A 72,089-nucleotide genomic window follows, 5' to 3' on the forward strand; every position below is an offset into this window, starting at 1 on the left:
TTGCAAGCACAATAAAGCTCACAAGAATTGAAAAGGGGCTACTTTCCCATAGACTGAAGTGAGACCATGGACGTCTCTCCAGGTGTCGCAGTTTTTCTTGGTACTCTGTGGTGTGACAGATCACTGTAGAGGTTCAGTTCATGCAGAACGCACATGAACCGACCATCTCTTCTGCTTTACTAGTTATGAAATAAAATTAATGGACATCTGAAGGTATGTTGAAAGAAACAGTACAACTTACCAAAATCCAAATCATGTCGCATTTAATTGATCAGTCAGTGTTTCAATTGCAGAAAGGTGTCAATAAAACAGCTTGTTTTAACAAATTTGCTGTCATATTTAGCTTACATAAAAGGCCTATATAAAAAACGAGTAGAAATATAAAAATTTCTCATGTGTAATTTGTTACAAATCAATTTTAACCTTTAATATTATAATGATGTACCAACTGTGGTTCCCTCTATTTTTACAGCATTAGTTGAGAGAGAGAGAGAGAGATTTTTTTTTCTAGAAAATTTGCCATGTAATGTAACTTACCTGATAGGCCCCAAATGAATCAATATTGGAATTGAAGGTAATCAAATCGAAATCAGAACACAAGCTTCTGAATCAAAATCTAATGCATTTGTGTCAATGCCCAGCCCTAGTGTCAATAAATGTTTGTTTTTTAACTTGAAGCAAGTTGAGTGACTGTCCAAAAACACGAGTAGTTTATTCCGAAACAGCAATTTCACTGTTCACACCACAAACTATATTACAAAGTGCAATGGTATCAAAAAATAGAAAAGGATTGTAATATAATTTCTCTTACAGTCTCAAATTCCATCATATCAAGATTCATTACAAAAAACACATTACACAAAAAATGAACCTATCCACCTCTGATGCACAAGACATTGAAGAGATATTTCTAAGCTCAGAAGCACTAAGATTCACTTACAATAATGGTTTGGAAATAACCTTACTCATTACAAAAGTAATTATATTACAGTAATTTAATTACTTTTTGCTGTAACAGTTATATAATGCATTGCTAATACAATTTGGGTAATATTATGCTTGTTACAATTTCAACTTGTTAATCCAACTGAGAGATGTAGTTTGCGTGTACTATGTTACTGATTGGGTGTTTTGAGCCGCCGTTCAGTCTGTATTTCACACAGCGTGATGAGAAACGGCTGCTCCAAAACAATTGCAGAATATGCATATTTAATTTAACGTATTAATAATACAATTATTGAATTATATTTATATATTAAAATTAATTTTAAGTTATCTCCAAGCCCCCATGGAGGATCACTGGCCTACACAGTGATTATGCAGTACATTTTATGCCATTATACTTCTGTGGTTATTTTGGTGAAAGTAACTCAAAAGTAATGTAAAAGTAGTGTAACACATTACAGTTCAGACACAGTAATATTGTAATGTAACTAGTTACTTTCAAATGACAGTAACTAGTGATATATAATGTATTACATTTTGGAAGTAACTTGCCCAACTCTGAAAATAACCAATTTGGGGGAACAAGTTCTTCAGCTCATGCCAGTGAAGCTGATTTATTTAAAATTAGTCTTTATGAAACTGGGAACATCATAACTCAAAAATATTGATGTAACTGATTACCTCAGATTTTTTTTAGTTAGTCTAACTTATTTAGGTTTACAGTGTAAACCTGTCATAAAATGAATTCTGTGCTTGTTTCTAAGTTAGATTGATAAATGAGGCCCAATATGAGTGGAAACAGGGCTTGACATTAACACCCACCAACCCGCCAAATGCGGGTAGATTTCAGCTGTGGCGGGTAAGACAACCACTCCCACTAGCCACTTCGGCGGGTTGAATATAATTTCAGCCTACAGCCAAATGAAAGGTAGCCAAGCTTGTCGTATCACAAAATTACGATTCACTCACAATTCTTTATCGGTTAACTTGCTGTTAGTGAAGGTGGGATAGGCGGAATCACGCTGAATGACACACAACAGAAGCGCGATCAGATCTTCTTGCGCATGAATAGTCAAATACACGCACACACAGATGTCAAAATGGCCATCGTGTGGAGTATCTTGCATGAATACAGTCGGTTATGGCTTAAGTGGATGTAAACGTGGGTAAAAAACTGAATATGTGTCAGTATATTATGTCCATGCATTCAGCAGCCCCCAAATAAATACCTGTCTGTCATTAATGTTAATCAAACAACAAAAAATGTTAAATAAATGTATACATGATAAAAAAAACCCTATGTATCAGCATTAAAAAGATTTTTAAAAAAATTACTATTTGTAATTTGCTTCTTTGTTCTTTTTATATAGCGTAACAAAAATAACTGTACCTACCAGCTGATATACAACGTAGTCTTGATTTGGGTCTTCAATCTGCAAGTTTGAAAGGGTTTTAAATCAAGTAAAATGACTCAAAGTAATTTAAGCATGACAAAGTCAACTTTAATCATATAAAATGTAATTTCCCAACAGCAAAATTGTGGCCAGTGAAAATGCTGAGTGGCTAGTAACTTTGGAAAACCACTAGCCACAGTGGCTGGTGAGCAGAAAAGTTAATGTCAAGCCCTGGTGGGAACACAAAGAAAACTAGCAGGAATGAGGCTGTTCAGGACCAGGAATGAGGAAGCTGCTTTACAGACATGCCTGTTTTGCACACGTCACTCAAACACAGAACCAGGAAACAGGAATCACATGACTTCAGAGAAACTGAAACTGAAGTGTAGTTGAACTGTTGTGTGTTTTTGTCTCTGTATTCAGGCTGTAAAATGGCAGAAGCCAGAATTTCAGTGGATCAGGATGAGTTTAGGTGTCCAGTGTGTCTGGATCTCCTGAAGGATCCTGTGGCCATTCCCTGTGGACACAGTTACTGTAAGATCTGTATTACAGGCTGCTGGGATCAGGAGGATCAGATGAGAGTCTACAGCTGCCCTCAGTGCAGACAGACCTTCAGTCCAAGACCTGCTTTAGCTAAAAACACCATTCTGGCTGAAATGGTGGAGAAACTGAAGAAGATTAAACTTCCTGCTGACTGTTACGCTGGAGCTGGAGATGTGCAGTGTGACGTCTGTACTGGAAGAAAACACAAAGCCGTCAAGTCCTGTCTGGTGTGTCTGGAGTCTTACTGTCAAACTCATTTTGACCGTCATGAGGAATTTCACTCTCGTAAGCCACATAAAGTGACTGAAGCCACTGGACGACTGCAGGAGATGATCTGCCCGAAACACGACAAGATCCTTGAGGTTTTCTGCCGCACCGATCAGGAGTGTATATGCGTGCTGTGTATAATAGATGGACATAAAAACCACGACACTGTATCAGCTGCAGCACAGAGGACAGAGAAACAGGTATGAAGTTTGTATTGGCTTCATACCCATCAAGCTAAACACTTCTCAATAACAAGTCCTGACAAAAGGATGGCGTCGTTCAGATGATTTTCTGAGTAAAATGTGTAAAACTATAAAGTAAAAAGATTAAATAAACATGAAAAGGGTTGAGTCCACTTATTATTCAACATGAGAAAAATTGTGCATCATGCAAAATGTTTACACAATATACATGCTGTATGCTGAGAGATAAATGTTTAATAAGACCTTGAGCAGTACAGATATTTCAAAATATGAACAGAACTATGAATTTCACAGTGATGTATTATGAAAACAATTATTTCTACCTGTAATCATTCATAAACATACATAATAGCATAAATCTATAATAATTGTAACAAAGTTCGTATAAACAAGGAAGGAAGAGGACAGGGTCGGCTTGACTACTGACTGCTTTTTATTATAATGCAAAAATAAACAGTGTGCAGACAGGCACAAAAATGGTCACAAAAATAACATTCACAACAGCAGATGAGCTCCAGTCTGTGTGTGCTTGTGTGGCAGCTAGTAGTCCTTCTCTCTCTCACTCGCTCCTGCTTCTCCTGGCGTTTTATACTCTCTCCACGCCAATTACTGAAACAAGAGACAGGTGTTTGTTATTTACGCTTAACCCAATCAGCCACCGCGCGTCTCCTGCCTCTCTCTCCCGCTGCAGACTTCGCTGAACCACGCCACCCTTGCCACATACCCCCACCGCCCGACTCAGGCTGGGGAGCCGTCCGGCCTGCAGCCCATACCCCCCACCCCATCCCCCCATCCCCCTTTCCGGAGAGGAAATTGGCCACAGCCATCTGAACACCCGGCCTGTGGACCACCTTGAATTTAAAAGGCTGTAAAGCTAGATACCAACGGGTGATCCGCGCGTTGGTATCCTTCATGCTAGGGCTGGGCGATATATCGCATGCGATTGTCACGCGCATTTCGTCAGTAAAGCCGGTTCCCTGATTACCGCTAAATCGCCATCACCTGCTTTCAAATGGAGCGGCATTTAATAGACCGAGCCGTAGTTCACTGATAAGCTACGCAATATCGCGTTCATTATCGCAGATGAATCGCCTTCGATAATGAACGCGATATTGCGTAGCTTATCAGTGAACTACGGCTCTGTTTATTAAATGCCGCTCCATTTGAAAGCAGGTGATGGCGATTTAGCGGTAATCAGGGAACCGGCTTTACTGACGAAATGCGCGTGACAATCGCATGCGATATATCGCCCAGCCCTACTTCATGCGGTGGAGCCACTGCAGAGGAGCGTGGTCCGAACAGAGGGTGAATTCCCGTCCCAGGAGATAATAGCGGAGGGTGAGGATGGCCCACCTGATGGCTCCACAGTACTGTACTTAGTCTCTCTCTTAGAGAGCTTACGACTAATGTACAGCACCGGCCGTTCCTCCCCCTCTATCTCCTGAGACAGGACTGCACCCAGCCCCCTGTCCGATGCGTCAGTCTGCAACACAAAGGGGAGAGAAAAATCAGGAGAGTGAAGCAACGGCCCGCCACACAGAGCAGCCTTTACCTGGGTAAAAGCCTGCTGGCACAGCTCCGTCCACTGGACCGTATCTGGTGCCTCCTTTTTAGTAAGATCAGTCAAGGGGCTGGTGAGGTCCGAATAATTAGGCACAAACCTTCTATAATATCCCACCAGCCCCAAAAACTGTCTCACCTCCTTTTTGGTCTTAGGGAGCGGACAGGTCGCAACTGTTGCAGTCTTATCGATTTGGGGACGCACCTGTCCATGCCCCAAGTAGAAGCCCAGATACTTACTTCCACGCGCCCAATTGCACACTTCTTCGGTTTGGCCGTGAACCCGGCTCCCCTCAGCGACCTTAAGACCGCCCTCAAATGCTGCATATGCCGCTGCCAGTCATTACTAAATATGATGATATCATCTAGATAGGCAGCCGCATATGCAGCATGGGGCCGACAAACCCTGTCCATCAGCCGCTGAAAGGTAGCCGGTGCCCCGAACAGCCCGAACGGAAGTGTAACAAATTGGTGTAATCCGAACGGCGTCGTGAAAGCTGTTTTTTCTCGGGATAATGGAGACAAGGGGATCTGCCAATAACCCTTTGTTAAGTCCAGTGTCGAATAAAAATGAGCCATACCGAGCCAGTCAAGCAATTCGTCAACCCGTGGCATTGGATATGCGTCGAATTTTGACACAGCATTCACCTTGCGATAATCCACACAGAACCGGACCGAGCCGTCCGTTTTGGGAACCAAAACTATCGGGCTCGCCCAGTAACTGTTGGATTCTTCTATTACCCCCATTTCAAGCATCACACCAAATTCTTCCTGAACTACTTTTTTCTTGTGTTCAGGCAAGCGATACGGCCGGCTGCGAACCAACACGCCCGGCTCTGTCTCGATATGGTGCTGAATGAGGTTTGTACGGCCAGGTAGGGGAGAAAACACGTCAGCAAACTCTGCCTGTAATTTGGTTAAATCAATGAGCTGGGAGGGCGAGAGGTGATCTCCCCCTGGGGCCAGTGCGAGAGATTTTTTTATATTCGCCTCTGGCCCAAGATCATCCTCTCCGCTAATCAACATCGCCAGCATCACTGATTCTCCCTCATTCCATTTTTTCAGGAGATTGAGGTGATAAATTTGACGTACTCCTCTCCTATCTGAGCGTATTACCTCATAATCGAGCTCTCCAACTTGCTGTGTGACCTCAAACGGTCCTTGCCACTTTGCAAGTAATTCTGAACTTGATGTTGGGAGTAATACAAGCACTTTATCTCCCGGTGCAAATTTACGCAAATTGGTCCCCCTGTTATACAGCTGGCTCTGTTTGTCCTGGGCCTGTAACAAATTCTCCATAGAGAGCCGCCCCAAAGTGTGGAGTTTTGTTCTCAGGTCCAGCACATACTGAATTTCATTTTTAGATTGAGAAGGTCTGTCCTCCCAAGCCTCTCTTATGACATCTAACACCCCTCTGGGCTGACGACCATAGAGAAGCTCGAAGGGGGAAAACCCCGTGGAGACTTGTGGGACCTCTTGCACAGCGAACAACAGGGGTTCCAACCATCTGTCCCAATTTTTGGCGTCTTCCTGAACGAATTTACGAATCATTGTTTTAAGCATGCGATTAAAACGTTCGACCAGCCCGTCCGTTTGTGGGTGAAAGACGCTGATCTGAATCGATTTAATGCCCAATAATTAGTAAAGTTCGCATAACGTCAGTGACATAAACGCCGTGCCCTGATCAGTGAGGATTTCCTTAGGAATCCCCACTCGGGAGATTAAAGAAAACAGTGTGTCAGCAACAGTCTTAGCGGAAATGTTGCGGAGAGCCACTGCTTCTGGATATTGTGTTGCATAATCCACAATGACTAGTGCAAAACGATGTCCTCTTGCTGATCGCTCTAATGGCCCGATGAGGTCCATGCCAATTCTCTCGAAGGGGACCTGCACTAATGGAAGTGGGCGCAAAGGCGCTTTTGGGGTGGCCGGTGAGTTTACCAACTGACATTCACGACAAGCCGCGCACCACCTGTGCACATTCTCGTGAATGCCCGGCCAAAAAAATCGGGTCATGAGGCGATTTAGTGTCGTCACCTGTCCTAAATGACCAGCCATTGGATTAGAATGAGCCGCCTGAAAAAGCATTTCCCGGCGGCTCCTGGGAACTAATAACTGTGTTGTATCTTCTTTTGTCTGAGCGTCTTAGGTCACTCGATACAACTTATTTTTAATAATTGCAAAATATGGATAGGTAAGTGGTTGTCCAGGATGGAGAGGCTGACCGTCGATGGTACTGACCTGTTCAAACGCACATTTCAGCGTCTCATCCTGAGACTGCTCCAGGGGAAAATCATCACACTCCGAGAGAATAAGTCTCTCGATTTCGCTCTGTTCCCCTGAGGCAGTACCCAGTGGTCCCGGTTCAGTCTCTCCTGCCTGCACAATCGCGTTCCCCTCCAGTGGATTTTTCCCCCAAGAGGCATCCGTACATAAAGCCCCCAATAATTCTGTAAACGCTGATCAATTGGTTCCCAAAATTAACGGATGCCGGAGGTGCGGGTTAACTGCCACCTCCACACTATGCTTTTGACCCCGAAATTGGATGACTGGCACAATAGGATATTCCACCACATCCCCGTACACACACCGCACCTTAACCACGCAGCTATTATCCAATGCCCCGGATTGTATCAGACTTTGATGGATCGAGGTTTGGTTACATCCTAAATCCACCAATGCCTGATAGGTACCCCCCTTAATACTCACAGGTATTTGGTACCACCCAGCCTGACCGGGGGCAGCCTGCAGGACGTCCGGGACCCGGACCATTGTCCCCACCTCCATAACAGGGCACCTGTCCACAAAATGCTCCGGGTCCCCGCAACGCCAGCAGGCCGGCCCAGACCTCCCCGCCGCTCCAGTGGCAGAGAGAGGGTTAAGCGGCTGACGTGGAGAGAGCGGAGAAACAGGAGCGGGGTCCAACCCGGCCGGTGGCAATCCCGCCCCCCTGAGCGGGACTCGTGGCGCCGAATATGGACTCTGGTTATTCCCACCCTGCCCCCGGGCAGACGGGACCTAGGTAGAGGGACAGGTCGAGAGAGAGAAGGAGGTGGAAGAGAAGGAGGGAGAGAAGCAGATGGAAGAGGTTCGCCGACCCCGGGGCAAGCCACCATGTGGTCCTCTGCGAGATGGATGGCCGACTCCAGCGACGTGGGGCGGTGGCACTGGACCCACTCGGCTGTTCTCCTAGGGAGCCGAGTGATAAACTGCTCCAGTACCACGTGATCGATGATGCTCTCCACGTCACTTCCATCGGCCAGCAACCATTTGTGGCAGGAGTCCCGGAGCTGTTGGGCCATCATGAAGGGCCGGCCGGCCGGCCTCGGCCAGCTCCAAGGACCGGAACCGCTGGCGATGTTGTTCGGGGCTCCGGCCGACCCGCTGGATGATGGCCCTCTTGAGATCGTCAAAGACCAGGAGGTTCTGCACTGGAAGCTTCTGCGCCGCTACCTGGGACTCCCCGGAGAGTAGTGGGACAAGGCGCATCGGCCACTGGTCCTGCGGCCATCCACAGACTGCAGCCGTCTTTTCGAAAAGATCTAGGAATGCCTCCGGGTCGTCCACAGGCCCCATTTTGTTGAGAGGGAGGTGGGCGGGCACAGCTTGTTGGACCGTGGCTTCCGGTCGAACCTCCCGGTCAATCCAGCTCCGGAACCTCTCGCGGTCTTCCTGCTGGGCTTGGAGGACGGCCTGGAACCGCCTCTCCTGATCCTGTCGCAAGTCCAGCAGGGCCTGGTGTTGTTCTTGCTGCATGACCACGAGGGATGTAATAATCTCCGCAAATGGCGCAGCAGAGGGCGTTTGCATGGCGGTGGCTTCCGTCTTCCTTCCCGGGTTTCGGCACCAGTGTAACAAAGTTCGTATAAACAAGGAAGGAAGAGGACAGGGTCGGCTTGACTACTGACTGCTTTTTATTATAATGCAAAAATAAACAGTGTGCAGACAGGCACAAAAATGGTCACAAAAATAACATTCACAACAGCAGATGAGCTCCAGTCTGTGTGTGCTTGTGTGGCAGCCAGTAGTCCTTCTCTCTCTCACTCGCTCCTGCTTCTCCTGGCGTTTTATACTCTCTCCACGCCAATTACTGAAACAAGAGACAGGTGTTTGTTATTTACGCTTAACCCAATCAGCCACCGCGCGTCTCCTGCCTCTCTCTCCTGCTGCAGACTTCGCTGAACCACGCCCCCCTTGCCACAATAATAATCTGGATTCATGTCTGTTTACTTGATGATTTCTGTGATGTTTCTCCTGTCATTGGTTTGTCCTTTAGCACCAGCTAAGGGAGACGCAGAGGTGGTTCCAGCAGAGGATCCAGCAGAGAGAGAAAGATCTTCAGCAGCTGAGAGAGGCTGTGGAGTCTCATAAGGTGAGTCTGGAGAAGAAGAGAAGTTTGACAAGTCTCAGTCAGGACTCACTGAAGCCACTGTGTGATTGTGATGTGTGTCCTAACAGCGCTCTGCACAGACAGCAGTGGAGGACAGTGAGAGGATCTTCACTGAGCTCATCCGCTCCATTGAGAGAAGCCGCTCTGAGGCCACACAGCGGATCAGAGATCAGGAAAAGACTGCAGTGAGTCGAGCTGAAGGACGACTGGAGCGACTGGAGCAGGAGATCAATGATCTGAGGAGGAGAGACGCTGAGCTGGAGCAGCTTTCACACACACAGGATCACATCCATTTCCTGCAGGTAACAGAGATCTAGAAGAACAGGATCATAGTGGACTTGAGCAAGAGACTCACAGAGAAACATTTCATGAGAGCAGAATGAGCCGTTGACTGAAGTGTTGATCTGTGTGTTCGGTTATTATATAATCATCAGTCAGACTCTCATCTGATCTTCTTCTTTTGAGAGAGACGCAAATGCAGTTCAGCTCTGGAAATCTCTTAGGAACTGCTTTTCCTGATCAAATCTATTTAACCCTGTCATGTGACTCAATTGATCTGTTACATTTATGTTATTGTCAGATGTTTGATCAAGTGTTTTCCTAGAAAGATCACATACAGTGTAAGTGTCAAACACTAGATCTTACAGCTCTAACATGATATAATGAACATGAGAAGAATGAAGCTGATGCTGTGAAAGTGCTGGATTGAGGAGAGTTACTAAAGATAAACAAGAGCTGCTCAAATCTGACAGTAGTGCAGGTTATTGGCTGAAGTGTGGAGGTGATGAGCTTTGATTTCTGTTTTCTGTAGAGTTTCCAGTCTCTCTCAGCTCCTCCTGAATCTACAGACGTAAATGACGATCCCTTCAGTTCTCTCTGCTCTTTTGATGTTGTGAGAGAATCTGTCCATCAGCTGAGAGACAAACTGGAGGATTTCTGCAAAGAGGAGCTGAAGAAGATCTCTGATAGAGGTAAAGTCTTAGGAACGGATGCAGGATCATTTTCTCTTGACATGATAATCACACTCTTCTTGTCTGTTGATTTCCACAGTCACTTTCACCAACATTGTTCCCAGAACCAGGAACGACTTCCTACAATGTAAGTCACTAAGAAATTAAGCAGAAAAACTCACTGAGTGTGTTCATGTTCTTCCTGTAGAAGGAGAAAGAAAACATGACAGAAGAGTTTTAGAGTTGATCATGTAAATCAGTGTTTCTCAACGGGGCGTTCAGAGAACATCGGGGGATGTTGAGGTGTTTTTGGGAGGTGTTTGTTAAAGGCATGTAAATGCCAAAGATTTACAAGATTTACAAACTTGTAATTACCTGCAAAAGAAAATCGTCTGTAACAATATAACCACATTCTAAGTGCTCAGATCAATTGCGTCAGAAATTTAATGTAGCATCCGTTTACAGTTGATACGTGTCTATTGTAGACAGAATCATTGATTATAATGGGTTGTATGTGCTTTTGTGGTGACACGACATGTAGCGCCGTTCAGGTCAGAGTGTGACCTGCCAGTTTACTCCATTGTGACCAGAATAGACTTTATTTCCACAGCAACAACTATTTACTTCAGTGTTTCTGTCAGCTTTCTGTAGTGCAGCTGCTGAACTTCCAGTGAAAACAACTTCTGTGTTTAGCATTCAGACACAATATAACACATGTCGAAAGTGCCGGTACACAAGGAACGCTAAAGGTAAAGATAGAGAAGTGTGTACTGGCACTGGAAATATGAAATAAAAAAAATTTGAAATGGAATGAACTTCAACAAAGATGTAAATCAGGACACTAAACTGGGGATTTAATATATTCTTCAAAAACAGTAAATCTTCTAAAACTAATGAATAAATATGATTATTTTTCACTGAAAGCAAATTAAAAACATTCAATATTAGATATTAAAAAGACAATATTAGAGGTAAAATCACAGTAGAAAAAAAAGCTCTTCAAGAGTTTCAGAAAAAAAAAAAAAACCTGAAAGCTCTTCTGGGAAAATTACATTATGGATTTATCCTAAACTGGATTTTGTATCAAGTCTCTTGGGGAAACAGATAGAAATTTAAAGAAAGCCCAAAATTGCCAAAATCTACAGCACTGAAAATCACCAACAATACAAGACCTACAATGCTTAAAAACTTGTACATCAAATTATTACATTCATTAATGAATCAATGGACTCCTGTTGAATTAAAGTAAAAAAAAAAAAGAAGAATCACTGACCTCAAACATTTGAATGTTGTAAATATAATAATAGGCCTTTAAATTATTAAAAACACAGAATAATAACCAACATTAATATTCAGGGAAGACTGATTAGACCAGCCCAAAAAAGGTTGAGATCCACTGATGTAAATGATGATTTTCACAGGATATCTGATAAACTGTACTGAGACACTGATGATATATTGAACATGAAGAGTTCAGAAACATCAAAAGATCAGATTGATAATTCCTGATCCTGATGTGTTTTATCTCCATCAGATTCCCATCAGTTCAATCTGGATCTGAACACAGTAAATAAATGCCTCCGTCTGTCTGAGGGGAACAGAGTGATTACATTCACTGATATTTTCAAAGTCCAGCCGTATCCTGATCATCCAGACAGATTTGATTATCTTCAGGTGTTGTGTAGAGAGAGTGTGTGTGGACGCTGTTACTGGGAGATTGAGTGGAGTGGGAATAATGGTGTGTCAATATCAGTGTCATATAAGAGTATCAGCAGGAAGGGACGGGGTAAAGAGTGTTTGTTTGGATCTAATGATCAGTCCTGGAGTTTGATCTGCTCTTCCTCCAGTTGCTCATTCAGACACAATAACATAGAGACTGAACTCCCTGTAAAGCCCATCAGCAGGAGAATAGGAGTGTATGTGGATCACAGTGCAGGAACTCTGTCCTTCTACAGCATCAGGAGAAACACAATGAGCCTCACCCACACAGTCCAGACCACATTCACTCAGCCGCTCTATCCTGGGTTTAGTGTTGGTTATAAAGGATCAGTGAAACTGTGTTGATGAATCAGAATAGACTGTAGAGAGATTCTACCCATAATGCTTTGAGCTCGTGATGAATCAGTAACAGTGAGATGTTACAGAGTCTCTTATTTTCTCTTCATTACATTAATACTACAGCTGAACTTCTGTCACTGAAATAACATGAATAATAAATGTGTGTAATGAATCCTCATATAGACACTGAGATCAAAGTGTGTGACAGAGAGATATGTAATTTGGCAGGGAAACAGTCAATGACTGTAACATCAGATTGATCAGAGATACATCAGAAGAGAGACAGATGGCATCAAATACAGCACTTTACATCAAAGTCGGTATGTATGCCATACTGTACACAGATTACCATGGTAGAGATTGCCACATTACTATAAATCACTATGGTATAGTGATACCATTTACTGTATTGGCAGCAAACTCTTCTAGCAAGAATCCTCACGGCCATTTCATAACTTCATCACACCTTTTGACAACACACTGAATGCCATTACAAAAATTACTTGGCCAAACTTAAATGTGACAAAGTCACTACCAGACCCCTTCAACACACAGAGACCAGAAGTTAACAGATGAATACAATTGGAGTTATATTAATAATCACCCTAATGCTTCTAAGCGTTATAATGGCAGTGCACAGAAACCTGTTTCAACCAGTTTGAAGCTCAAAAAAGTGCATCCATCCACCATAAACGTACTCCACATGGTTTGTGTAAGAAAAATATTCATATTTAACAAGTTCTAAGGTCAGATATCTGGCTTTAAACACTAGAGAATAATGATGAATACTGTCTGTACCTCTCACTGAGAGAAAAGTACAACTTATCAGTATGTTTTGGGAATCTTTCCTGTTTATAGTTAAAGCCTGGGCCAACTTCAGGCTTGAAGAAGCTGTGAATCATGTGGATCTGTGAATGTTTGTTAAGTGTTCAGTACAGGTGCTGATGACAATGTGTGGAAGATTACTAATTTTGTCTTTTTTTCTTAGCCAGTCAGAACCGTTTAATGTAGTTAGTGGACTCTGTTAGAGTATAATTGCTGTTGTATTGAATGTGTACGCAGAGCGGCCGAAGAACTCCTTGTGATGTTTGAAGTTGGCTTCTGCTGATTATACTGCAAACTATTCTTCAGTAAAATTTTCTTCAATTTATTTTTTCAAACTCTGACTCCGGGTCTTCATTCATCATATCTGGTCTTTGGGTCTTTAACTGTAAAATTCCCTACACCACCTTCTGTATTCAACTTATGAAGAAAGTGTAAAACTCTCGCAGTTCAGAAAGCTTATGCTACGTCCTACAACTTACACAATGCAGAAGGTGGTCTGGCAGGATATATATTAATTATATTAATGATAAACGATAAAGGATTAGTTCACTTTAAAATTAAAATGACCTCAAGCTTTACTCACCCTCAAGGCATCCTACTGTAGATGTGTATGACTTTCTTCTTTCTGATAAACACAATTATATATATATACTGCGTAATATCATTGCGCCTGCTGCACTCATGGTACGGCAGCAAAGTTCCTTGATTATTACGCTGGAACGAGAGTATAGTTCCTAGCCATATCGGCCTAGAAAATCACAACTTTTCATTTTCTGTCGGTCTTAGTACACGATGTAACTACAGAAGAGTCAAGTTTTAAATAGGAAAAATATCAACACTTTGGTCATTTTTGAGCGAGACGGTCTAATCGGATTCAATGAACTATGCTAAGCTATGCTATATAATAATATAAATTATTGTCTTGTTTTCAGAAAAACATGTCAAAATTAAGTGAGTTTTTGCTTAAAGGTGCCATAGAAAGACTTATTTTACATCTTGTGAAATGGCCAAAGGTGTGCCCAGAATGTGACTGTGTCTGATTTTTTATTATACCATGTTTAACTGGCTATTTTGGGGTGGGATTAAAAATGCTCTGATTTTGTGTGTTTACACCTTTAAATGCTCGTGCTCCCCGCCCCCAAGCTCTAGACTCCGTTAAACATTGCATAAATAATACTGAAGTTCACACAGCAAATATATCTCAAAATGGATCTTTACAAACTGTTCGTGATGCAGCATATCAGATCACGTAAGTATGGCATGTATTTTGTGGATGTTTGTTAAAATTCAATTCTGGATGAGTTTGATAGTGTGCTGCACAGCTAATGGGGCTAAAGCTACACACTGTTACAGAGACTCCATAAGAATGAAGATGCGTTTATGAATTATGCAGACTGCAAGTGTTTAATAATGAAAATAACGACATGGCTCTGGTCTCTGTGAATACAGTAAGAAACAATGGTAACTTTAACCACATTTAACAGTACATTAGCAACATGCTAACAAAACATTTAGAAAGACAAATTACAAATATCACTAATTATATCATGTATCATGAACAGTTATCCATCTGACATTTTCGCTATTGTCATTGCTTCACAATACCTGCATAATTTCTGATGATTTGGCTGTGCAGCTCCAGACATTAATACTGGCTTGTCTAATGCCTTGAACAACATCACTCGAATGCTAAAGAGTGAAAATAAGTCTTTAAACTGGTTTTAAAAACATCCAGTGATGGAGAGGCCCTGATACACAAAGGTAGACTCTTCCAGAGCTTTGGGGGGCCACAGAGAAAGCACAATCACCTTTTGATTTGCAACGAGAACGAGGGACAGATAAAAGTAACTGATCACAAGATCTTAATGACCTAACAGCTGTGTATGGCTTAATAAGATAAGAATATAATCCGGGGCCAAGTTGTGCAATGCTTTGTATATGAAAAGAAGGATCTTAAAGTTGACTCTAAATTGTATGGGGAGCCAATGCAATGAGGCAAGGACAGGGGAGATATGATCCCTTTTTCTAGTTCCTGTCAGCAATCTGGCTGCCGAGCTCTGAACCATCTGTAACCGAGCCAGTGTAAATTGAGGTAGGCCAACATAAAGAGAGTTGCAGTAGTCCAGTCGAGAAGAAATTAGTTCATGGATCTCAATTTCAAGGTCTTTACTAGAAAGAAAGTGTTTCACTTTTGCTAAGTTGAAAAAGCTATTCTTTACAACTGCATTTATGTGCTTGTCAAATTGGAGAAGAGGGTCAAAATAGACACCAAGATTTTTTCCATGATAGTGCAGATTGTTACTTAAAGAAGTTCCCCAAAAATAAAATTTGATGTTTATCTGTTACCCCCAGTCCAAGATTAGGTGTCTTTGTTTCCTCAACACAAATGGATTTTTAACTGCAACCGCTACCGTGTCAGTGTATAATGTGTCAGCGGGAACTTGCATAAGGAAATAAAACCCAGACAAATAAATTAAACCCTGAGCTCAGCACACATTGATGTCCTAAGACAAGAAACGATCAGTTTGTGTGAGAAACCGAACAGTTTTATATCTTTTTTACCTCTAATACACCACTATGTCCAACGGCATTCATCACTCGATTCGTTTGGTCTGAGTGAGCGGCAGTTGTCTCGCTCTCATTGAAGTAATGCACGAGACATCATCCGTTGTCAGACCGACAGACCAAACGAATCGAGTGATGAATGCTTGGACATTGGTGTATTAGGGTAAAAATGATATAAATACTGTTCGGTTTCTCACACAAACCGATGTTTCTTGTCTTAGAAGTGTCGTCAGATGAGGGTTTAATTTGGACTTGTCTAAGCAAGTTTTATTTACTCTTATTGAAAGTTCCCATTCACTAGTTATTTCTGACAGACGGCAACGGTTGGAGTTAAAAATCATCATTTGTGTTCTATGAAGAAACAAAGTCACCTACATCTTGGATGTGCTGGGGGTAGATAAACATCAAATTTTCATTTTTGGGTGAACTATCCCTTTAAAGAACCTAACTGTTTTTTAACGGTTGTTGGTAGCGCAGGACCCAGTAGAAGCACTTCAGTTTTATTTTTTATTTGTCATCCAGGACTTGACTTCATTGAGGCATGAGAAGAGATGATCTAATGAAAGGTTTTCCTTGTTTGATTGGAAGATATTGTTGGAGGTCGTCAGCATAACAGTGATAATTTATGTTATATTTCTGGAATATTGAGCTTAAAGGGAGCACATAGAAGGAGAATGAAAGAGGGCCAAAAATGGATCCCTGTGGAACACCGCAATAGATAGGCACGGAGGGTGAAGTGAATGACCCAATATTTACAGAGAAAGTCCACCCTTTAAGTATGAGGCGAACCACTGTAAAGCTAGGCCCTGGACTCCAAAAACACACTGAAGACGTTTCAAAAGAATGTCCTGATCAATAGTGTCAAATGTGGCACTCAAATCTAAAAGAATCAGGATAGCAGAAGACCCAGAATCGATAGACAGCAAATATCATTCGTGACCTTCAGCAATGCTGATTCAGTGCTATGTAAGGCTCTAAAACCAGATTGAAATGGGTCTAGAATATTAAAAGTATCCAGGTACGAAGTAAACTGTAAAAGTGCAACTTTCTCCAAAACCTTTGAAATGAAACAAAGTTTGGAGATAGGCCTGTAGTTGTTGTGCACAGCAGGGTCAAGATGAGGTCCTTTCAATAGAGGCTGTACGATAGCATGTCTAAAACTTTCTGTAAATACCCCGTTTATTAAGGAGCTGTTTATTACAGTTAAGAGGGTGGGGCTGATTGTATCTATAACCTCTCTAAACAGACGACCAGGCAAAACATCTGACTGACAGAATGTAAGTTTCATCTGAGAAATTATTTTGAGTAATTGAGATGAAGAGACTGAAAGTTTGTAAAGGTACTGGATGGAAGAACCAATTGAGAGTGGTGTAGCAAAGGTGTACGAATCGTACAGGTATTTAATCAATTTATGGGTGAAATATATGAATATAATAAACCATAAAGCCTTATGACTAATTATGATACATATATCGACCCCAGAGGGAATTATGCACATCAATTACAACGAATTATAATCAATTACATATATGATCAGTTCTAGTTTAATAGTTGTTTGAGAAAATGTTCAAGTTTATCCACCAAACTATCAGTCTCCTCTTAAACTATTATAAAGGAATTTTATTCTCTGGCCACGAGAAAAACTTCCTATCATAGCATCAAAATGTAAAGCAATGTTACGGGCTCGACAACGGAGAAGTGACTTGGTTTTTCTTGAATTAGCAACAGAACAATTGGGCATGAATACAATGTGTTTAATATATGAAATGGATAATACAAAGGTTATACGGCTAAATAGGCACAACGGAATTACATATATACAAAACGAAAGTAAAGGCAGGAAAGGAGAGAGAGGTCAGAACAGTGGCAAATTACAAACAGTTTTTTCAACCTTTGAGAGCCAGCAAAGAAATCAGTTTAAACGAATCTTAACAGGTTACTTGCATGAGTTTGGTCAGATCGAGTGCTGGAGTTTGTAGAGTTTCAGTGCGTTGGCTTGGAGCGATTGGTCCTTTCCGAAAGGCGGGTTTTCCAAAGCAACTTGAGCGTAAGATAACCGGAAAATAAAGAAGAGAGTCCGTCTCCTAGGTGATTGAGGTGACGCAGTCTTGATGACAGAAAACTTGTGCAACAAAGAGACGCGTGTCATTGTGTTTTAAAGACAACAGACCAGACCACCTCCTGGGGAACGTCCGCCAATAATAGCGTTGCAATTTAGGCGGATAAACTTTTCTTTGTCTTGTCTTGCATAATTTATGAGGTATCAGAAACTGTGGGTACTTTCTTCATAGTACCATTAAAAATAGAACAATGCATTTCACCGTAAAGTTACATACATTGAATAAGGGAGAGAAAGAGCTTTACAACGAGGCCAAACTCGACATGTAAGAAAAGCATATAAAAGAAGTTATAGTTTACAGTCAAAAGTAATCGATAGAAATGACACTAGAACAACTACAATCAGTTAAGCTAAGTCTAAACACTAAGAAAACATACATGCACTTGACATACACAACAGGTACATTTATTTGTCATATTTGTATATAGAGTCCTCATGCTTGTGTGTGTGTGTCTCTGTGTGTGCGTGTTAGAATTTGAATGCCATGTCGCCACATGGCTCGCGGTAATTCGATCCGGGTTGACCCTGATTGTTTGAAGTCGCAAGGAAGATGTTCGGGGATCTATCACAAAGCCATAAAACGTGTCCAGGAGGTCTGTAAATGTTCGTCAGGCCGGAGCCAATGCGAGATTTACAAACCAAAGTTCAGTGAGTTAAGGCTTAAACACAGTTTATGGTGCGCCTGCTAAATTCTGATCCACTACAGATACTACAGTGGTCTATGTCAGGTGGAGGGAGGTGTGATCTAATATCCTGTATTTTCTGAATGAAAAATTCTGAAAATTGTGTGCACGTCACAAGATTGACAACAGGAACTGAAAAAGCAACTGGGTTAAGAACCGAATTTATGCCTATTTGCATTTTTTGCAATCATGTTTGAGAAATATTTTGATTTTACCTCATAAACAGATTTTTGATAGGCAACTAAGCAGTCTTTTAAAATTTGGTAGGAGACTTGGAGCACATCCTTTTACGACCTGCGCTCAGCCCTTCTGCACTCTTGTCTGCACTCTTGGCTCACTTGATGTCATTTCCATGTACAGAACTGCCAAGGTAAATACGGTTTTTCATTCTATGGCACCTTTAAAACAAGCAAAATAATATGCCAATGAGGTAAGCAAAATAATCTTGTTTCACACCGAAAACAAGATTATAGATTATATATAGATTGTTTTAAGCATAAACTCACTTAATTTTGACTCTTTTTTTTGATAACAAAACAATTTTTACTTGTCTGAAAAATGCTTCTTGATTTAAGATATTTGGACTGGAAAACTATGTGACAAGAGTAGTACATCTGAATCCACAGTATTCATAAAACAGTAGGTGAAAAGTCCCTGGATGACCTACTTCTTCCGGCGTGATTCTGAAGTGTGCATACGATGGATGTTTTACTATCCCATGAGGCGTCCCATTTTTATTCATACTACACACACTCATACTATATAGAATGTCATTTTTTAGCGGTCTCCAAGTAAGTTTCAGTTCAAATGTAATACCTACTATACAGTAGGCTATGTGATTTCATCTACCAATTTCACCATACTAAATTGAGAGATGTAATAAATTGCAAGATAAACACAAACGTATTCCTCTCCTTCATTTGTTAAAGTATTTTTGCATGACATGCCCTCATCATTCTCTAAAGATCCACTAAAATAAACATGGTTTGTGCTGCTGAGCTTATGATTATAAGGATTATGACACCAATAAATAAAGCACTGCAAACGAACAGTGTGAAAAAACAATCTTTTCATTCTTGCAGTCATGTGCTTCTTTATTATTTTTGCAAAGTAATTTCAATTAAGATACTGCAGACCTGCATCAATTCGATTTTTATCATTTGTTTAAATTAATTTGGAATGAATTCTATTAACGTTTATCTAACACACATTTAAAAAGTTTCGTTTTTTTTTTTTGTGTGTGTTGTTTTTCCTATTACGGTTTAATCTCATGTTGTGTTCTGTTGGAGATACGAGATCATCTCCATCTCAAGGTTTTCAGCGTCACATGACACTGTCGTTGATTAACTCTTGTTGATTTCGTGCCAGTCAGATGAAGACAGATTGATCATTAAGGAAGACACAACAAAGATTATGGAATAAAATCTGCTCATTTTTACCATCACTGTATCTCCTCCCTCTGTCTGCTCTTGGTCTGATAGAACGATTGACTGTTATAAAAGAGAAAACATTACAGAGGAAAACCAGTCAAGAACCACGCATGAACTTCTACTCATCTTGATTCATAATGACACATCTGTGTATGTTTTGATGGATATCCACAAAGGCACCTTCCTCTCAGAATACCATCTGTATTCTGTGACAAAGGACAGTCTTGGGTTACAGTGTATCAACATTAATGACCTGCCCGATTTCTATCCTTTGGTGTCATACATTCTTGATGGACACAAAGTCATTCCACTAAAACACAGTATTGTGGCAAAATAAAATCCAATTAAAGCTCATTTATTACTGTAAATAGTTTGCCATTAATATGCGTTACCTGATGCATGTCCCTGCTCTGTTAGTACTGTTTTTTTTCTGAAGCCAGAAAGCTTCTTTCTGTTTGGAAACGGAAATGTAAGTAAAAACACTACACACCACCACACAACTATTCAAAATCAAAAGCAGACATGGGCATTGTAATATTGTACAGTGTGGATCATAATCTTATTTTTTTTGTCATTTAAAGGCCAAACTCCTGAGAACAGCTCACTATCATCTGTGGAAGCCACACCTACCCAATCGCTGCCATCGCTCTCTGTTTCACCCCAAAGTTCATCGTCAAGCTCCTCCAGCAGCCCAGGACATGACACACAGTGGGATGACAACTTTGAAATTCCATGGAGTAAATTTCCTGAGGAAGTGATGCAGGCTTTAGAGAGGGGAAAAAGGCCCTGGCCAAAACAAAGGAGGCAAATGGTCCGGATTGTTGTGACTGAGATGATGGAAAAATGCCCTCATGTAGGTAAAAAGCATTCAACTGACGTTGCAACAAAAATGGTGGCAAAATATCCCAGTTCTCTCCAAGATGTAATAGAGGGCGATATTGTTGGAAAAGGCTACCATTCCCTTGTCAAACAGTTGCAAAACAGAATTGAAAATCTGAGGCGCACTTCAACACCCAAAATAAGAAAAAGAAAACATCAGACTGATGACTCAGACCACACAGACGAGATCCCATTAGAAGAGAGAGCAGCAATGCAGGACACTTATGGATGCATTAAATGGAATGTAAAATTTCTGCCCCTTGAAGAAACTCAACAGAGCCAGCAGCAAAAGATGGAAAAACTCAAGGTGATGTTCCAACACTCTGATGCCAATCCAGAGGAGGTGAAATGTCTAATGAAGTCCACGTTTTACACACAGCGTCAACATGTCAACCAGGTTCAGAGAGAGGAGTGGCCGTTTTGGCATGTGATAGAACTCACTGATGATCCTTCACACGAAATTTGGATTTGAAGGGAAAAAGGCTTCTACTCGGCAACAAGAGCAAGAAGTTCCTTCAGAATTATGCAAGGCTTCAGAGATGCGGGGACTGCAGAGGGCTGTTCAGATGATGTGATAGAGATGATCCTGCTTCTATGTTTTGATGAGAAGGAGGAGTCCATGTTCTTCCATGTAGAAGATACATGTCTGGCAGAAGAGGTCCAACTGGAGCAAGTGCCTCTGACGCCCACTGTTATTGTCTGTGGTAAGTCTGTTTCATATTTTTTTTTAAATTGCACTGTTTATAGAATTTGTCATGTGAGTGCAGCGCTTATTAATATAACCTGTTAAATAATTTGTTCATAGGACAGTCCCGCTATTCCTCCACAAGGTACATGCTGAGTCTGGATCGGAACCTTATCAACACAAACATCTCCTCCTTCATTTCTGCATTGTGCCTCATGATCGGGAGCTACTACTGTTTTAATATTCATTATCCATGTGAGCTGGCTTCAACTCTGGAGTTTCTTCAAAGGTGAGTAAACATGGCTTACTCATTTCTCAGACCTGGGTCTCTGGGACCTGGAGTCCGGCTCCAAGGTCCCGGTTTTAATCCGGACCTTAACTAAGGCTGGGACTCAAGACCGAGAGGCAGACCCAGACTAAGAACCGGACTCAAGCCCATTCTTAGTCTGGGGCTGACTCTCTGCCTTGCCTCTGGATGTGGTTTGAGTCTCGGTCTTGGTCCGGTCTCTGCAGGGCTTGGACTGTTTTTTTATATATATGCGTGTCAAAAGTTTGGAAACTATTTTTGTTTTTGAAAGTCTCTTCTGCTCACCAAGGCTACATTTATGTTATTAAAAATACAAAAAAAGCTGTTATATTGTGAAATATTATTAAAATGTTAAATAACTGTTTTCTATTTTAAAGGGCACCTATTATGCCCCTTTTTACAAGATGTAATATTGGCCTTGGGTGTCCCCAGAATGTATTTGTGAAGTTTCAGCACAAAATACCCCACAGTTAATTTATTATAAACATTTGAAAATGTCATTTTTGGGGCCTGTTTTAAAAAGAGCTGTTTTGGTGTGTACCACCTTAAATATAAATGAGCTGCATATCCCCGCCCTGCCTTTGGATGAGGGCGTAACTTGCATACCTATGGCAATAAACAGTCGGTAGAAGCAGAATGGCTGAGAGTGAGAGACCCGCTGTTTTGTATGGCATTCAGCCGTACATGTTTGAACCGGAATCAGACCCAGATGATGAAGAGACTCCGGCAGAAGAAACACAATTGAGAATGGAGCAGGACGTCTCTGAATGGTTATTTGATACATTTATGTACTTATAGAGTTTTAATCGCGTCCCCTTTGCAATTATGGATGTGCAACACACACACACACTGTGATAACGTTCGCGCATTTTTTTTAAACTATAAACACAAATACTGTGATAACGTTTGCTAAGTAAACATACACAGTTTTTAATACAATATCTTTAAAAAATATATATATACGTGTGGATACACACTATACAAACAAGGTTTAAATTATATACACAGACATTCTACGACGACGACAACAACTTTAGACGCATTTGTTATTGAACTGGCTGACATCGACTGAAATGACTATTTGCTCAAAAAACATTAAATACACTTACTTCTTCTGGAGGTGACGTTGGATCGCGAACAGTAGGCAACGATCCACACTTGAGGATTAACTTTGAAGCAAGACCTGCTTTGAATTGACCCTCGTTCTCAAAACAGTCAGTCAAAAAATGATTCGCGCAAACATAAACGTATTTTGGAATTTTGAGTGGCGCCTTTCCTTCGTAAATAAAATCCATCCACTGCGTTTTCAGTGGCTCTGATGTCGGAAGTAAGTGAAAACTACTATATTCATTATTACATCCCACAACAGAACACTTTCTTAGGATACATTACCGGCTGTCGTTGAAACAATGGAGGATGGTTGACAGATCACCGAGGTCGGGGTCTATGCCAAAACCAGATTGTCAATCAAACCACGTGGGTGGGGCTTAGCGCAATTCTACGTCACAGTGAGAGCAATCTTAGAACAGGGCGTTCTGAGACAGTGCTTATGAATTATTGAGATTGTAAAAAAACCACTGGGTGGATTTTTCTCATTCTAGGGTGGTTTTGCTCACACACTGCCAACACACATTTATGGTCAAACACCATGTAAAAGTGAATTTTGCATAATAGGTGCCCTCTAATATATTTTAAAGTGTAATTTATTCCTGTGATGCAAAGCTGAATTTTGAGCATCACTAAAATGCTCTAAATTCAGAGTTACATGATCCTTTAGGAATCATTCTAATATGATGATTTGATGCTCAAGAAATGTTTGATTATTATCAGTGTTGAAAACATTTTTTTTTAGGATTCTTCGATGAATATAAAGTTCAAAAGAAGAGTATTTACCTGAAATAAAGCTTTTGTAACATTGTACTACCGTTCAAAAGTTTTGGGTCAGTAAGATTTTTTTTTTTTTTTTTTTTTTTTTAGGAAAGAACTTAAATTAATACATATATTCAGCAAGGATGCATTAAATTAATCAATCAAATGACCATATAGACATTTAAAATGTTGCAAAAGCTTTCTTTCAGATAAATGTTCAAGGGCTTGGAACCAGAGGGGCGTAAGTGGCATTTGACAAACTTTACAGGAGAGCCAAAACAAAATTTTGACCACACTTCAATCAACTGTATTTATTAACCTTCAACCACAACATTGCAACCACATACATACTTATGCGAGTAAGTTCTTAAGTGAACATATTATGGCATATTAACACAATGAACATATTATAAAACCTTGCAAAATCTTGAAAATATGGCAAGAACATCAAATACGCCTTTTTGGCACCAAACATTTCCAATTCTTCTAAAGAAAAATAGGGCGTATCTGCTGATCAATGCAGAAATTATTGGTAAAAACATTAGTTAAAAACACTCTAACTTCATAACTTTTCATTTTATTTAAAATACTGTATACATAGTCATTTAATTTCATCATTTCAAACTGTTTAACATTTCATTTCTAACCGTTTAATTTCAGTTCTCATTTATGAGTTCACATTCATGTCAAACAGTTTAACATTTAATTTCAAACAGTTTAATTTCTCTTGTTTATTACACATTTCACTTTTTAGTTCACTTTAGTTGAACGAAAAAGTTCACTCACTGCCCACTGTCAGAGTGTTATAGAACTCTGCATAACAGTGGGGAATACTCCCATTGGTGCACAGGGTGAGTAGGTCTTTTTTCTTTAAGGCACTGATCCCTGGAGGACTTTCATACAATGAGCTGGGGTGTGTGGCTCTGGTGCCTCTTGTTGCCTGTTGTGCCACCGTCAATTTTCGGAAGTTTGGGGCGGTGAAATCATACTTGAAGAAGATTGTGTTTGGTTCATCTTTCGTGTAGCGGAACCATTTAATCTTCTGCCAATGAACTGTTTGTCCCTCCTCATCTTTTGTTCTGTTTTTGAGTATGTGGTTGGAGAGGGACTTGAAGTCCAGAAAGTCAAGAATGAACTCATTGTCAAACACTGTTCTATAAAGACTTTGTTTTTCTGGTATAATCTTCCACTCCTGTTCGCATTTCTCTTTATACAGTGCATACATTTTTGGCAGATTCAGAGATCCTTCCAAGTAGAGCTTGTTTGTATCTTTTCTGGAGTAGTGGGATTCAAGTTTTGGGAAAGAATCGATATGCTCTCGTATTTTATCTTTGCTACTCTCAGGGACTTTGTTTTGAGGTGCATGCCGCCCTTTCTTGCTTGAAGGGGTAATTCCCAATTCACTAGAGGTATGGCCGCCTGCAGACCATGCAAATTTCTCTGACACATCAAGGGTCTTCAAAAAAAAGTCCTTGCATACCCTAATCTGTCTTCTTTCTGAGGTTAAATAATACTCAAATGTATGATTTCTTCTTGAGATTGTTTCCCTGTTTTTTTTCTCTCTTTTGACAACATGATTGACAATGAAGTCTTTCTGCCTCGCTGCATCTCCCATCTCCCAATAATATTCAAATACTTTTTCCCTCACTTCCTCAGGGAAGTTTTCATTGCATTTGTAGCGACAGGAGGCACAGTTCTTCTCCCTCATCCTCCTTCTTGGGACCTGAATGCCATGTGAATTCATGTAGCTTTGGCCAGAATTTCTTAACCTCTTGCGTTTGTTCTTTTTCCAGTTGTCAACATTTCTCTGTCTTTTTCTCCCTCTTTGTGTGTTGGCATCCTCCTCCTGTCCATTGTCTGCCTCTCCCTCCTGAACAACTTCAAGCACAATAACTGTCTCACTCCCTAGAGCTTCTTCTGTCTCTGTGTGTCCCTCATCAATTGCATGATCTCTCGCCCTGTCTGTCTCTCTCCCTCCATCTTGTGCTGTTTCCATGTGCGTGTCTCTCTCTCCAATCTCCTCATCTCTCTCCCTCATCTCATGTGGTTGTGTCCCTAAACGATTAATCATTAATATTTACCATTATCCTATATTGGTAGTACTGTTTATAAAATATGATATATATATATATATATATATATATATATATATATATAGGCCTACTGAGCCTGGGCCTGCAACAGATTCTTGGGCCTGCAACAGATTCTTGATAACAGATAACATACCATTATCCTACATGAACTGAATGATTAAGGGTTAAATTAGGTTATGCTTAATGTTCAAAAAGTGCAAGTCAGAACTCACTTTCTCCATCATGTGCTGTCTCCATGTTTCCCTTAAGCCGATCTCTCTCCCTCACCTCATTCGGCTCTGTCCCTTTATGATTTACATACAGTATGTATTAATATCCTACATGAATTCCCTGAATCTAGTAGTTCAGGGTTAGAGTTAAGTTGACTGTGAATGTTTAAAAGAATATTCGGTAACACTTTATAATAACTGCACACTATTAATCATTAATAGTGATTAATGACAAGGCATAACTAGTACAAGGCATAACTAGTCCTCACTTTAGATGAGCTCACAAAATAGTTCACTGACCACTACTAAATGCTTTATAACTACCTGAATTAACCCTTAATTACAGTAGAAATACATAATAAATCATTATTAACACACCAAGCAACTATTACTATATGTCTGAATAATAAGATGTATGAATGTAAATTTAAATAGTTTATTAATCATTTACTTACAATTTCTAAGGGATCTTATCTGACAACTCCTAAATAATTGGTGTGTAAATAATGCTATACTTCATTTAGAAATGATAAATTGATCATTAATAAAGTATGAAAATACATTATTAAACACATTATAGATATGCTTGTAAATCAAGTATAAAGTGTTACCAAATAGTCTATGCCAGAATATTAGGCTACTTTAAATCACAGTTAGCCAGATTAGACCAAGACAAAGGTATTAGCATGCTAGGCTAGGCTAACAAGGCTAGACTATCAATGCATGTGTCTTACCTCCAACACTCAAGTGAGGAGCAGCATACAAAAACATCTCTTCATCTGTCACTTCTTCACAAGATTCATCCGTTTGCTTCATTATATTCATCAAAATTTGTTCTGCCTCAGACAGTTCCATGTGTGCAGGATGCGTGTCAGCCATTTTAGCTAGTGCTGTTTAGGGGCACCAACCACTTACACCTTTCTGGCTCTGAAAAATAATGTAGGCTCTTGTATTGTTCAGAGCTAGAAGGGCGTAAGTGGACTTGCGCCCTTCTGGCTCCAAACAATGTGTAGGCCATACATGTATTTTTTAGAGCCAGAAGGGTGTAAGTGGACATACGCCCCTCTGGCTCCAAACAATGCTCAAACTTTTGTGTTAGGTCTTTGTTGTTTTGTTGCTTTATTCAATACAGGTTGATTTCTGATGCGTCTTTTTGGCACAACTAGATAGAGCTCATCAAGACCTTTAATTTGATATATAGAACTCATTTTCGCCCAAAATGCCACTTACGCCCCTCTCGTTCCAAGCCCTCGTGTTGTTCTTTTGAACTTTCTATTCATTAAATAATACTGAAATATTGTACACAACTGTTTTCATCATTGATAATAATAAATGTTCTAATATGCAGCAAATCATCATATTAGAATGATTTCTGAAGGATCATGTGACTCTAAAGACTGGAGTAATGATGCTGAAAATTCAGCTTTGAATCACATAAATAAATTGCATTTTAAAATATATTGAAATAAAAAAAGTTATTTTAAATTGTAAAAATATTTCATAATACTGTTTTTGCTGTATTTTGGATCAAATAAATGCAGCCTTTGTGAGCAGAAGAGACTTCATTCAACAAACAATCAAAATGGTACACTTTTCAAACTTTTGACTGGTAGTGTGTATATTGTTTCTTGTAGTCTTTTATTTTTATTTTTATAACTGATCAATTAAAATGCTTAATATGTAGGGCTGCACGATTAATCGCATGAGATTGTCATGCGTGTCTCGTCAGAAAAGGATGGACATTTACCGCTAATCACAGAACTGGTTTTACTGACGAGACACGCATGACAATCTCATGCGATTAATCGTGCAGCCCTACATGCTTTAACCCTTTCGCACGTAAGTTTCAAATATTCTGGCTGACCCCCCAGCGTGAGTTTTTTAAGGCGACCGTTATTTAGAACGTATCACTTTATGGTTTCCATGGTGACGCGTCATTGCTTGTTACGTGACACACCGCAGCGCTGTATGACTGATGATCTGCTTTCATTTAATTTTTCCTTTTTTATTCAAAATATTCACAAATTTGTTAACTATAGCATTAAATATCTAATATTCCGATTGCCAAATATATGCAAGTGGATGTGTTTTGCTGTTTAAACACCTTTATAACGATCGCGTTAGTTGAGCCATATGAGCGATGGGCGCTGCCATGTTAGTTTGCACCGCGCAGAATCGGATCTGTTGGATTTACAACCCGTGAATTTATCCACTTCTCCCGAAATACATGAAAGTAAGTGTGCCGGTGAACTGGGGAAGAATAGAGTAAGCTTTTAAGTTACTTTCACAATGTGTATCTGATATGAATTAAACGTGTTGTCAAGTTATAATGGAAAGGGTTGTTATTTCCGCTTCTATAGACATCATTGTGTATTTTACAAACTCTAAATATATTGTTTTGTTAGTACTCATGTGTATTTAAATGTCTGAAACCTGAAATGAACATTATTTGGTTGAAAACACTGCATATATCACGTAATGCACTGAACGTTCTAACCACACCGGTGTGATCGTACGCTCCTGGGGCCAGCCAAGACTGATCACACCGGTGTGATCGTACGTGTTAAAGGGTTAAAATGCTTTAATTCTACAGGTGTTTTTTCTCAATAAACCCAGAAAAAGGAACCAAAGTAGAGAATAAAAACTCCAAGCGTCGTCTCAACGTGAACCCTCAAGTCCTCACCCTGATACAGGAACTCTTCTTCTTCTTCTTCTTCTTCTTCTTCTAGGATTTTATGGCTGTTGGCAAACCAACTTAAAAGGTGCATTCCCGCCACCTACTGAAATGGAGTGTGAAGCGCATACTGGAAAGGAAGTTTAATCTAGATCTACTCTTTCAAAAAAAAAAAAAAAATATATATATATATATATATATATATATATACATACAAACATAAAAGAGTTTACACAGAAGGGAGTTTTACATTCTATTAAATAATCCTGTTTCCTTTAAAAATATAAATAACTCATGATAAATTCTTGATTGTTTGGTACCTTCTCCTAGGAGAACCTGAAGTGTCAGCTCATTGATATCTATATTTCTTAAGGCGTGTCTTAGCTGGGACCGCTCTCTTTCATAAGCTTCGCATTCTATAAGCACATGTTCTACAGTTTCAGCTAACCCTTTATCACACTTTCCATTCTCATGTTTACCAATTCTTTGTAAGCATTGATTTAATAAACAATGTCCAATACGCATTCTTGTGACTAAAACGTCCTCTTTCCTGTTTCCGAATCTTCTTCTCTCTGAACCAACTTTTTCTTGAATGCAGTAAAAATGTCTACCTTTTGTTCCTTCATTCCATTCCTTCTGCCAAATTTCCTGTATTTGTTTCGCTATTATCACTTTAATTTCTGTTTTACTTAATGCCACTTCAACGTCAATTTGTGAATGATTTAATGCCTGTTTAGCCAGATTGTCAGCCTCCTCGTTTCCTTTCACACCCATGTGCGATGGAACCCATACAAGATTTACCAGAATTCCATACTGTCTTGTTCTGTAGAGACTCTGCATTACTTCGTTTATCATGTCTTGCCTTGCTGATGATGTTCCACTTTCCAAGCTATTTAAAGCTGATAGAGAATCTGTACAAATCACTGCCCTTGTTGGTTGTATTTCTTCTATCCACTGAAGTGCTAGACATATTGCTATTATTTCTGCAGTGAATACCGAAATATGATCTGAAGTTCTTTTTGACATTCTAATGTTAAAAAGTGGAATATATACCGCTACTGCTGTTTTCCCAAATTCTGGGTCTTTTGAACCATCAGTATATATTTGCACTGCATTATAATAAGTTTGATCTATGTATTGCTGTATACCTACATTTTCTAATCTATTTGCGATACAGGAACTCTCCCCTCTCTCTTAAATGTGCACTAACTTTTTCTGGTAGAGAGTCCGCCACCTGCTTGTTTCATGAAGATGCTCTTGCTTTGCGGAAATGTTCCACAGTATGGTATAAAACTTGTCTCTTGGATTTATTCCATTAGAACTGTTTTTATTGCAAAAAATACCTTAACAAACGTGCATTCTTACTGTGAGGGGGCTTTCCTCTCCACAGATCTGACCTGGAGCTTAGCCTTTTGGCATCACCTGATTGTCTCCATGGAGATAGATAAGTTTTATGCCATACTGTGGAACATTCCAGACAAGGTTGTTGTGAATTGGGTTGTTGTTGTGTGCCTGGCACTTAAACTTTGTGACAGAAAAATGTTTAAAGAACCATTACATGTAGCTTCTTTGTATGTTGTATACAAGTACGTTGAAATAAATGCGTTCAGTTGTTTTATGCCATACTGTGGAACATTCCAGACAGGGAGAGTGTGGGTTGTTGTTGTGTGCCTGGCACATAAAATATGTTCCAAACTTTGAAAACATTGTTTGAATAAAAATTCATCCAATTGTTTACAACTATTAACAATGGCTGTTAAATAAATTTCTCAAGTGATATTTTGCTCTTTTGTCTTTTCTCAAGATGTATTTTTGAGATTTCCCACAATAACTTCATTATTAAATCATAAAAATGCAGCATATTATGATTAGATTTTATGTATAATATACAGAATAATATATAATATATTTCCATTTAAAATGCAAAGTTTTACTGTTGTTTTAGAGTTTTGTTTGATATTTCCCTGTTAATTTTATCATTTATTGATGCACAATAAGCAATTATTACATGTAAAAAAATACAGGAAATAGTATATTTATATACAACACAGTTATGCGAGATTAACAATTTTTTTTTTGTAGACTTAACAGTTTTTTAATGTGATTCAGCTGTGATTTCATTTACTGTAAATTAATTTACATATTTTGTCAGTAAAGTTATCTACTGTGCTGCTGTATTTTTTACAGGAATTCTCTGGTAACCACAGCTGCCAGCGTTTTCTTGTAAAAACAACAGGTTTTTTTTTTTTTTACAGTGAAGCCTTAACAGGCCTATGAGAATTCACAATGAAGAGAAGCCTTTACACCTGCCAACAGTGTGGAAGGAGTTTCAATCAGAAAAGACACTTTAAAGACCACTTGAGAATTCACACTAGCGAGAAGCCATTTATATGTGGTCAGTGTGGAAAAACTTTCAGATATAAAGAAACCTTAAAGTACCACATGAGTATTCATGTATGAGAGAACTGTTTGTGGAGTCAGTTTCTCAGACATGAATCAGCTTAGGTATCATATAATAACTCACAGCAGAGAGAAGCCTTTCATGTGCCATCACTGTGGAAAGACTATAATAAATAATAATAATAATAATAATAATTATTATAATAAGGAAAACATTGAGGTTCACATAAGTTGTTTTTGTTTCTTTGCTTAAGGGTAAAAAAGGTTCAAAATATTTGAGCACCGGATTTAGCAAACATCCCAAGTGGCATTTAGATGAATATGTAAATATGTGCTACTAAGTTTTTCAATAATAAAAACCCAATGAGAAAACAACATTTGTGTAAGCATCTGATCTGAAAAATGTGGATTTTTACACCAGCTCTGCAATTCAACACACTCTGAAATTGCAAGCACAATAAAGCTTACAAGAATCGAAAAGGGGCTACTTTCCCATAGACTGAAGTGAGACCATGGACGTCTCCTCCAGGTTTCGCAGTCTTTCTTGGTACTCTGTGATGTGACAGATCACTGTAGAGGTTCAGTTCATGCAGAGCGCACATGAACTGACCATCTCTTCCGCTTTACTAGTTATAACATGAAATAAACATGAATGAACATCTGAAGGTATGTTGAAAGATACAGTACAACTTACCGAAATCCACATCGTCACATTTAATTGATCAGTCAGTGTTTCAATTGCAGAAATGCGTCAATAAAACAGCTTGTTTTAACAAATGTTATATTTGCTGTCACATTTAGCTTATATAAAAGGCCTATATAAAAATGAGTAGAAATATAATTCTATGTTATTATAAAAATGTCCCATGTGTAATTTGTTACGAATCAATCTTAACCTTTAATATTATAATGATGTATCAACTGTGGTTCCCTCTATTGTTTACAACATTAGTTGAGAGAGTTTTTTTTTTCCTAGAAAATTTCCCATGTAATGTAACTTACCTGATAGGCCCCAAATTAATCAATATTGAATTGAAGGTAATCAAATCAAAACGCATTGCAAAAAGAGCTGTATAAATAAAGGTGACATGACAAGTCCAACGTACAGAATACAGCTATTTATCTATAGACAAACAACTTTTTGACATGACCTGCAAATTACCACAATACATAAATAATTAGGCATACCTTTGTGGGAAACAACTGACCTTGTTGAACTGACCTGATTGATCGTACATCATTTAGAGGTCAAAATTATTGTACAAATACGATAATTATTGTACGTCTGGCAAAACTTAAGTTAATTAACCAAATATTTAATGTTAATTGCTCTCAAAGTGTATGAATTAGCCAGAGGTTGCGTTAGACGTTAACATTGTCCGTCATTTTGACGGACAGGGTCATAAAAATTCTGTCATAATCTATTATTACCCGTCATTTTCATTTTCTTTTTTTAATTATAATATATAATTAAAAATGAAATGTATAATAAAATATATAATTAAAATATGAAAATTAAAATGACGGGTAATTCACACATGGATTTCTCTGTACTGTACTATAGGCTACGTGTTGGTAGCCATTAAAGAAAACATAGTTTCATATTTATGTTTAAATAGTCTTATGTTATGTTTTAAATTCATCTATTTGATTATGAAAAGTGAACAGCATGAGTAAGATGCATCATAAGATGCGCAATATATCGGGAGTCATGGAGTGTGTCCGACATGATTTTGACCACTTCATTAAGTTTTGTTTTGTATAAAGCCTTTCTTTTAAAGTGAATTTCGTTTAGTAAAAATTGTATCTTATTTTTAATCAATGTTTCATTAACCAATTGCCTGGATTTAATAAATAAGAAGCAAATATAGCAGAAAATATAATCATGACATGGAAGCGCGGGCTCAATCACTGGCGCGTGAACTGGAACGAGTCTTACAGGCTAAATGAACCGAAACTCAGTGGCTGCTTGCCTCAGAGACCTGAGAAATATATCTATAAAAAGTTTTAAATATCTACTTTAACGAAAACGAAATAATTCAAAATGAAAATAAATAGGCTACTCTGATTATCTAGACTAAAGCCGAGTTCAGACTGCACGATTTTAGCCCCGATTTTGGCTCGCCGACAGGTTTTGAGAAATCGCCAACAAATGCCCGAAATCACAGGCAAATCGGTGCTTGTTCACGCGAGTGACAATCACGCAGTGTGAATGAGTAAAGACGTGATCTGAGAGAATCGCCGACGCCCGTGAGATATTTGGCATGCTAAATATCTGGACCTGTCGGCGATTCAAAATCCTGCTGTGTGAAAAGTGTTCTGACTGAAAACTGCATCGGCGATGAGTTCGGGGAGGAGATATAGACCACAATATCAGCAGGCATGGCTTCATTCACATAAACATTACAATTCTGTCAAACCAAACCAAAACACAAACATTTGCTTGACCATATGCAACAGCAGCACATTGAAAAGTTATGTATTTTGCTACAACTGTCGTTGCAGAACACACAATCCTTGTTCCTTGCGTCTCCCCAAACATTTCCTTCTCCCTATTCTTCTTTTATTTTTGTTGTTTTCGCTGCAAATCGGCGCACAGACAATTAGTATTTCAAGCTTCTAGCGGGCTACTATTTTTAATAATAATTGCCGTGTGTCTCAATCAGCTCCCTAGTTCAGTAGTCAGGACACTGATCAGGGTATCAGCCACATTCACTTTCATTATATACTGACTCACGACCTAGGGAGCTAGGGAGCTGATTGAGACGCAGGCCCAGTCTCACGTGAGAACTCCAGTCTTGAATGCGTGATATCGTGTTGTTTCCTTGTCACGTCTCGCGTGTTGTATGGTTGTGAAACGGAGTTTGTGTGCCAGACAGAGTTGTTGGCGATTCTTCCTATTGTAAAGTCATGCAGTGTGAAACCTTCTGTCGCCGATCCATCGTGCAGTATGAACACTGCAGCGACTGAATGTTGGCCAAGATAGTCATGCAGTGTGAAAAGAACAGTGACCCGACTACTTTGAAAATCGTGCAGTCTGAACTCGGCATAAACCGAATGAAATGTGCATTCTCTCTCTAGGCGCGTCCACTAGAGATGATGAGAGTCAGTAATGTCAACTTCATCTTTGCAGCCTGATACACTGATTCAGAAAACATTACTTTATTAAAAACAATTAAAATGTCTCCTTGCTGTTTTGGTCACATTCATAAGACTAATATCGATTTGTAAATCCCAGTCGATCTTTTGGTAGGCTATATGCTGTTTTCAGTTGATGAATAAACAGTACAGTGCGCCTCCCATCCAATAAATCGCAATAGGCTGAAAGCTTTTTATTGCTTTTGATATGGAACAAAGTCTCATATTTTAAATTCTGTCCATTTCATTACGAAATTCAAGCAATAAATACCGTTTTGACGCTCTTTAATGTGGCGGGATATATCATTGTAGCTTCTGGGTACTCGCCTGTGCGTTATCAAACGCATAGCAAAAGATTGTGCCAGTTTCATTTTTGTTCTGGATCCAGTGCTCTGCTGCTACATTGGAGCGCACTCACCACCAACTGGACAGGGGTGGGAATTACAGTTACAATTTACAATAGATCACCCTCAGGGTAATCTGTCAACGTGACGGACGGCCTTCAGATTTTTCCGTCATTGATAAAAAAAATTCCGTCAATGACGTAAAATTTAACGCGACCTCTGGAATTAGCTAACTCGGTACTTCAAGTTAAGAGCAATTAACATGCATGAGTACTACAAACTCAAAACTTAGTAGTTCTGCTTACTTAAAACTGGGAACATCATAACTCAAAAATATTGATGTAACCGATTACCTCAGATGTTTTTGAGTTAGTTCAACTTATTTAGGTTTACAGTGTAGCCCTCTCGTAAGAGGAATTCTGTGCTCGTTTCTAAGATAGATTGATAAATATGCCCCATATGGAACACCCATGAAAACTAAAAACTTAGAAGGAATGAGGCTCTTCAGGACCAGGAATGAGGAAGCTGCTTTATAGACACACCTGTTTTGCACACATCACTCAAACACAGAACCAGGAAACAGGAATCACATGACTTCAGAGAAACTGAAACTGAAGTGTAGTTGAGCTGTTGTGTGTTTGTGTCTCTGTATTCATGCAGTAAAATGGCAGAAGCCAGATTTTCTCAGGAGGAGTTCATGTGTCCAGTGTGTCTGGATCTCCTGAAGGATCCAGTGGCCATTCCCTGTGGACACAGTTACTGTAAGATCTGCATTACAGGCTCCTGGGATCAGGAGGATCAGATGAGAGTCTACAGCTGTCCTCAGTGCAGACAGACCTTCAGTCCAAGACCTGCTTTAGCTAAAAACACAATGTTGGCTGAAGTGGTGGAGAAACTGAAGAAGATTAAACTTCCTGCTGACTGTTACGCTGGAGCTGGAGATGTGCAGTGTGACGTCTGTACTGGAAGAAAACACAAAGCCGTCAAGTCCTGTCTGGTGTGTCTGGAGTCTTACTGTCAAACTCATTTTGATCGTCATGAGGAATTTCACTCTCGTAAGCCACATAAAGTGACTGAAGCCACTGGATGACTGCAGGAGATGATCTGCCTGAAACACGACAAGATCCTTGAGGTTTTCTGCCGCACTGATCAGAAGTGTATATGTGTGCTGTATATGGATGAACATAAAAACCACGACACTGTATCAGCTGCAGCACAGAGGACAGAGAAACAGGTATGAACTTTGTACCCAGCAAACTAAACATTACTCAATAACAAGTCTTTACAAAAGGAAGCCGTCGTTCAGATGATTTTCTGAGTAAAATGTGTAAAAAGATTAAATAAACATGAAAAATGTTGAGTCCAATTATTATTCAACATGAGATAATCATGCAAAATGTTTACACAATGTACATACTGTATACTGAGAGATAAATGTTTAATAAGATCTTAAGCAGTACAGATATTTTATATGAACAGAACTATTAATTTCACAATGATGTACTATGAAAATGATTATTTCTACCTGTAATCCTTCATAAACATACATAATAGCATAAATCTATAATAATAATAATAATAATAATGCTAGCACGCTCCACTCACATATCACTCACACTAAAACCGCTAAAATGACGTTCGCTCAAATCCTGCTCCGACATGAAATTTCTATGTACTGTACTATTGTCACGGTTGCTGGTTGCAGCACAAACAAATATAATCAGGATCTAGATGCCGCAGCTTTCTTTATTTAAACAAACTCAAAACTCCACCAAACACAAGGAACAGAACAACCAAACTTTTCAATGACGAGGACAGAGAGAAAACTGAAGGAAACACAGGGTTTAAATGTACAGCAAACAAAGGAACTTTACAAGATAATTAATAAGAAACACCTGAACTCAATCTAAGCCTTCTGAAGCAATTAGGAAAATCAAATAAGGTGGCATGTTAAGTCATGTGACATGCATGAGCCAGTGAGGTTTGATGTTATTGACATGTCACCATATTTGATTTGGGTTCTAGAAACTGGCCCTGCGTTCCATTCGGAAGGGCTCATCCCTATGCACTAATCCAGTGGTTCTCAAACTTTTTACACCAAGTACCACCTCAGAAAATATTTCTCTCTCCAAGTACCACCATAATGACCAACATTTAAATACAGTAGCGTAGTATGCCTAACTATTCAGCTAAAGTTCAAAAACGAGGCAGTTTATTCCAAATAAGTATATTTATTATTGTTAAACACTGTAAATGCGCAGTTTGAACATCAACACTGCACTTACATACAGGTAAATAAAAAAAATTTAATTAAAATGTATTGAACCTAAAAGTTAAATAAAAACTGTACTGTACTTTAAATGTTTAAATAAAAATGAACTTAAATAAAGATCAAATAAAAATGTGTTGTACTTAAATGTTAAGTAAACCATTTACTGTACTCGTTAAAAAAACAACACAGGCTGAATGTGTAATTGCAAGTAACAATAACAGCTGTAACATAACTGTACTAAACTGTACTGCTTTGATTACGGGTGTACCACAGGATTAAATGGTGGACTTTGAATGCTTCAGTTCATCACGTTTTTGTAAAAAAAACTGGTTTGTCCTGAAGTGCCGTGTGTTTGGTTGTTAGATGTCGTTTGAGATGCGACGGTTTCATTCATTCATTGTTAAGAACTTTGCCACATAACACACACTGCAGCCTGGGCTCGTTCTCTCTCCCGCTACAAATAAATGTAAATTTGATGTAGTTCGAGTCAAAATTTCTCACTGTTTTGTACCGTTTGCTGCTGCTAGCAGACGCTCCGGTGACATCACTGGCGCTATCAAAGCCACTGTTAGCACCTGTGCTCTGTTCACTTTTGTTCTCTTCAGTTCTTGTGCTTGACACTTTCTCCTCCTGATCCACACTTCTCTTACCCGATTGAAGCCACGATAGCAGTTTCGTTGAATTTATCCACCTCCAACTCTTCCCATCACAGCCAAAATACAGACAAAAACAGGAACAAAAACAGGAACAAAAACAAAGACGTGACGTGACGTGACGTGACGTGACGTGACGTGACGTGAAAACAGATACTGACACTCACCAAAAGCGGGTTACATAAAACAAAGCTAGACAAGAGAACAATGAAACATGAGGGCTATTTATACAAAGGGACTAATGACAAACAAGGAACACCTGTGAACAATGAAGACAAAGGATCAATGGCAAGACAGAACTGAAATCACATGACAATAACAACCAATCAGAACATGACACATGAGACAGGGGAAGCACATGACATGAACACATGAGGGCAATGGAATCACATGATACAAAACATGGCAAAAACAAGGAAAACAAACATGGCAAAGAAACAAAGCATAACTATGAAAATAAACCAAAAACCCTGAACATGAACCAAAACAAAACAAGACATGACAACACCACATAGAGATTGTGTGTACATTTATCCTCAAAATATGACTGTGCCCGTCGTTGTATTTCAAGTTGCATGTATGTATCCCTAGTGTATAAGCTTAGCTATGACTGTAGTTGTGTTAGTTTCATTCTAAACGATAGTATAGGTATAAACTGTATCTCCCCTTTTACGTCTTTGACGTCTGACACGTTTGGTCTCTTTGTAAAGCTCTCTTTATGCCTTATTTGACAATGTATGTCACATTACTGTAAAATTCATTGTTCTATTTTTAATGATACTTTGAAGAAAATGTACTCTGATCTGACACTTCATAAACCATGCAAATGAGGTCATAAATGGAGACAAAGAAAAGTTTGCCCGCCAAAATTTCACCCTCATCATTGGCTGACGTACCCAAGGAGGCATTCTGGTTTGTTGTTCTTAAAACACAATGACACGCATCTCTTCGTCGCACAAGTTTCTCTTTCATCAAGTCTTCGTCATCCTCCATCACCTTGGAGACAGACTCTCTCTAATTTCTTTTCCGGTTATTTTACTCTTAAGTTAAAACCTTGTTTGACAATCTCACCGGAGAAGGCCCTCCTGGAAAAGGACCAATTGCCAAACCAAGCATGCTGAATCTCCTACAGACAGACAGCACCTGAACTTAAGTTGTTACTTGCATCTTTCCATGCGCTTTAAAGAGAAGGAACGCCATTCCAGACCGGAAGTAACATTTCAGATTTTGATTAAAGATTACCGCGTCAAACAATTCTCTTCTGTGTTTTAACTTGCACGGATTAATTGTTCACCACAAGACTAGTAATATGCACTAACAAAGTAAATAGGGTCGATTTTGATTTCATCTGTACTTTAAACTCTGTGTAAACTGAGTTTCCTTGCTGGTTCTCAAAGGTTTTAACTGTTTGTAATTTGCCATTTCTTTGATCACCTCTGTTTTTCTTGATTTTACTTTAGTTTTCTATAGATGTTTAATTTTTATGTATATTTAGCCGTATAACCTTTGTATTTGTAGTTTCATATATTAAATACATTATATTCACGCTCAATTGTTCTGCTGCTCATTCAGAAAACCAAGTCACTTCTATGTTTGATTCTGCAACACTGCTTTATGCTTTAATGCTATAATAGTAAGTTATTCTCGTGGCCAGAGACTAATTTCCTTTTATAATAGTCTATGAGAAAATTGATGGTTTGCTGGACAAACTAGGATAGTCTTTCTCAAACCACTAGTGAACTAGAACTAATCATATTTGTAATTAATTATAATCTGTTGTAATTAATTCACAATATATGTGCATAATTCCCTCTTTGGTCGATCTATATTACAATTAGTCATAACGTGTTATGATATAATTATATATTTTTCACCCATGATTTGAGCTAATTGATTAAATGCGTGTAATTCGCTACACTCCTGTACCCATTCTGACTGTGACGTCAAACAACTTCATGGGGGCCCGAAGTGTCCATTAGTTGTACCCTTCGAAATCCTTCATTCCGCAGGGCCCTTTGAAGTGATTAGTTTGAGCACTTCGGTTTGGATGATATATCCCGTTTGGGAACGCACCGACAGACATCTCTTTTGTGTTCTGCAAGAGAAAATCATACAAGTTTGGAAAGACATGAGTAACAATAAAAGAATTTACATTTCTGGGTGAACTATCCCTATAAAACTAGACTTTGATGAAATAATGCTGGCACTTATGACTGAACCTATAACCTTATCATGAAAGATCTTTAACCCTCAATCTCAGCACTTTACTGATACTGGATTCATATCTGTTGACTTGATGATTTATGTGACGTTTCTCCTGTCATTGGTTTGTCCTTTAGCACCAGCTGAAGGAGACGCAGAGGTGGTTCCAGCAGAGGATCCAGCAGAGAGAGAAAGATCTTCAGCAGCTGAGAAAGGCTGTGGAGTCTCATAAGGTGAGTCTGGAGAAGAAGAGAAGTTTGACAAGTCTCAGTCAGGACTCACTGAAGCCACTGTGTGATTGTGATGTGTGTCCTAACAGCGCTCTGCACAGACAGCAGTGGAGGACAGTGAGAGGATCTTCACTGAGCTCATCCGCTCCATTGAGAGAAGCCGCTCTGAGGCCACACAGCGGATCAGAGATCAGGAAAATACTGCAGTGAGTCGAGCTGAAGGACGACTGGAGCGACTGGAGCAGGAGATCAATGATCTGAGGAGGAGAGACGCTGAGCTGGAGCAGCTTTCACACACACAGGATCACATCCATTTCCTGCAGGTAACAGAGATCTAGAAGAACAGGATCATAGTGGACTTGAGCAAGAGACTCACAGAGAAACATTTCATGAGAGCAGAATGAGCCGTTGACTGAAGTGTTGATCTGTGTGTTCGGTTATTATATAATCATCAGTCAGACTCTCATCTGATCTTCTTCTTTCAAAAGAGACACACTTTCAAATGCAGTTCAGCTCTGGAAATCTCTTTTTTCTGAAAGATATATTGAGCTTCCAGACATCAACAGTTCAAAACTTCACTAATATTTAAATATTTAGTCCTCAAACAGGAAGTGAGGCTGTATTTTACCTCTGCTTTAGCATATTTAAGCCTTGTGAATTTCAGAGCCACTAACTGCTCAAAAGTTATAAATAATGGTCAATCTACTTGTTGCATTTCAACTGTTTTTCCTGATCAAATCTACTCAACCCTGTCATGTGACTCAATTGATGCTCTTGATCTGTTTCATTTATGTTATTGCCAGATGTTTGATCATCAAGTGTTTTCCTAGAAAGTTCACATACAGTGTAAGTGGCACAATAATTTGTACCTCTAACATATATACACTCTAAAAATGCTGGGTTAAAAACAATCACAGTTGGGTTGAAAATGGACAAACCCTGTGATTGGGTTGTTTTAACCCAGCGGTTGGGTTAAATGTTTACTCAACATACTGGGCAGTTTTATTTAACTCAACTATTAGTTAAAATGATCATATGGCTGGCTTAAAATGAAATTAAAATAGGCTGGAAATGAAAAATCAGACAAATAATGAATAGAGGCAACAATAATAAAAAATAAACATTTATTAATTGTTAATCTCCAACATATTTTGGGTTAATTTTAAGCAAACAATACAGTAATTTTTAAACAATAGTCGAGTTAAATAAAACCTTTTCATTGCCATTAGAGTGAAATTACTGACCCTAAACATACAAGCTTGATAAAAATGCTAATTTTAGAAGAACATTTCAGATGGCACTTAGAGGCTTTTGCATCTGAAGTCTTCAATATGATATAATGAACATGAGAAGAATCAAGCTGATGCTGTGAAAGTTCTGGATTGAGGAGAGTTACTAAAGATCAACAAGAGCTGCTCAAATCTGACAGTAGTGCAGGTTATTGTCTGAAGTGTGGAGGTGATGAGCTTTGATTTCTGTTTTCCGTAGAGTTTCCAGTCTCTCTCAGCTCCTCCTGAATCTACAGACGTAAATGACGATCCCTTCAGTTCTCTCTCCTCTTTTGATGTTGTGAGAGAATCTGTCCGTCAGCTGAGAGACAAACTGGAGGATTTCTGCAAAGAGGAGCTGAAGAAGATCTCTGACAGAGGTAAAGTCCTGGAGATTTATCTGCTCTCAGAAATGATCCTCCATCATCTCATATCATGTAGAAGATCATATTAGAAATGTCTTAGGAACGGATGCAGGGATCATTTTCTCTTGACATGATAATCACACTCTTCATGTCTGTTGATTTCCACAGTCACTTTCACCAACATTGTTCCCAGAACCAGGAACGACTTCCTACAATGTAAGTCACTAAGAAAACAAGCAGAAAAACTCACTGAGTGTGTTCATGTTCTTCCTGCAGAAGGAGAAAGAAAACATGATTTACAAGTTTAATAATTGATCATGTTAATCAGTGTTTCTCAACGGGGCGTTTAGAGAACATCGGGGGATGTCGAGGTGTTTTTGGGAGGTTTTTGTTAAAGGTGTGTAAATGCCAAAGATTTACAAGATTTACAAACTTGTAATTACTTGCAAAAGAAAATTGTCTGTAACAATATAACCACATTCTAAGTGCTGAGATCAATTGCGTCAGAAATTGAACGTAGCATCCGTTTACAGTTGATACGTGTCTATTGTAGACAGAATCATTGATTATAATGGGTTGTATGTGCTTTTGTGGTGACACAACATGTAACGCCGTTCACGTCAGAGTGTGACCTGCCAGTTTACACCCATGTGACCAGAATAGACTTTTTCATTTCCACAACAACAACTATTTACTTCAGTGTTTCTGTCAGCTTTCTGTAGTGCAGCTGCTGAACTTCCAGTGAAAACAACTTCTGCGTTTAGCATTCAGACACAATATAACACACATCAGAAGTGCCGGTACACAAGGAACGCTAAAGGTAAAGATATAGAAGTGTGTACTGGCACTGGAAATATGAAATAAAAAGATTTGAAATGGGATGAACTTCAACAAAGATGTAAATCAGGACACTAAACTGGGGATTCAATATATTCTTCAAAAACAGTAAATCTTCTAAAACTAATGAATAAATATGATTATTTTTCACTGAAAGCAAATTAAAAACATTCAATATTAGAAATTAAACAGACAATATTAGAGGTAAAATCACAGTAGAAAAAAAGCCCCTCAAGAGTTTCAGAAAAGTAAGAAACTGAAAACTCTTCTGGAAAAATTCCACTATGGATTTATGCTAAACTGTATTTTGTATCAAGTCTCTTTAATCTTTGGGGAAACAGATAGAAATTTAAAGAAAGCTCAAGATTGCCAAAATCTACAGCACTGAAAATCACCAACAATACAATAGACCTACAATACTTAACTTGTACATCAAATTATTACACTTATTGTTGATACAATTCAATGGATCCTTGGTAAATTAAAGTGTCAGTTTAAAAAAAAAAGAAAAGAATCACACTGACCTCAAATATTTAAATGGTGTAAATATAATAATAGACCTTTAAATTATAATAATAAACACAGAATAATAACCAACATTAATTTTCAGGGAAGACTGATTAGACCGGCCCAAAAAAGGTTGAGATCCACTGATGTAAATGATGATTTTCACAGGATATCTGATTAACTGTACTGAGACACTGATGATATATTGAACATGAAGAGTTCAGAAACATTAAAAGATCAGATTAATAATTCCTGATTCTGATGTGTTTTTTCTCCATCAGATTCCCATCAGCTCAATCTGGATCTGAACACAGTGAAAAAATTCCTCCGTCTGTCTGAGGGGAACAGAGTGATTACTTACACTAACACAAAGCAGTCGTATCCTGATCATCCAGACAGATTTGATGGATATTTTCAGGTGTTGTGTAGAGAGAGTGTGTGTGGACGCTGTTACTGGGAGATTGAGTGGAGTGGGAAAAATTATGTGTTTATATCAGTGTCATATAAGAGCATCAGCAGGAAGGGACGGGGTAAAGAGTGTTTGTTTGGAGGTAATGATCAGTCCTGGAGTTTGATCTGCTCTTCCTCCAGTTACTCATTCAGACACAATAACATACAGACTGAACTCCCAGTAAAGTCCATCAGCAGGAGAATAGGAGTGTATGTGGATCACAGTGGAGGAACTCTGTCCTTCTACAGCGTCTCTGGAGACACAATGAGCCTCATCCACACAGTCCAGACCACATTCACTCAACTGCTCTATCCTGGGTTTTATGTTTATAATGGATCAGTGAAACTGTGTTGATAAATCAGAATAGACTGCAAAAAATGAAATCTTGATGAGTCTTGTTTTTTTTTCTTCTAAGATAAATAAACTAGCCTAGAATTAAAAGTAAAAGATTAATTTGCTTGTTTTATGTAACTTAAATTTTCTTACTTAGAAAAAATGGCTAATTCTGGTGATTTATTTAAAGGGGTACTTCACCCCTGGAAAGATGAATGTGTATTTAAAATTGGTCATTTATGTAGCAGAAATGTGAAATTATTTTTGAATTTGGAGCTTTCTAGACTGAGAAAAGGCAGAAAATGTATTTTTGACTAATGTGGATGAAAGACAACAACTCCCAGAATGCACTTGTTTTGCTGCCCTTGCGAGGCCACGCCCAAACCACGCCTATCGGTTACAGGCGGCATTACTAGGAAAATTCAAACAACTAGGCTTGCTGTGTTACATATTAATTCTATAAATCGTGAGTTAGTTCATACATTTACAGCGAAATGGTGCTAAATTGACACACGGCCTAAGGCTGAAACAAATTCCTGTAAAATCATTTACAAGTAAACAGTGCCGTGGATATTCCGTATCATAGCAACAAAGCGTCTTAACGGAAAAAAACGCTGCGCTGCAGAAGCGCTCTCAAGCGCTCACAGACGGGCGTTTTAAGCAGAGCGCCTAGCGTTTTCAGCTGGAAAAAAACGCTCTGGTGGACACACGGCCTAAGCGTATTCACCTAGAGGTAAGACTCGCTGATACTAGACTCTATTTCTGATAACACAGTAGCCTATATGTAGTGTTGTAGGTAGCAGTGAAACTGCAAACTTAGCAAAGTAACGTTAGATAGACAATTACATATAAGTTGCATATACATTGATATCAAAGTAAAGCCACTGTTCTGTAAAACTGAGTTAGTCTATTTATCTATTTGCTAACGTTACCACAAAAGCCTGTTGCTGTATTGGTTGAGATGACTGCAGAGACCGATAAATTTGTGAGATGAACCACTGATGTAGTGCAGACTATATCAAAATAATGTTAATTACTGTAAGCTTCAAAATATAATTGACACCCACTTTTGATAAAATCTTTGATCTATGTCCGTGAGTAACCTCAAACGCGCATATGTTATGGGCGTGGTGAAAAAATGTGGAACTACCTGCTATTACTGGCTGTAGTTTTAAGCCTCTGGCCAAAAAAGCCTCCGATGACGCAAAATGACGAGAGAAAACAGAGAAAATCGCTGTTAACAGATTCATTTCCCATTCCATGACTAGTAAAATAATCTCAATTTACTCTCTGTAAAATGCTGTAATCCACAGGGTGATGGACACGGAGGTGGGTAAGGTTGGCTGTAGCTAGGCAAATCCAGTGGATTGGGCTGTCTAGCTGTTTTCTTGGAAGCCGAAAAACTCCCATTCTGTCAAGTTTAGTTTACTTTTTTGGGGTGTGGACAGACCCTGCGTTCCATTCGGAAGAGCTCATGCCTATGCCCTAATCCCTATAAAGGGTTTACCCTCTGCAGTGAGAGCTTCGAAGGGATGAAGGGTGTAGGGGTCAAAAAAAAACTCTTCTTTTGGAACGCACTTCTGCATCATCTTAACGAGACAATCGAAGAGGAGTAGATTGTGCAAGCTGCGCCCTTTGTTTAACGTTAGTTTATATATTTATTCATTTTAGGTTTATCGCACCATGTATAGGTTATCGCACACATTTGAACGGACTGATAAAGGGAGCTATAAAGTATTTTTGTTGAAGTACAATGTCGTTTTGACCATAATAATGTACCAAATCTAACTCAAATAAATATTACAGTAGTATAGAAAAATACTATATACATTTATAGTTAAAATCGAACGCTGAGCCTCCTGTACCCATTCTGTGACATCAAACAACTTCCCTGTGCAAAGGATCATGGGGGCCCGAAATGTCCATCAGTTGTACCCTTCGAAATCCTTCATTCCGAAGGGCCCTTTGAAGTGGCCAGTTTTGAGCACTTCGGTTTGGAACGACCCAATATGGCGCCCGTGATTATTTTCACTCCGAAGTGCCCTTTGGAGGGAGATATATCCTGTTTGGAACGCACCGATAGCCTCTCACTCTCCTGTTCTATTCATTTTAAATATTGTGGTTATCGCCAATACTGGTATATTGCGACACTCCTACACCAACCTAGCAAGTAGCTTTACAGTATTAAACAGGAAAAAGTGTTTCATCAAAGAATTTGGAGCCCAAAATAACACCAACCTATTAATGGGCTGCTTTTTTCTGAAATGACATGACAAGTTTGTTCTTTGATTCCTCTTGAAGTATACATACCTGCAAACTAGTTGCAAATTCTCTTTGCCAGGGTGAAATTGCAAGCACAATAAAGCTCACAAGAATTGAAAAGGGGCTACTTTCCCATAGACTGAAGTGAGACCATGGACGTCTTTCCAGGTGTCGCAGTCTTTCTTGGTACTCTGTGGTGTGACCGATCACTGTAGAGGTTCAGTTCATGCAGAGCGCACATGAACCTACCGTCTCTTCGTCTTTACTAGTTATAACATGAAATAAACATTAATGAACATCTGAAGGTATTTTGAAAGATACAGTACAACTTACCGAAATCCTCATCATGTCACATTTAATTGATCAGTCAGTGTTTCAATTGCACAAAGGCGTCAATAAAACAGCTTGTTTTAACAAATGTCATATTTGCTGTCACATTTAGCTTATATAAAAGGCTTATATAAAAAATGAGTAGAAATGTATTTGTATATTATTATAAACATTTCCCATGTGTAATTTTTTTACAAATCAATTTTAACCTTTAATATTATAATGATGTACCAACTGTGATTCCCTCTATTGTTTACAACATTATTTGAGAGAGAGAGAGATATTTTTTTTTTGTGCCATGTAATGTAACTTACCTGATAGGCCCCAAATGAATCAATATTGAATTGAAGGTAATCAAATCGAAATCAAATCGCAAGCTTCTGAATCGAAATTGAATCCAATTGCGCAATTTGTCAATGCCCAGCCCTAGTGTCAATAAATGTTTGTTTTTTAACTTGAAGCAAATGTTGTTGAAGTTTTTTTTTTTTGTTGGTGTTGTTTTTGTCAAGAGTGCACCAGAATGTCTTTTCTTTTCTTTTTTTTACTCTTTTGAGTTTGCAGGTATATCAAAACCTTTCAAAATCAACAGTTTCAAACTTAAAGAAAACACAAATGTTGTGCACCAAACTGTTTACCGCTGCTCAGCAGTGATGTTAGCGTGTCTTCAAAGAATCTTAATTGCACAAACATAATTAAAACACAATGTACAGTCCAGACCTAGTCCTCTCTCATCCGTCATGTCATCTCTTCTCCCTTTACGCTTCCAAAGCTCCAACTTGAGATACAAGACCTGTGTGGTGCACAGGTGACACTCATTACCATTGACGCCACCAGCTTCACTCCGTTCTCACACCCCTCTGCCTCGTCCTGCTTGCCACACCATTATTCCAGACTAAAAATCTAAATTTCATTGTATTGGAGTAATAGGCGACAGTGTTTTTGCTTTTGCTTCCCAGCTCCTGATTAACTTACAAACTTTTAACCCCAGTTTCACATACGGCTTAAGATAGTCCTAGACTAAAATGCATGTTTAAGTTGTTTTAACTGAAAGTAACTTGCACTGACATATCTTAAAATATGTTTGAACCATTGTTTTGTCTCAAGATGCACACCAGAATTTTTTTTTTTTCTAGTGTACGTTTATAAAAGCTACTTAAATATCCTAATTGAACTAAGGTTTAATCCTGGCTTAGGCTAAACCCTGTCTGAGAAATTTAACGTCTGGATGGATCTGTTCAGAGTCAATAAACTTTGGAATTTTCAGAACGCTTTTAACCTGATGAACTGTGTTTTTAAATCACTAAATCGGCTCAGACCGACTGCGACTTTTGGCAGGTTTGTGGAGCCGTGAGGTTAAACAGAAAACTCCAACTTCCTAACTTTGGACACTTCAAAAGGAGCAACCCCCTGGTGTGGGCCCAGAGACTGACCAGACTAAATTCCACACACACACACACACACCACCCACACACACAGACACACAAAAACACACAAACATACATTATTGACTGCATATGTAAAATATAACTATGCCAAAATGTACCCGTCATGTATCTCAAGCGTGTGCATGTTTCCTAATGTTTAGACTTAGTTTAAATAACTGTAGTTGAGTTAGTTTTAGTTTTAATGATGGAATTTTGTCTGTAAACCATAACTTCTTTTATTCGCTTTTCTTACATAACAAGCTTGGTGTCTATGTAAAGCTCTCCTCACGCCTCATTCACCTATGTATATCACATGGCTTTCAAAGGCATTGTTCTATTTGTTTAATGATATTGTGAAGAAAGTACTCCATCTCGAAATCCGATCTGATAGTCATCAATTATGCAAATTCAGCTAGGAGACCAGACAAAGGAAGAGCTTGCCCGCCAACTTTGCACCAATGTTATTGGCTATTCCACCTCAAGGAGGTGTGTCGGCTTATCTGTCATAAAAGAGGAGCACCAGGATTCTTCCGTGTGTTCTCCCGACTGCCCTGAATCATCCATCGCCCACTCACGCACGTCTCTCCCGGACGTCACGGCGACGCGCTTCCATCGCGCTCATCTATCGGGACCACCATCTCTTCGGCGAAACTAACTTTCACGGCCTCAGTTCAAACCCTCCCGCGGAAACGGAAGAAGCCAATGAACTGCAGCAGCACTGAACTGAAACCAGCAAGCAAACTGACGCAAGTACCGTTTCTGAATCTTAGATCATGAAACTGATTTCTGCGCTGGCTTTCAAGGACTGTTAGGTTTTGCTACTTGCCTTCTCTCTTTCCTACTTTCACTCTTGTATATATGTGTATATCCTAATGTATAGCCGTATAACCTCTGTAGTCGTAGTTTGCATATATTAAACACATTATTCATGCTCGATTGTTCTTTTTGTTCATTTCAACCAAAACCAGGTCACTTTAACGTTCTTCGATCGCTTTAGGCTTTGATGCTATAATAAGAATTGTTCTCGTGGCCAGAGAACAATTCCGCTTATAACATTCTAGGAGGAGCTAGGTTTGCTGGACGAACATAGTTTCTCTAAATGATTATTAAACAAGAACTAATCATATATGTGATTGATTATAATTCGTTGTAATTAATTCACAATATATATTTAATTCCCCCTTGGGTTGATATATGCGTCATAATTGATCATAAATCTTTATGATTTATTATAATTCATATATAATATAACCCATAAATTGATTAATAACTGTACAACCGCTACAGAAACCAGGCCATAATGTGTTACTAACAATCCTGTTATACCCTAGACCATATTTTTTTTTTATTATTTATTCATTTAAAACAAGCAGAAGACAGGCCAATGATATAGGTAAATCATTGCCTGAGTTTAGTGATTCGTTCTCACCCATTCAATGTCTTTTATGCCTGGGAAGCTGCATCTGATTCAGTTTCAGTCTTGATTTCTTCTGGTTCCAAATAAAAGAGCTGAACCAGCCATTAATATATTTAATTAATTTATAGTGCAATTTAGGAGAATTGGTATAATTTGAAATAAGTACAAGAAACAAGGCAAGACTATAATTTTGATCAAAGCTCTCCTTCCTAACATAGACAATGCCAGTGGTCAATGACACTGGTCAGATCATCGAACTTCATGGTCTTAATTTACATAGTTATGCTGATGATTCACAAATTTATTTTGCTTTCCAACCCAATTCTGTTTTTCCTCCCCCTCCATCATTTCTTGCCTTCAAGATCTTGATGACCTTACATTTAGAATAGCAGATTTAAGAGGCTGTGCTGTGACATGATTCTTTGTACGATTCACCCTGATTAGATTGTATTTAAGAACCTCTTTTGTTTTTTATGACCATAACACCAAGTCTTGCAAATGACAGGAATATTCTGAAAAGTAACATGGTTACCTACATGTCGGACACACTTGAATCACATAATTATACATGATGATTCATGCCTTTGTAAACAAAATTATGTCTTAAAATTTAAATCAATATATTTTATGTGAATGAGTGGGAAGGATGATTTTCACATCGTCTTGAAGAAAAAATAGACTACAATATCTAGTTCTCAAAAGTCTTGTGAACAAATGTTTAGTATTTGTTATATAGCCTTATTTCAGTGACTTATGTGTGGCTATTGAAAAAAAGAGTTAAATGTGTATACAGTGTAGTGCTGTCACAATACCAAAATTTTGACTTCGATACGATACCCAACTTAAATATCACGATACCGATACTTAAACGATACTATGGCAAAAACAGCAGGAAAAGTAAATAAATAACACATATGACAGAACTTCTTTCTTCACCAGTGTGCAGGCTGATACTTCTGGATTTGAGCTTCATTGCCATGAAGTTAGAGTTAGATTTAATATAATTTTTAATGTTTATTATTTTTACGCTCAATAAAATTGTAAATTATTTGCTGTTGTGCTTTTTTATACATATAAGTGTTTTTGACAGTAAGATTATTGTAAAAATTATATTACTGTAAATAATTAAAGCAATGTTATTAAAGCATAAATTGGTTTAAAATAACTGTATATACCCTTCACATATTTATGTATTTTTAAATTAATTTTATTTTTGCAACCAGATATCAATTATTAAACTTAGACTCAATAATACATCTCTTTACGGAGTTCTGCTTGCATGAGTAAAATAAATAAATAACACTCATTTAATGTTTGAGAGCATAAACATAATACTGGTATCAAACTAACCTGTCACTCTTTAAATTCTTTGTACAAATCGGGATGTTTGACGGCAAGATGCTTTTGACTCCCTTCGCTTGCACAGTCTTCGCTTGCATCTCGTGCACAGTTCAGCGCGCGGACCTTTCAAAGTCCGTGCGCACTATCTAGTGGACTCCACAAACTTAAATGTGACAAAGTCACTACCAGACCCCTTCAACACACAGAGAAGTTAAAAGACAAATACCTGGCTTCTGGCTGGCTTCTGCTGATGAAACTGCAAACTATTCTTCAGTAAAATTTTCTTCAATTTATTTTTTCAAACTCTGACTCCGGGTCTTCATTCATCATTTCTGGTCTTTGGGTTTTTAACTGTAAAATTCCCTACACCACCTTCTGTATTCAACTTATGAAGAAAGTGTAAAACTCTCGTAGTTCAAAATGCTTACGCTACATCCTACAACTTACAGAATGCAGAAGGTGGTCTGGCAGGATATAAATATATATTTAATTATATTAACGATAAACGACAAAGGATTAGTTCACTTTAAAATGTAAATTACCTCAACCTTTACTCACCCTCAAGGCATAGATGTGTATGACTTTCTTCTTTCCGATGAACAATTCAATTCAATTCAATTCAATTCAAATTTATTTGTATAGCGCTTTTCACGATACATATCATTTCAAAGCAGCTTTACAGAGAATGGATGTCAACGTTACAATCTAAAGAATGCAGTTAGCAAATAATATAATTTAGGTAATTAATTTACAATCAGAGTTAGCAGTTTAACTGAAGGTAGAAGTAATGAGCTCCTGGAAAAATGAATTACATTAACAATAATTAGGATATAGAAATTGGCAATGTGCATTATATATATATACTGCGTAATATCATTGCGCCTGCTGCACTCATGGTACGGCAGCAAAGTTCCTTGATTATTACGCTGGAACGAGAGTATAGTTCCTAGCCATATCGGCCTAGAAAATCACAGCTTTTCATTTTCTGTCAGTCTTAGTACACGATGTAACTACAGAAGAGTCAAGTTTTAAATTGGAAAAACATTTAAACTCTTTGGTCATTTTAGAGCGAGATGCTAACGGTCTCATCAGATTCAATGAACTATGCTAAGCAATGCTAAAAGTGGTACCTCCACACCCGGAGATCAGCTGAATGGATTCGAAAACAGTAAAACTCAACTGTTTAACTCTAGGGGAGCTGGGAAATGAGCCTATTTTCAAAAAAAGTGGAGTGTTCCTTTAAAACACACTGCAAAAATGCTTTTCTTAATTAGAGTTTTTGTCTTGTTTACAGTCCAAATATCTAAAAATTCTTAAATCAAGAAGCATTTTCTAGACAAGTAAAAATTATTGTCTTGTTTTCAGAAAAAAATAAGTCAAAGTTTTTGCTTAAAATTGAGTTTTTGCTTAAAGGTGCCACAGAATGGCCATTTCACAAGATGTAAAATAATGTGCCCAGGATGTGTCTGTGAAGTTTCAGCTCAAAATACCCCATAGATTTTTTTATTATACCATGTTTTAACTGCTAACAGACGTTGCAGAAAAATGATAACGATAATACATAACGGAGTGCTAAGCTATGTTTCTAACAGTAGCACTTTGTATTTTCTGTTCGTAAATATGTCTCCCTCAAAGAAATTTAAAGGAAGCATGTGTCTCAAAATCATTTTGCTATCAGATAAGTTATCTTCTCGGCTCACTCACGAGTACAGCTGTGGTTACCTGTCGTGAATGCAGTGATGGACAACTGTGTTTTCTCATTCAACGGGTGTTTGGATTTCATGTGCTTTCTCATTATGGTGGTGATATTATGATAACTTGGTTTCATTAATTAATTTGATCAAAAGTAATTTAATTTTGTAAGATCATTTTCATCCAAGTAATTCCAAACTTCACGAGGCAGACGACAACATTGTGACGATCAAATAAAATACATTTGTTAAACACCCTCCACAGCACCACCTGGTGCATTTAGTTATAACTGTGAGTTTTAGTGCTTAGGATTTATCATAGATTCACTGCATTTACGTCCAGCAAAGCAACATAGTAAAATTCAAATAGTATTTTTATTTTTCGAATATCAATTACAGCTCAAATATTCAACTATTTGTGCACACCCCTACATTAAACATTGCATAAATACTACAGAAGTTCACAATATAACTCTCAAAATGGATCTTTACAAACTGTTTGTGATGCAGCATATCAGATCACGCAAGTATGGCATGAATTTTGTTTGCTAAAATTCGATTCTGAATGAGTTTGATAGTGTGCTGCATGGCTAATGGGCTAAAGCTACACACTGTTAGAGAAACTCAATAATAATGAAGATGCGTTTATGAATACAGACTACAAGCGTTTTCGGGTTAAAAATTTAAATAAAGACATGACTCTGGTCTCCGTGAATACAGTAAGAAACGATGGTAACTTTAACCACATTAGCAGTACATTAGCAACATGCTAACGAAACATTTAGAAAGACAATTTACAAATATCACTAATTATATCATGTATCATGAACAGTTATTATTGCTCCATCTGCCATTTTTACTATTGTCCTTGCTTGCTTCACAATACCTGCAGAACTTCTGATGATTCGGCTGTGCAGCTCCAGACCTTAATACTGCCTAGTCTTGAACATGGGCTGGTATATGCAAAAGTTGGGGGCGTAAATAATAATGATCCCAACTGTTACATCACAGTTGGTGTTATGTTGAGATTCACCTGTTTTTTGTGGTCTTTTGCACGCACAGGATTTACATATGAAGGAGGAAACAATGGTGTTTGAGGCTCACTTTATGTCATTTCCATGTACTGAACTCTAATTATTCAACTATGCCAAGGTAAATAATTTTTTTAATTCTAGGGCACCTTTAAAACAAGCAAAATAATCTGCCAATGAGGTAAGCAAAATGATCTTGTTTCACACCAAAACTAGATTATTTAGCTTACCCCATTGGCAGATTATTTTGCTTGTTTTAAGAAAAAACGCACTTAATTTTGACTCTTTTTTTCTGAAAACAAGACAATTTTTACTTGTCTGGAAAATTCTTCTTGATTTAAAATATTTGGACTGGAAATAAGGCAAAAACTAAAAAAAATAAGACATTTTTTGAAATGTAGGTAAACATGAAACTTGTAATTGTGATAAATGTTGATTTCCAGAAACAGTGATATATCACTAGGATGTACAGCATATAATAGAGAACAACTTAAATTAGTTCAGTCACTAAAGGAAGGTGTGTAAGCAATTATTCACTTAAGGAAATATTAGGAGGAGGGACAAATTATTTCATTTCATTTATTATACAGGAAAGGTTAAAAGGTAACATTAAGGTACAATTTAAACGGGCCTGACTCAGGTTAAAAACTGGTTTCCAGCAGGTTCCTGTTCTGCAGAACATAAAACATAAAACACAATTTACAACACAAGGTCAAAAACACTTTTACAAAACATTAACACAGGCTAAACAAATACAAACAACTAAAAACAATACAAACAAAAATAGGACAATAAATAAACAATCAATGAGTACAAGTGTAACTTTAACCACATTTAACAGTACATTAGCAACATGCTAACGAAACATTCATAAAGACAATTTACAAATATCACTAAAAATATCATGATATCATGGATCATGTCAGTTATTATTGCTCCATCTGCCATTTTTGCTATTATCCTTGCTTGCTTACCTAGTCTGATGATTCAGCTGTGCACAGATCCAGACGTCCTGCCCTTGTCTAATGCCTTGAACATGAGCTGGCATATGCAAATATGCAAAAGGAGGAAACAATGGTGTTTGAGACTCACTGTATGTCATTTCCATGTACTGAACTCTTGTTATTCAACTATTCCAAGGTAAATTCAATTTTCAATTCTATGGCACCTTTAATGGGCTGCTTTTTTTCTGAAATGACATGACACGAGTTTGTTCTTTGATTCCTCTTGAAGTATACATACCTGAAAAGTAGTTGCAAATTCTCTTTGCCAGGGTGAAATTGCAAGCACAATAAACCTCACAAGAATTGAAAAGGGGCTACTTTCCCATAGACTGGAGTGAGACCATGGACGTCTCTCCAGGTGTCGCAGTTTTTCTTGGTACTCTGTGGTGTGACAGATCACTGTAGAGGTTCAGTTCATGCAGAGCGCACATGAACCAATCATCTCTTCTGCTTTACTAGTTATAACATGAAATAAACATTAATGAACATCTGAAGGTATGTTGAAAGATACAGTACAACTTACCGAATCCACATCATGTCACATTTAATTGATCAGTCAGTGTTTCAATTGCAGAAATGCGTCAATAAAACAGCTTGTTTTAACAAATGTCATATTTGCTGTCACATTTAGCTTATATAAAAGGCCTATATAAAAAACGAGTAATGGACCCCCCTTCAATAATTTATTTTGTAATCGTACCCTTAAACATGCACCATACCTTTTTTTCTTTTTTTTCCCCCCTCTTTTGAGTTTGCAGGTCTGAGTATAAACACAAGTGTTGTGCTCCCCAAACTGTTTACCGCTGCTCAGCAGTGATGTTACCGTGTCTTCAAAGAATCTTAATTGCACAAACATAAACACAATGTACAGTCCAGACCTGGTCCTCTCTCATCCGTCATGTCGTCACTCCTCCCTTTATGCTTCCAAAGCTCCAACTTGAGATATGAGACCTGTGTGGTGCACAGGTGACGCTCATTACCATTCACGCCACCAGCTTCACTCCGTTCTCACACCCCTCTGCCTCGTCCTGTTTGCCACACCGTTATTCCAGGCTGAAAATCAAAATTTCATTGTATTGGAGTAATAAGCGACAGAGTTTTGGCTTTTGCTTCCCAGCTCCTGATTAACTTACAAACTTTTAACCCCAGTTTCAGCTAGTCCTAGACTAAAATGCATGTTGAAGCTGTTTGAACTGAAAGTAACTTGCACTGACATATCTTAAAATATGTTTGAACCATTGTTTTGCCTCAAGATGCACACCAAAAATGTTTTTTTTTTCTAGTGTAAGTTTATAAAAGCTACTTTAATATCCTAATTGAACTAAGGCTTAATCCTGGCTTAGACTAAGCCCTGTCTGAGAAACCGGGCCATAATGTATTACTAACAATCCTGTTATACCCTAGACCATATATTTTTTTAACATTTTAAACAAGAAGAAGAGAGGCCAATAATATAGGTAAACCATTGCCTGAGTTTAGAGATTCATTCTCACCTATTCAATGTATTTTATTTCTGGGTTACGAGACCTTTGCATCACTAGTGGCATAGCCTCAGATTTTGAATAAATTTTACATTTTATATCTTGAAACTTTACTAAACTGTTCAATAATTTCCATAATCACTGGAATAGACTCCTCTGGTTGAGGAACAAACAAAAGGATGTCATCTGCATAAAAAGTGATTTTGTGCTGTTTACCATTAATTAATATACAATAAATATATGGATTACTGATCTCACCACATCCGCTAGAGGTTTATTCAATAACCATAGCTAAAGGTTACTATCCTAACCAAAGATAATGGTGAGAACTCTGGGTTCGGGTGACATTCCAAGCTCAGAGCCTTCCCCCGGACAGCACCCCAAATACACATACTCTTTATGTAATTATTTGTAAGTGTGAACTCTTGTGGTGTACCTCAAGGATTTATTCATGGCCCACTACTATTTTTTAATTTATATGCTTCCTCTTGGTCAGATCATCAAACTTCATGCTCTTAATTTACATAGTTATGCTGATGACTCACAAATTTATTTTGCTTTCCAATCCAATTCTGTTTTTCCTCCCCCTCCATCATTTCTTGCCTTCAAGATCTTGATGACCTTACATTTAGAATAGCAGATTTAAGAGGCTGTGCTGTGACATGATTCTTTGTACGATTCACCCTGATTAGATTGTATTTAAGAACCTCTTTTGTTTTTTATGACCATAACACCAAGTCTTGCAAATGACAGGAATATTCTGAAAAGTAACATGGTTACCTACATGTCGGACACACTTGAATCACATAATTATACATGATGATTCATGCCTTTGTAAACAAAATTATGTCTTAAAATTTAAATCAATATATTTTATGTGAATGAGTGGGAAGGATGATTTCACATCGTCTTGAAGAAAAAATAGACTACAATATCTAGTTCTCAAAAGTCTTGTGAACAAATGTTTAGTATTTGTTATATAGCCTTATTTCAGTGACTTATGTGTGGCTATTGAAAAAAAGAGTTAAATGTGTATACAGTGTAGTGCTGTCACAATACCAAAATTTTGACTTCGATACGATACCCAACTTAAATATCACGATACCGATACTTAAACGATACTATGGCAAAAACAGCAGGAAAAGTAAATAAATAACACATATGACAGAACTTCTTTCTTCACCAGTGTGCAGGCTGATACTTCTGGATTTGAGCTTCATTGCCATGAAGTTAGAGTTAGATTTAATATAATTTTTAATGTTTATTATTTTTACGCTCAATAAAATTGTAAATTATTTGCTGTTGTGCTTTTTATACATATAAGTGTTTTTGACAGTAAGATTATTGTAAAAATTATATTACTGTAAATAATTAAAGCAATGTTATTAAAGCATAAATTGGTTTAAAATAACTGTATATACCCTTCACATATTTATGTATTTTTAAATTAATTTTATTTTTGCAACCAGATATCAATTATTAAACTTAGACTCAATAATACATCTCTTTACGGAGTTCTGCTTGCATGAGTAAAATAAATAAATAACACTCATTTAATGTTTGAGAGCATAAACATAATACTGGTATCAAACTAACCTGTCACTCTTTAAATTCTTTGTACAAATCGGGATGTTTGACGGCAAGATGCTTTTGACTCCCTTCGCTTGCACAGTCTTCGCTTGCATCTCGTGCACAGTTCAGCGCGCGGACCTTTCAAAGTCCGTGCGCACTATCTAGTGGACTCCACAAACTTAAATGTGACAAAGTCACTACCAGACCCCTTTAACACACAGAGAAGTTAAAAGACAAATACCTGGCTTCTGGCTGGCTTCTGCTGATGAAACTGCAAACTATTCTTCAGTAAAATTTTCTTCAATTTATTTTTTCAAACTCTGACTCCGGGTCTTCATTCATCATTTCTGGTCTTTGGGTTTTTAACTGTAAAATTCCCTACACCACCTTCTGTATTCAACTTATGAAGAAAGTGTAAAACTCTCGTAGTTCAAAATGCTTACGCTACATCCTACAACTTACAGAATGCAGAAGGTGGTCTGGCAGGATATAAATATATATTTAATTATATTAACGATAAACGACAAAGGATTAGTTCACTTTAAAATGTAAATTACCTCAACCTTTACTCACCCTCAAGGCATCCTACTGTAGATGTGTATGACTTTCTTCTTTCCGATGAACAATTCAATTCAATTCAATTCAAATTTATTTGTATAGCGCTTTTCACGATACATATCATTTCAAAGCAGCTTTACAGAGAATGGATGTTAACGTTACAATCTAAAGAATGCAGTTAGCAAATAATATAATTTAGGTAATTAATTTACAATCAGAGTTAGCAGTTTAACTGAAGGTAGAAGTAATGAGCTCCTGGAAAAATGAATTACATTAACAATAATTAGGATATAGAAATTGGCAATGTGCATTATATATATATATATATATATATATATATATATATATGTATGGTGTCCTGGTGGCCTGTATACAGTATACAGCTCCTGGAAAAATGAATTACATATTAACAATAATTAGGATATATAAAAATTTGAGAATGTGCATGTTGATCCAGATGATTGCGTCTTCTGAAGTCCTCGCAGGAGTTGGTGCCGTCTCTTCATAGGTGTTCATAGGTCATCTGAGGTCTTCTTAAGAGGCTGGATCCAAACTGAGGCTGATGTCTTCTCTAGTCACCTAGTCACCAAAACAGAAAAGGAAGTGGAGAATAATTAGTGTACCTGCTGTTCATAACATTAAGTAAAGATAGTCATGTGCAATTGATCTGATAAGAGATGCATTATGTGAATGCTTGGCTAAGGAGATGCGTCTTTAATCTAGATTTAAACTGGGTGAGCGAATCTGAACCACTAACATTATCAGGAAGGCTATTCCAGAGTTTCGGAGCCAAATGTGAAAATGCTCTCCCTCCTTTGGTGGACTTAGCTATCCTAGGTACAACCAGAAGTCCAGAGTTTTGTGATCTTAAAGAGCGTGAGGGATTGTAGGGCGGTAGAAGATCAGTTAAGTACACAGGAGCTAAACCATTTAGAGCCTTATAGGTCATTAGCAATACTTTATAATCGATACGGAACTTAATGGGTAACCAGTGTAGAGATGATTAAATTGGTGTTATATGATCATATTTTCTTGACCTGGTAAGAACTCTAGCAGCTGCATTTTGTACTAATTGTAGCTTATTTATTGAGGAAGCAGGACAACCAGCTAATAATGCATTACAGTAATCTAGTCGAGACGTCATGAAAGCATGAACTAACTTTTCTGCATCAGAAATAGATAACATATTCCATACCTTAGCAATGTTTCTGAGGTGGAAGAAGGCTGTTTTTGAAACATATGAAATATGATTTTCAAAGGATAAGTTGCTGTCTAATATAACACCCATAAGTTGCTGTCTAATATAACACCCAGGTCTTTAACTGTCGAGGATGGAGTAACAGTACATCCTTCTAAATGCAGATTGTAGTCTGAAAGAATCTGTGTACAAGTTTTTGGCCCAATAAATAATACTTCAGTCTTATCTGAATTTAATAGAAGAAAATTACTAGTCATCCAATGTTTTACACACTCTGTCAGATTGGATAAAAGGGATGTCTTATAGAGACAGAATCTCTCAGAAATAAAGATGGGAATAGCTGTGAAAGAGTGTGTAAAAAGATTGTGGAATACTTTAAAAACAATGTTCTTCAACATCATATTGCAAAGGCTTTTCAAATCTCATCATCTACAGTGCATAACATCATCAAAAGATTCAGAGAAACTGGAGAAATCTCTGTGCGTAAGGGACAAGGCCGAAGACCTTTATTGGATGCCCATGGTCTTCGGGCCCTCAGACGACACTGCATCACTCATCGGCATGATTGTGTCAATGACATTACTAAATGGGCCCAGGTATACTTCCAGAAACCACTGTTGTTAAACACAATCCACTGTGCCATCTGCAGATGCCAACTAAAGCTCTGTCATGCAAAAAGGAAGCCATACGTGAACATAGTCCTGAAGCGTCATCGTGTCCTGTGGGCCAAGGCTCATTTAAAATGGACTGTTTCAAAGTGGAAAAGTGTTCTATGGTCAGACGAGTCCAAATGTAACATTCTTGTTGGAAATCACGGATGCCGTGTCCTCCGGGCTAAAGAGGAGGGAGACCTTCCAGCATGTTATCAGTGTTCGGTTCAAAAGCCAGCATCTCTGATGGTATGGGGGTGCAAAGTGCATACAACTCCTGCGAGGACTTCCTCCTTGGCGGCAACTCCTGCGAGGACTTCAGAAGACGCAATCATCTGGATCAACATGCACATTGCCCAATTTATTTAATTTTCTATATATTCCTAATTATTGTTAATGTAATTCATTTTTCCAGGAGCTCATTGCTTCTACCTTCAGTTAAACTACTAACAGTGATTGTAAATTAAATTCCTAAATTATTACATTATTTGCTAACTGCATTCTTTAAATTGTAATGTTGACATGCATTCTCTGTAAAGCTGCTTTGAAATGATATTTATCGTGAAAAGCACTATACAAATAAATGTGAATTGAATTGAATACAGTATGACAGCTTGCATGTTTTGGAAGGCACTATGAATGCTGAAAGGTATATAAAGGTTTTAGAGTAAAATATGCTCCCCTCCAGATGACGTCTATTTCAGGGAGGGCCTTGTGTGTTTCAGCAGGACTATGCAAAACCACATACTGCAGGTATTACAACAGCATGGCTTCATCGTAGAAGAGTCCGGGTGCTGAAATGTCCTGCCTGCAGTCCAATTCTTTCACCTATAGAGAAAAATAAGTGAAAGATGACCACAAACTCTTCAGCAGCTGGAAACCTATATCAGGCAAGAATGAGACCAAATTTCAACACCAAAACTCCAGAAACTCATAACCTCGATGTCCAGACATCTTCACACTGTTTTGAAAAGAAGATGAGATGCTACACCATGGTAAACATGCCCCCTTCCCAACTATTTTGAGACCTGTTGCAGGCATCAAATTTGAAATGAGCTCATTTTGTGCATAAATTTGTAAAATTTCTCAGTTTAAACATTTATGTTATCTATGTTCTATTGTGAATGAAATATTGGATCATGTGATTTGAAAGTTGGCTCATGTGTTCATTTTATTCAAATTAAAAAAAAAACATCCCAACATTTACAGAATTCGTGTTGTATACATTCAAGAAATTATTGTATTTATAATATGAAGTTAGAGTATATGGAATGAAAGTCTGAATATATGGAATGAACATCTGAATATATGGAATAAAACTTGAATATACTGAATGAATCATGAATATATGGAATGCACATATGAATATATGGAATAACATGAATATATGAAATAATAATGAAAGTTTGGTAACACTTTTGTTACGTACAGAAGGGGACGGAGACACAGGTATAGTAATATACAGTTTATTGAACAACCAGAGATTGATGGCAGAGTGCAGGTGAGTGGAAGCAGGTTAAGTTTGTGACTGAAGATGATACTGGATCTGATACTTGTCTTTATCTTTCCCAGGGATCGTGGAAGCAGGCAGGTGTGGAGCAGACGAGACACGAAGACACTCACAAGAGACGAGGAGACACTAGGAGTCACATGGAACGCTGGATACAGGTAAGTAGAAGTTAGCAGAGTCCTTGAGGTAAGCATCACAGGGAGGTATGCATTAACAAGACCAGACAGTGACTGAATGCTCTGGAGTGTCTTTTATGCTGCTGTGGTGATGAATGCTGATGCGTGTCAGGTGTGGCTACTTAATACTCAGGAGAGGGAGTGCGTTGTGATTGGGTGAGTGTAGAGCCTGGCGTGTCTGTGACATTACAGTGAAATTACTTATACATAAACTATTATCAATACCTGTAATTTAATTACTTCCATCAAGCTTCGTGAGCATCGGATCCTGACTGAGCTGGTGTGGACTCCACCTTGAAATCTCTAATCATCATACAATGCTCTCAATCCAAGGTAAGAAGAAATCTTTTGATGCAGTAAAGGATTGTAGAGATGTGTACTTGATTAATTGGAGATTGAGGGGGATAACAAAGACAACAATATATGGAAAGAAAGTTTGAATATATGTGATGAAATTCAGAATATATGGAATGAAGTTCTGAATACACTGGATGAAATTTGAAACAGTGCTTCTCCTCATGGATTGACATCACAGAGTTTACTGATATTTTGGAACTGATGTGTAAATGGTATCTCACCGATAAAAAGATGGAACAATGTTGTTTAAATTTATTTGTAAAGTTGTTCTGGTAATTTTACAGCAATTTCAGTAATCAGGATAACTGGGTGAAAGTTGCTAATGGAAATGTGATCCTCAAAATGACAGGATATAGGGTGCTTCTCAATATGCCTCCTCGTCTCCTCGCTCCTCCGTCCTCCATCCTATGACCCGGAAAACGATCGAGCTCAGCCATCTTGAAGGACATCTCAATTCTCTAATTGCACCGCGAGGAGGCGAGGATCGAGGAGTGAGGAGGCTTCCTGAGGAGTCATGAGCGAGGATACATAGGTGCATCCTTTGCGGAAGTCTTTCTCATCGAGAAACGTGACGCACGTATAAATTCTCCTCCCCCTCCATATCTGTCACAATAATATAAATGTATGCTTTACTTTTACAGTTTAAATAAACTTTATACCTCATATATTTCAACGGGGCATCTTGCTTTATTAATATTTATTATAATTTTTTAAAATAACCAAACTTTTTTAACATATGGATAGGTCCCTGAAGTACAGCTGATGACGCTTTGAAGTGACGCTAAAGGGAGTGAGGATATATCATTTCACTTGATTCAATTCCTCTGTCCTCGCATCTTTTCCTTGCTTCCTTCCCTCGCATCCTGAAGAGGTGGAGCTAAGACATGAGGAAAGGAAGCAAGGAAAGGAAACGAGGATGCACAAATAAGAATTGAGAAGCACCCATAGACTTCAAAAACCTTTTTTTGTGTTGTTTGGAATATGACTGTTACAGTTTGTTTTGTTCTGTTTAGTTCATGTTTAGAGTGTTTTTCTTTGGTCAGTTTCCGGCCACTAGTTTGTCATGGTTCCTGATTTGATTAGTGTTTGAGTTCAGCTGTGTCTTGTTAGTTAATCTCGTTTGGATCTTCTGTTCACAGTGTATTTAAGCCCTGTGTTTGTTCAGTTCTCTGTTATGTATACATTGCTGTTCTGTTTCCTGTTCAAGTGATTCTGAGTTCTGTTCATTAAAACTTGTAAATTGCTGCAATTAGATCCTACAGCTCATCCTTTGCTGCAACAACATATGACAGAAGAACTGACCATGGATCCATGGATCTAGCAGCAGTGGAAATTCTCCTCTTCTCCCAGGGGGATCTGTCCCTTGAGGCCCACACACAGAGGTATTTGAATTTGGTACCTTTTGTTCATTATGATGACACCAGCCTCTGTGTGTTTTTCCAGGCAGGTCTCAATGCTGAAACCAAAGGACGCCTACCCGGAGATGGGCCTCGGGGAAACTTCCTGGATATTGTTGAGTGGGTACTGGTCCACAACGAATCCCCCTTGACCATCGTGGAGAATGAAGAATACTGCCCCAACCTGCAAGCCTGGTCACAAGATGGCCGCCATGCCCAGGTCCGCTTTAGTGCCCTTGGAGGATCCTTGGCTGATCGATTTCTGGTCAGAGCCAAGTGCTGTCCCAGTCTCCGCCCCGAGCCCAGAGGGGGCTCCTGTCTCCATCCCAGCCTCCGCCCTGAGCCCAGAGGGGGCTCCGGTCTCCGCCCCGGGCCCGGAGGGGGCTCCAGCCTACGAGCCTGCTGATGGGAACCTGATAAGCCCTCCCAAGAGAATTTCCTGAAGAAGGCCACGGAGGCAGCGTCACTATGGCCCCCCGAACTGCTGGCGCCGCCCTGGAGGCTACCTGTCCCGATAGCCACGCCCTTGTCAGCCTCCAGAGCCCCCACCCTCCCACCCTTGTGGATGTTATAAGGCGTGAGGTCGTGCCTGCCGGGAGGGCGGGGGACTGCTATGGTTTGAGTTGTTTTGTTCTGTTTAGTTCATGTTTAGAGTTTTTCTTTGGTCACATGTTCCCCATTGTTTTCAGTTTCCCGCCACGTGTTGTCATGGTTCCTGATTTGATTAATGTTTGAGTTCAGCTGTGTCTTGTTAGTCTCGTTTGGATCTTCTGTTCACTGTGTATTTAAGCCCTGTGTTTGTTCAGTTCCTTTGTCAGTTCTCTGTTCTGTATACGTTGCTGTTCAAGTGATTCTGAGTTCTGTTCATTAAAACTTGTAAATTGCTGCAATTAGATCCTACATCTCATCCTTTGCTGCAACAACGTTTGACAATGACCAGCTGTTGCCAAAATTTGTCTAGTTCAATAAAGTATTGGAAAATATCATTGACTGTAATTTTAAAGTCATGGAACTCAGAAGGATATACTGCTCTGATAACCAGGGTTGGGAAGGTTACTTTTAAAACGTATTTCACTACTGATTATAAAATACATGCTTTAAAAAGTAATTTGTAATGCATTTTGTTTACACAAGTTTGTAGCATATGCACACTTATCAGGACAGTCAATAAAATCTGGAATCTTCAGGATGCTTCTCGCATGCTGGACTGTGTTGTAATCTGACCTCGGCTCTGGCCAGTCCAGAGAGAAACAGACACTCTGACAGCTTTGTTACCTTCCGAGGTAACACAGGGCCCAATTTCCTAGCTCTTGGGACATGAAAGGGCCCCCCCCCTAACTTTCACGGCCTCAGTTCAAACCCTCCCGCGGAAACGGAAGAAGCCAATGAACTGCAGCAGCACAGAACTGAAACCGGCAAGCAAACTGACGCAAGTACCGTTTCTGAATCTTGGATCATGAAACTGATTTCTGTGCTGGCTTTCAAGGACTGTTAGGTTTTGCTACTTGCCTTCTCTCTTTCCTACTTTCACTCTTGTATGTATGTGTATATCCTAATGTATAGCCGTATAACCTCTGTAGTCGTAGTTTGCATATATTAAACACATTATTCATGCTCGATTGTTCTTTTTGCTCATTTCAACCAAAACCAGGTCACTTTAACGTTCTTTGATCGCTTTAGGCTTTGATGCTATAATAGGAATTGTTCTCGTGGCCAGAGAACAACTCCGCTTATAACATTCTAGGAGGAGCTAGGTTTGCTGGACGAACGTAGTTTCTCTAAATAATTATTAAACAAGAGCTAATCATATATGTGACTGATTATAATTCGTTGTAATTAATTCACAATATATATATTTAATTCCCCCTTGGGTTGATATATGCATCATAATTGATCACAAAGCTTTATGATTTATTATAATTCATATATAATATAAGCCATAAATTGATTAATAACTGTACAACCGCTACAAGTTTTTTTGTTTTTTTTGTTTTTAACTTATTCTCAATACTTTAGAATACTTTGGAATATTAATAAGGTATGTAACACAAAGGGGCCACCAAACATAGGACTTGGTTTTCCTCTGCAGGTCATCTCTACATCAGTTTTCTACAATATTTCTTGAAAGAAAAAATGCAATGGAAAAATGCTGATGCTCAAAAAGGGCTGGGGGTGTAAACTTTTTGATCCCACTTATTTTGTTATTACAATTTTGCATATTCTGCAAGGGAGATGAAACTTATGAGCAGAATTGTAGCTTAGGATGCTTTTGCAGACTGTTAGAGAGGTTTTTGATTACATTAATGTTTAAATGAAATAAAAATTTATTTTACATTAATGTTTAAATGAAATAAAAACATTAAAATTCACTTTGGTAATCTAAAATACTTTTAGGATGTAACTGTAATTTGATTACCACCCATTTAAAATATAACTGTAATGAAATACAGTTACTTAAATTTTGTATTTTCAATATGTAACTAAGTTACATGTATTCCGTTGCTCCCAAACCCTGCTGATAACAGGCATATAACTAGCTCTATGTCACAGTTCCCTTCGTTATTGGACTCCATTTCCCATCATCCTCCTTGTTTCATCACCTGCACTCACTTCCTCGTCATCTCCCCAAAATCATGGATTACCTGCACCTGTTCCTGATCATCTGCACTCCCTTTATAATGGACTCGCTCCCTTCACTCCTTGTCTGTTCTTATTGTTAGTTAATGTGTGTATGGTTGTTTTGTCTCCTTCGTTGTTGATTAAATACCGTTTGTTGAAGTCTGTGAACGCCTCGTCTCTACCGCAACCTTACCTTGTACCACTATACGTTATTCAATAAGTACTGTCAAATTTGAACTTTCTTTCCAAATATTGCAAATTCCGTTCCATACATTCAGACTTCCGTTCCATATATTCAGACTTTCATTCCATATATTCAAACTTGTATTCAATATATTCAGACTGTTCCGTGACCACATAATATGTTAGTCTTGTTTCTATTCTTTAAAGGTCCCGTTTTTCGTGTTTTTTTGAAGCTTTGATTGTGTTTATAGTGTGCAATATAACATGTGTTCATGTTTCGCGTGTAAAAAACACAGTATTTTTCACATAATTTACTTATCTGTATACCGCTGTTTCCACTGTCATAAAAACAGGCTGATGACTTCCTTGTTCTATGAAGTCCCTCCTTCAGAAATACGTAACGAGTTCTGATTGTGCCAGCGGTTCCTGTGTTGTGATTCGACAGCAGCTTAGCGCTCCTTGCCCGGAAAGGTCACGCCTCTTACCATAACGTGGAGATGTACGCGCTCAGTGTTATTGTAAACATGTCTTTAATTTTACCCTATCAATTTGAGCCGGAATCAGACCCCGTGATTGGACTGCGGGATGAAAATAACAGCGTTTCGACGACATGGCGACAAACACACTCTACAAACGCAACTCTTGTGTATTCCTGTGGGCGGAGGTTAGTCAAAAAACTGTTTTAGTGACGTCATTAAAGAAGGAAGTAGAGGGATGTAGTCCAAACTGGCCGTTCGATGTAGGCGACTTCTGTTAAATAAAATATCTCGCTTGGCATTGAACTTTGAGCTTTAAAATTTTACAGATTTTATTTATACTCTAACAACAACATTACACACTAACTAAAGTTTGAAACATGGGATCACGAAGAACGGGACCTTTAAGTGATCCTGTGTTTTATTTGGCCATGGTCCCTTTAAGAATCCTGGGTTTCAGTAAGGAGTCATGTCATGAGACCATAAATCAGGAAGTAGTCAAGCATGGCACAGAGAGCAGTATTTTTATTGTATCTGAGCTAATCTTGTGACATCTGCATACATCTTATGCCCTTTGTAGCATTGTGGGTATTGTATTGATTGTGCATTGTTACATTTTGTGAATTTTATTTTTAGAAGTCTGTTATTTACACTACTATTATGCTAGAGTAATATTATATGCTTATGGTTGTACTGTTCCTAGAGAAAGTTCATATTACATATAAATAAGTGATTGACTACAGGTAAAATATGATGCCATATTACATTAAGAAATGTCTATTAAAATATATAAACTGTAAAAAACAAAAAACAACAACAAAAAAAAAACACTAACATACTGTAACAGTACAAATTTAAGGATTTAATTAATATGATTTGAGTTGATATCTGTATAAGTGCTGATTATGCTCATGTATGTTTCAGTTTCACCAACCCATTGCAACATCAATAAACCTGTGGACAAGGAGTGAACTGTCTTCAGAGTCTTGAAGTTATGGAAGAGTTTACCTGGCTGTCAAGTTATATACAGAACTGAGGACAGCACAGTGAAACCACAACTTTTAAAAGGCAAGCAATACAGGCAGACAGATTACAATAAAAGCATTGTCACACGCAGCCAGTGGACAACTATCAGACTATAGCTGTGTGGAGAGATACACCACAAGACTGTGCCATGGCAACAGAAACGTTTTCATTAAAGACAAGCTCTCGTGCTTCAAGTGCATCGTCAACTGGGTCAGCAGCAGCTAAGGCGAGAGCGAGAGCAGAGGCAGCAAAAGCATGTCTTGCCTCCGTTGAAGAGGAAGCTACAAAAAGCCAAGCTGGAGGCATCTATGGAAATGCTTAAACATAAGAAAGAAACAGCAGCAGCCATTGCAGAAGCAGAGGTGCTTGAAGCTGCTATTGATGAAAATATAGAGAAAAACAGTTGCAGATTAAGTTTAAATTCTGCCCCCTTGGAAACAACGCACTGAACAATATGTTATTGACTAAACTAAAGAACAAGAGACAGAAGTCCAGCTGTGTGATGTTGACATCCCCCAAAAACAGAACCAAGCCCAAACTACAGCATTTCAGCTTCACATCTTAAACCTGAAGCCAAACCTTTCCTTGCACACCAAACCAGTGCTGCTTTCCAACCATCTCATATTACTGCAAAACAGCCATGCATCTATGAAAATGAACAAGCTTGTGAGTCATGAGAAGTTAGATTCGAGAGCAACCATGCTACTCCTGTGCAACATTTCAGACAGCAAACTAACAGTGGTCATCCTACTCCTCTATCCTACCCCATATCCCCAAACTCAAATCATGGCAGCTCAAACATAAATGACTTTGTAAGATATCTTGCTCGTCGTGAGCTTGTGGCAACAGGCTTATTTCAGTTTAATGATAAACCTCAGAACTACAGAGGCTGGAAACATTCTTTTCAGGCTGTAACTACTGATTTAAACCTGACACCCAGTGAAGAGATGAATCTCCTGCTGAAGTGGCTTGGCAAGGAATCAGCAGAGCATGTGGAACAGATAAGGGCAATACATATCAACAATCCACAAGCAGGACTGGCAATGGCATGGGACAGACTTGAACAAATTTATGGCTCAACAGAAGTGATAGATACTTTGTTCAAACGAATTGACACCTTTCCAAAAATAGCGAATCGAAATTAGAATCGAAAGTTGACAAAGTTGAGTGATCTTCTAATGGAGCTTCATTCCGCTAAGGAAGGAGACTTGCCCGGCCTCGCTTTCTTAGACACGGCAAGAGGCATCAATCCAATAGTACAGAAGCTGTCGTTTCGTCTACAAGAAAAGTGCATCAGTTGATGTAGCCTACAAGCAACAAAACCATGTTCCCTATCCTCCCTCTGCCTACTTCATAGACTTTGTTAGTCAGAAGGCTAGAATTGGGAATGATCGAAGTTTTAACTTTATCTCTCATATAGACATGGCTCCCAAGATGGAGAAGACGGCTTGGAAGCCCAGTAAACAACGAGAAATCTCTGTACACAAGACAACGGTATCTTCCAGATTTCCCATTGATACTGGTGAGCCCTCCCAAAACTGACATCTGCGATAAACTGTATCCCATTCATAGAAAACCACATCCTCTGTGTAAATGCTGTGCATTCAGGGAAAGGCCCATTGAAGCTCGCAAAACAATTTTAAAAGAGAATATTGTGTGCTTTAAAGACTGCTCTTCGGCATCACATATCGCAAAAAACTAAAATTAAAATCCAATGTTCTGAATGTAAGAGTGAAAGTGTGCAAAAGGCCATGTTCAAGTAAAATTGATGTTATTATAATAGTTGCACAGTGCTCTGTTTTAGTACTGCATCTGCTGAGTAGGCGGAGTTTAATTGAAAGTCTCGCGAGTTCAGCGAATAATAGCGCGAGATCAGATACACGGCAATGGAGAACGAGATGGAAGAAATGCGGTGCGTGTCAATACTGTAAATAAATGGTTTAGTGCGGATTTATAGACATTCAGTTATAAATCCTCTATAGACCACTCATATTGGGAGCAGTTTAGTATTTTCAGATGTGATGGGCGGCCGATGTTGTGTGATCGCTCCAGAGACATGTGGAATTGTATGGTGAATACCATCGCGTGCGTCACTGCCGACTGTAAGTGTTTGTTTCACTATTCAGTTTAATAATCATTGTCTTGACGTGATATTAGTTGCATCAATAAGACATTTATTCAGTTGTAAAGGATCAGCTGCTATATTGTACATTTATCACACGTTTGTGATGTCTCGTATGTTCACTCGTGTGAAACGATAATGACGCAGCACTTTGTTATATATATCATATCAGAGAACTAATTGAGTTTTTATTGTTTATTTGTAGAACCACGTTCATCCACGTTTGTCCAGCTGACAGCGCTTATCACACACCCATCACGCACACAGAACACCGCAGCACACGAAGCATCTGTTAATATTGCATCACATTAAGCCTCTCAGGACCAGATGAGAATATGTAACCACCTGTTCGGGTATCAATGTGATGGCATCACGTGTGAGGATCGACGATTGAGAAGATCTGCACCCTCCTTTCATTGAATGGACTTTTCTGGAACACTTGGGACTTGCAGAGACTGAGTACCCCTATTTTCACAACTTCATTGCCTGATCTCACCATCATAATTGTATCTTTTGAGTCAAATCACATTGTTGTATTGTTTGGTTAATTTGCGTAGGCCTACGCCGTTTGATTTGAGACATATTTATGTTTGTTAATATTCTGAATCATTCATTCTTTTATTTTATCAATCAATACAATCGGTGAATCTGATTCATGACTCTGGCGTCTTTACTCCTCTCCTAGTCCCTGGACATTAATTGGTAAATAATCCTCTAAGGTGATTTAGAACCGTAATAGTAACCAGTGCATAACACAGTCTTCAATACAGAAAGGCACCACACAGTGCTCCACCCTGGACCCGCGCCCTGGATAGAAGAAGTAGACGCTGCTCCTGAGCACGGCGGGGAGGGGGAGGAAGTTACCAGCAAATGTAAAATGTTAAATCTCGAGTTACTAGCAAATGCACAGAAGTCTGTGGGGAAGATCAGACAGACCGCTCTAAAATATGCCTTGTAAAAGTATCTCCAGCTGGCCACAGAGACAAAGCAGTAAAATTCTATGCAATCCTGGACGAACAGAGCAACAGGTCACTAGTTTGCTCACAGTTCTTTGAAGTGTTCAGTGACCAAAGTGCTCTGTACACATTAAGATCATGTGCGGGAGTAAAGGAGTCAGCTGGAAGAAGGGCTTGCAGCTATGAAGTGGAATCTCTGGATGGAACTGTCCGCATCCCATTACCAAGCCTAATAGAATGTAACGACATTCCCTATAACAGAGACGAGATTCCAACTCCCGATATTGCTCGTCGTCACGCACACTTAAAGTCTGTGGCACACCTCATTCCAGAATCAGATCCACAAGCCCCAATTATGCTTCTCTTAGGTCAGGACATCATAAGAGTTCATAAGGTCCGTAAACAGGTGAATGGCTCACACAACTATGGCTATGCACAGAAGTTGGATCTGGGATGGGTCATTGTTGGCAATGTATATCTGGGAAATGTCCACAAACCACAGACAAACTTTCACACAAACATCACAGAGCCAAAACGCCCAACTCTCTTTAGTCCATGTCCTAACTGTAAGTTTAATTTCTGTGCATTGCCAGGTTAAAGAAAATACAGGGACATCCAACTGACTACCCCCCAACATATTCTGTGGATGAGTATATCTGTGATGCTGACCACCTGGGATGCACTGTGTTTAAGCAAACCAAAGATGATAACCAGGTGGCTCCTTCGATTCAGGATGCCTCTTTCATGAAAATCATGGAGGAAGGTCTACAAAAAGATTCAAACAACAGTTGGGTAGCACCATTACCTTTTAAGAATCCACGTCCATGCCTTCCCAACAACAGGCCACAAGCACTGAAAGGTCTTTTGCCTCTCAAACGCAACTTTCAAAGGAAGCCTGAAATGAGAGAACATTTCCTCAGCTTCATGGACAAGATGTTTAAAAATGGCCATGCTGAGTTGGCCCCTCCTCTGAGCGAGAAAGAAGAACAATGGTACCTGCCAACATTCGGAGTGTACCATCCGAAGAAACCTAAGCAAATCAGAGTAGTGTTTGACTCCATTGCCAAAGCCATTGCCTTCACAGCAGACATAGAACAGATGTTCTAAGTCTTTTTTGGTAAGGGAAGAAGACAGGAACTTTCTATGTTTTCTAAGACAATGACCTTTCCAAAGACATTGTGGACTATCGCATGAGGGTCCATGTCTTTGGTAATAGCCCCTCACCTGTGGTGGCTATTCATTGCCTGCACAAGTCTATTCAGATCAGCAAGTTCCATGTCGACCCTGATGTCAAGCATTTTGTGATGCGTGACTTCTATGTAGATGATGGCCTGAAGTCCCTGCCTACAGCTGAAGCTGCTATCAATTTGATGAAAAAGACACAGGATGTTCTCTCCAAATCCAATCTGAGGCTACATAAGATTGCAGCAAACAACAAAGAGGTCATGGAAGCTTTCCCATCCAGAGATCATGCAAGTGACCTGAAAGATCTAGACTTTGAGGCAGACACACTGCCAATGCAACATAGTCTTGGACTCAATTGGAACCTCCATACCGACTGTTTCCTCTTCAGTGTCTGTGATGAGATAAAACCTTATACCCGGCAAGGTGTTTTATCAACTATCAACAGCCTCTATGATCCTCTTGGGTTTGTAGCGCC

General features: G+C 38.7%; 1 protein-coding gene and 1 pseudogene across 1 annotated transcript; both read left to right on the plus strand.

The window, feature by feature from the left end:
* The first annotated feature begins 2,725 nt into the window (after positions 1-2,725).
* Positions 2,726-13,392, plus strand: LOC125255184 (tripartite motif-containing protein 16-like). The gene is made up of 7 exons (XM_048170218.1): positions 2,726-3,349; positions 9,189-9,284; positions 9,371-9,604; positions 10,114-10,273; positions 10,353-10,400; positions 10,794-10,888; positions 11,795-13,392. Exons 1-7 carry the CDS (start codon positions 2,771-2,773, stop codon positions 12,314-12,316), a joined length of 1,734 nt encoding a protein of 577 aa, XP_048026175.1. The 5' UTR covers positions 2,726-2,770; the 3' UTR covers positions 12,317-13,392.
* Positions 13,393-35,095: 21,703 nt separating this feature from the next.
* LOC125255185 lies at positions 35,096-43,749 on the plus strand (annotated as a pseudogene).
* The last annotated feature ends 28,340 nt before the right edge of the window (positions 43,750-72,089 follow it).

This window comes from Megalobrama amblycephala, linkage group LG20, assembly GCF_018812025.1.
Source record: "Megalobrama amblycephala isolate DHTTF-2021 linkage group LG20, ASM1881202v1, whole genome shotgun sequence".
In the NCBI taxonomy this organism is placed as follows: domain Eukaryota; kingdom Metazoa; phylum Chordata; class Actinopteri; order Cypriniformes; family Xenocyprididae; genus Megalobrama; species Megalobrama amblycephala.

What these genes read in the sequence shown, in the direction of transcription:
- LOC125255184 (XM_048170218.1), top strand. Translation starts at nt 2,771, where the DNA reads ATGGCAGAAGCCAGAATTTCAGTGGATCAGGATGAGTTTAGGTGTCCA. An exon ending in AGGCTGTGGAGTCTCATAAG is followed by an intron (nt 9,285 to 9,370) that starts GTGAGTCTGGAG and finishes GTGTCCTAACAG; the next exon opens with CGCTCTGCACAGACAGCAGT. An exon ending in CTATTTACTTCAGTGTTTCT is followed by an intron (nt 10,889 to 11,794) that starts GTCAGCTTTCTG and finishes TCAGATTCCCAT; the next exon opens with CAGTTCAATCTGGATCTGAA.